The following is a 72,089-nucleotide window of genomic DNA, read 5'->3' as shown; positions in this document are numbered from 1 at the left end:
GAGCCACTCCTTTGTTGCCTTGGCTGTATGTTTTGGGTCATTGTCGTGCTGGAAGACCCAGCCACGACCCATTTTTAAGGCCCTGGCGGAGGGAAGGAGGTTGTCACTCAGAATTGTACGGTACATGGCCCCATCCATTCTCCCATTGATGCGGTGAAGTAGTCCTGTGCCCTTAGCAGAGAAACACCCCCAAAACATAACATTTCCACCTCCATGCTTGACAGTGGGGACGGTGTTCTTTGGGTCATAGGCAGCATTTCTCTTCCTCCAAACACGGCGAGTTGAGTTCATGCCAAAGAGCTCAATTTTTGTCTCATCTGACCACAGCACCTTCTCCCAATCACTCTCGGCATCATCCAGGTGTTCACTGGCAAACTTCAGACGGGCCGTCACATGTGCCTTCCGGAGCAGGGGGACCTTGCGGGCACTGCAGGATTGCAATCCGTTATGTCGTAATGTGTTACCAATGGTTTTCGTGGTGACAGTGGTCCCAGCTGCCTTGAGATCATTGACAAGTTCCCCCCTTGTAGTTGTAGGCTGATTTCTAACCTTCCTCATGATCAAGGATACCCCACGAGGTGAGATTTTGCGTGGAGCCCCAGATCTTTGTCGATTGACAGTCATTTTGTACTTCTTCCATTTTCTTACTATGGCACCAACAGTTGTCTCCTTCTCGCCCAGCGTCTTACTGATGGTTTTGTAGCCCATTCCAGCCTTGTGCAGGTGTATGATCTTGTCCCTGACATCCTTAGACAGCTCCTTGCTCTTGGCCATTTTGTAGAGGTTAGAGTCTGACTGATTCACTGAGTCTGTGGACAGGTGTCTTTCATACAGGTGACCATTGCCGACAGCTGTCTGTCATGTAGGTAACGAGTTGATTTGGAGCATCTACCTGGTCTGTAGGGGCCAGATCTCTTACTGGTTGGTGGGGGATCAAATACTTATTTCCCTCTGCAGAATGCAAATAAATTCATATACTTTCCACAATGTGATTTTCTGGATTTAATTTGTGATGTGCTATCTCTCACTGTTACCAATAACCTACCCTTCAATTATGGGCTGCTCATGTCTTTGTCAGTGGGCAAACTTACAAAATCAGCAAGGGATCAAATACTTATTTCCACCACTGTATACAGTCTGTACCAGAGCCGATGATGGGAGGCGGGACTGGTGGTTGGGAGGCGGGAAATACTGCTGGGCAGACTTATACGGTCTGTGCCCTGAAAAGGACAGGTACAAATTCAAGGTAAGGTATACACATATGAGTTTGTCTTGGGCAGACTGGATGGACCATGCAGGTCTTTTTCTGCCGTCATCTACTATGTTACTATGTTACTATCCAGCTTATAATCGAAAGTAATCGCCAGCTATTTCCCAACACAAATCGGGATATGGACGGCGATTTCGCAAAAGCGGCGAAAAGCGTATAATCGAAAGCTACATTTGTGATAGCTTTGCCGCTTTCCCTTCGCCGCGCCGGCGAAAGTTCAAAGGTGCGTGTTGGCGGCGAAGCGAAGGCAGGACATGGGCAGGCTTGGGCGTGGCTACCAGATGGCCGGCTTTTGCGGATAATGGAAAAATAAATCCCGGCGATAAGCAGTATTTCGCCGGGTTTACTTGGTCCTTTTATTTTCACGACCAAGCCTCAAAAAGGTGCCCCAACTGACCAGATGACCACCGGAGAGAATGGGGGATGACCTCCCCTTACTCCCCCAGTGGTCGCCAACCCCCTCCCACACTAAAACTATTAAAATACAAACCTTTTTTGCCAGCCTGTATGCCAGCCTCAAATGGCATACCCAGCACCCTGACAGCAGTATGCAGGTCCCTGGAACAGTTGTTGTTGGTTGCAGTGGACTGCAGAAAGGCAGAGCCAGGCCCATCCCCCCCTACCTGTTCCACTTGTGGTGGGTAATGTTGATCCCTCCCAAACCCCCCAAAACCCACTGTACCCACATGTAGGTGCCCCCCTTCAGCCCTTAGGGCTAGGGTAATGGTGCACACTTGTGAGCAGTGGGTTTTGGAGGGGATTTAGGGGACTCAGCACACAAGGGAAGGGTGCTATGCACCTGGAAGTTAATTTGGTTGTTTATAAAAGATGTTTGAAGTGCCCCCTAGGGTGCCCGGTTGGTGTCCTGGCATGTGAGGGGGACCATTGCACTACAAATGCTGACTCCTCCCACGGCCAAATGCCTTGGATTTCGCCGGGTTTGAGATCGCCGGCAGTTTTTTCCATTATTGCGGAAAAACAAGAGTGGCGATCTCAAACCCGGCGAAATCCAAGGCATTTCGCCGGCCCACACCGTATTATCGAAAAAAAAGATGGCGGCCATCTTTTTTGAAAATACGGTTCCGGCCGGCTGTTGCACCGCCGCCAAAATAGATCGCCGGCGACCTATTTCACCGGCGACGTTCGATTATTCCCCTCCACGTGTGTGTTTATGTGTGTGTGTGTGTGTGTTTATGTGTGTGTGCGTGTGTTTGTGTGTGTGTTTATGTGTGTGTGTGTTTGTGTGTGTGTGTGTGTGTTTGTGTGTGTTTGTGTGTGTGTGTGTGTTTATGTGTGTGTATGTGTTTGTGTGAGTGTGTGTGTTTGTGTGTGTATGTGTTTGTGTGAGTGTATGTGTTTGTGTTTGTGTGTGTGTGTGTGTGTGTGTGTCTGTTTGTGTGGGGGGGGTTGCGGGTGGCTTTTGTGGTCGTGTGGTTGAGGAGTTTGCCAGCAGTTTGTAGCGATTCCTAGGCAAGGGGAGGAGTACGTTTGTGTGTGTGTGTTTGTGTGTTTGTGTGTGTGCATTTGTGTGTGTGCGTTTGTGTGTGCATTTGCGTGTGTGTGTGTGTTTGCGTGTGTGTGTGTTTGCGTGTGTGTGTGTGTGTTTATGTGTGTGTGTGTTTGTGTGTGTGTTTATGTGTGTGTGTGTTTGTGTGTGTGCGTTTGTGTGTGTGTTTATGTGTGTGTGTGCATTTGTTTGTGTGTTTGTGTGTGTGTTTATGTGTGTGTGTGTGTGTGTTTGCGTGTGTGTGTGTTTGTGTGTGTGTTTATGTGTGTGTGTGTTTGTGTGTGTTTATGTGTGTGTGTGTGTTTGTGTGAGTGTGTGTGTTTGTGTGTGTGTGTGTGTGTGTTTGTGTGGGGGGGGGGTTGCGGGTGGCTTTTGTGGTCGTGTGTTTGGGGAGTTTGCCAGCAGTCTGTAGCGATTCCTAGGCAGGGGGAGGAGTACGGAAACACTCCCCCTGCCTGGGTCGTTGTTTGTTGGAGGGGGTTGCCAGTTGGTAGGGGTGCCTTTATGGATCCCTTTACTCTCTGTGTTCCGCCCTCGAGGGCGGGGCAGAGAGACATGGTGAGTTGGATGGCTTCACCACCATGAAATTACGAACTGTTTAGGGATTTTGCAGATGGCTTCAGCAGGTTGTCTTCAGAATGTTGAGGTAGCGTTTTATGTACAGATGGGGCGTGGCTGAGGGCGGGTCTATGAGTGAGGGTGACTGGTCCTAGCCTATGAAGACTACAGGATTTTTGTGCTTCTCTGCCTTGGAGTGAGCTTCAGAACGTTCAAGGTGGGATTTATTAATATAGATTGGCATAATAGGAGAGATACACCCTTATAATTTAGGTGTGAACACAAATATCAGCCATAGAGCCCTACCTCTGGGAAACCTCACAGTGAGGCTATGCTGGGACCTTACAGAGGGGGACTTCTCACACAGGCATCCTGTTATTCAATCAAGCCCTTAACATATATGTGTACTTTCCATTTAAAATGGAATATATAAATGTTTCTACAAACTTTTCATCTTTGGCATTTGTACTTCCCATGAATCATGCATAGGTGTGAGCTAACTGCTCTTTTGGGCAAGGGATGAGTGAAGGGGCAAGAGTAAGCCATCTGGCTTTACAAACTACTTCAAAAGGACAAAAACTGATGTTTAGAACTCTGTTTCTTAAATGGCTCCTCTCATACCATGTAGTTTCACAACATCTAATCCTTAAACCTGCATTTGTTGATACTTACATGTGTAAGATGTAAAAATTGGCACTTACATGTGTAATACCCTTAGCAGTTTTATTCAGAGTGTTACAAATTTTCATAAAACAGCTGTTCCCATTGTACATGCTGACAAATACATGTGGAGCATTTGCTCCAGGACAAAGCTGGGCCTGGGGAAAACAATTTTCAGGCCCCTGTGGCCACCTCCTCCTCCCCCCCCCCAACCGCAGCTGCTGCTCTCCCCACTGCTCCCCCTTCCGCCACTGCTGCCTACCTCCCGCAGCAGCGAATGAGTGTCCTTCTTCCTGCCATGTCTTGCCTATGCAGAAAGAGAAAGGTAATTCACAGGAGGCGGGACATGGCAGGAAGAAGGATCTGCGGCCAGCAGGGCAGTCTCTCTTGATCACCGGTGCAGGGCCCTCCCTGGAGACTGAGTCTAAGAAATTTTGCCCCCCCCCCCCCCCCCCCCCCCCCCGCTACCCCTCTCATTCTTGTACGTATTTACAAAAGGCTCTGCATTTAGGGTTGTTGTTCTCACTGATCTTTTTACAAAAGAGATACAATTCCCCTTCAATCTGTTCAAAATTCTGCTGCACGACTTATATTCTGCCAGTGTCACTGTGCTCATATCAGCCCTCTCCTCAAGTCACTTCAGAGGCTCCCTATCCATTTCCACATACAGTTCAAACTCCTCTTATTGACTTACAAGTGCATTCACTCTGCAACTCCTCAGTACCACTCCACTCTTATCTCTCCCTATACTCCTCCCCGGGAACTCTGTTCATTGGGTACATCTCTCTTATCTGTACCCTTCTCCTCCACTGCCAACTCCAGACTTCATTCCTTTTATCTTGCTGCACCATACACCTGGAATAGACTTCCTGAGCCAGTACATCAAGCTCCATCTCTGGCTGTCTTCAAATCTAGGCTAAAAGCCCACCTTTTGAGGCTGCTTTTAACTCCTAACCTTATTCACTTGTTCAGTACCCATGTCTGTTTTATCATTCCCCCCTTAGTAATTTCCTTATCCCTTATTTGTCCTGTTTGTCTGTCTTGATTAGATTGTAAGCTCTGTCAAGCAGGAACTGTCTCTTTATGTTCAAGTGTATAGCACTGCGTATGTCTAGTAGCACTATAGAAATGATAGGCAGTAGTTGTAACAGATTCAATTCACTCCCTGTCTCATATTGTATCAAGATGAAAAGCCCCATATACTAAATAAAATGCTATTTTGGATTCCTGCTGTGTCTTGTTCCTGAGTATTGTAAATAAGTGAAAAAATAATAAAATTACCTGGGGTCTCCCATGAGGTTTGAGGCCCAGGGTGCAACACTGGCAAGGCAGAAGAAGAGCCCGGGAGGGACAGGGCAAAGATTGTAGACACTGGGTGATAACACCTTGGAAAACCTATCCTCTATTAAACACCTTGGGCATCAAAGGGAGGGTTTCCCTTCTCTGGGGTTCTGCAATACATTAGGATGAACTCACTCTTTATAGTGGTTGATTAAGCTATGTGATTGTTCTTCTTTCTTTATTTCTTACAATTGGTAATTTGCATTATTCTTTGGAATCTACACCTAAGTTATTGGAGTGTATTTAGATCAAACTTTGTCATTCAATGCCAATATTTCAGTATTGATAAAAAGTTATTTTTCCTTGATGAGAAAGTTAAGAAGGAAATTCTTTGAGATAGTACTATTTAGGTTACTAGAACAATCACTGGTATTGTCGAAATTGGGCTATTGCAACTTCTTACTACTTTGAGCCCCTAAAAATCAACTACGCAAACTACAATCCATTCAAAACACAGCAGTGTGTTTAATCTTTTCATTGAAAAAACCTGATCACATTTCTCATTTATATATAGAATTGCATTGGTTACAAATAGAGGTAAGGGTTGTATTCAAATTAGCCTGTACGTTGTTTAAAATTCTAATAGGAGCATTTATTTATTTGTGACATTTATATCCCACATTATCACAAACAAGTTTTAGTTCAGATGCATGCTGGGCAGGCCTCCCCTTTCCTCCCAATGCTCCATCAACCCTAACGCCAGCTCTGAGCTGGAGGAGGGTTTACAGCTGTAACAGTGCCCTTGTTTGGCATATTGCCAGCTATGCATTGGGGAGGAATACAAATATCCCAGTTTAGCATGTATTTGCATGCTATTAGTGTTCAGTGCCTGCGAGCACTTGCCAGCTCTGATCCTGGGGTGCATGCAAACGCAGGTGCTAGTCTTGTGCTAATAGACTCTAGCACCTGCATTTGCTTTTGATCATCTGGTCCTAGGTATGATGGGAGCCAAATTAATTACATTAAGCCTCAGTCAACTCTGCAGTAGGAAGAAGATTGTAAAAAAAACACAGATCTGGAAGTATAGCACCCTTATTGAAGAATTTCAACATAAAAAAATTAAACACAAGGCAAAAGAACAGTTATAAAGTCAGGAGAAAGACAGAAATATAGCAACTGTAGGAACCTGTAGCTTATCAGAGGAAAGGAAGTTTTGTTTTGTTTTAATATAGGATACATAGAGGTAAAGTCCATTGAGAGAGAGGGACAAACAGGAAAGAGAGCAGTTTAGAATTTATAAAACAATCCAAAACACAAAAATCTGAAAGTAAATAAATTCAAAGCCCCCCTCCCACACCCAACATTGAGCGCTATTTAACCAGCCAGAACGGCTGCTGACCAGTTAAATAGCACTTAACTGGTTATCTGCCAATATTCAGTGGAGGATAACTGGCTATCCCCCACTGAACATCCCAGGTTATCAACTAGCAGATAGCCAGTTATATTGGCTGATATAACCAGCTATCTGCTGATTTTTAAAACTGGTTTAGCGGCCATATTTGGTTGCATGAAGATATGGAATATATGTGACCGGTTATCTATAACCCTGCCAAAAATAAACTGGATATTCAATGCCAATCACCGGAAATGGCCTGGCATTGAATTTCTAGACTTAACACTGACCGCAGGACTTAGCCGGTCTAACTCCCGTGGTCTGAATATCGGCCCCAAAGTATCTTAGCTTCGGGATTGCAGTGCTTCTCAGGAGTTCCTAACTCTCCAGGAAGCCTTAAAGACAGAATACTAGGCACCAGGTACAATGGGAGCCAAATTAATTAAAAACTCTGCCTTTTTCAGGTTCAGGCATACATGGGGCGCTTTCTCTGACCAGAGGGTCAAGGGCAATTATTCTGGTTGCACCATGTCTCACCAGTTATTTTTATATTTTGCAAGTACAAAAGGAAATGCATCTCAGTTTCTCTGATGTTACGCTTTGTGCATTCTGGCTTCCTGTAGTTTCAGTTTAATTCTGTCTACATATTTCTACTGTATTTTTAGTTTGTGGTCAGTTATTCTGCATTTGGTATCTGTCTTCTGTGTATGTGGCCAAGACCGGGTATTTTTTAACATGAATTTTCTATTTAATGACCTGTAGTAATTTGGCTTGTTCAGTTTTCCTAATAGATGTACTGAAGTTCTATGGCCTACTATAATATTTTTGTAGGTAGGGTCTTTATTTTAGAAGCTAATGCTGGCATGGTATAATTTGCTCTGAGTGATTTTTCTGTAGAATTGAATTATTTCAGAGTATGCCTGGTACAGGAAGAGTTTATGTTGATTTAGCAAGATTACACTAGAATCAGAAATATTTCTGGGGCCCTTTTACTAAGCTGCATAAGCGTGTACGCGTGCCCAATGCACGCCAAAATGGAGTTACCACATGGCTACCGCGTGGCTCTTGCGGTAATTTCACTTTTGACAAGTGGCTGATACATGCGACCAAAAAATAATGTTTATTTTCGGACTTGTGTATCGGACCTGCGTCAAGTGGCATTTGACGTGCATAGGTCATCACTGCCCGGTTACCACATGAGATTTTACCACTAGATCAATGGCTGGCGGTAAGGTTGTAGACCCAAAATGGATGTGCGGCAATTTTGATTTTGCCACACGTCTATTTTCGACAAAAACTTTAAAAAGGCCTTTTTTACAGGCGTGCTGAAAAATGGATTGGCGAGCACCCAAAACCCATGCCTACACTACCGCAAGCCATTTTTCAGCGCACCATTGTAAAAGGACTCCTCTGTATGATAAGTTTTATGGGGAAATTTTCTATCTCAGCTCTGCACCCATTGTAGATGAAGGGCCAGGAGTTCCTGCAGATGCAGAATTTGTTTGGTTTTAATGTTTATGTTTATTTACCAAATTTGATTAAACACCAAGGGCCCTGTTTACTAAGCTGTGCTAAAGGTGTGCTATTGTTTTTAGCACACGCTAAAAATTAGCTAATGCTAGAGACACCCATAGGAGCATGTGGGTGTCTCTAACGTTAGCATGTGCTAATTTTTAGTGCATGCTAATAATGCTAGTGCACCATAGTAAACATGGCCCCAAAATTGGACTTGCCAAGACAAGGCAATGTACAATTATAAACCAACACGGAATTAAAAAGAAGCAAATCACCCAAAAATTGTATATTTCAAAAATGTCCAGTTTACTCACCACTGAAACCATAGATAAATAAATAAATAGTTAAAAGCTCGGCATAGTCATGTTTCGCCTTTTCAAAGGGCTGCGTCAGGGGCTTGCAAATGAACTGTTAATAAACACATAAAAGCATATTAGTACAAACGATAAAATCAAAAGATATTAGTATAAAAACAATTGATATCAGTTATAAACACAAAACATATAAACAAACACATAAAATGTATGCTACTTATCCATAATGATAACATAGAAATACGTACCCCAGAGGTGTTGTCGCAAAATTTCACCTAGGGCCCTGTTTACTAAGGTGCGTTAGTGTTTTTAGCATGTCTACACTTAATGTGCGTGCTAACCATGTAGGTGCCTATGGGGATATTGTAGGCATGTACATGGTTTATGTGAGTACATGGTTACCGCATGTTAAAAATTTAAACACGCCTCTAACACTGCTTAGTAAACAGGGACCCTAATGTTTATAAACAGATATAACCAAAGAAATCACATAATTTAAAGTTTGTATCAATAAAAAGTACTTAAAACATATCTAAAAAAACAACCCTTGGTAGGGGCATCACAGTACCTCTAATCTCATTTTATAGTAAGGATCCAATGTATAACATGATCCACCTCATTGCTTATGAAGAAAACCATTACACACCATTCAATCTATACAATCCTTAAGCACAAGACACAATCCTCCTTACAAATGCGTGCCCTACTGCAATTTATTTATTTAATTATTAGGATTTATCTACCGCCTTTTGAAGGAATTCACTCAAGGCAGTGTACAACAGGAATATGTCAAACATAAGCAATAGACAATTATAGCTGTAAAAATATTCAAACAACATTACAAATATTTCATAGTATGCTACATTACAATGTCAACACAATACACAATAAAACATTTTAATAGACAGCATATGGTATAAGCAAAGATGGAACATATAGATAGATAAACTAGGGTATTAGGAGTAAGAAAAAAGGGACTAGTTTAAAGAAAGTTGCAAATGATATCAAAAGGGTAATTGAACATTATCTTAGCTAGGATAGAAGTGGATAAACATGTCCTGCTATAGTGTCTGCAGTCAGTATCATTTACTTCTTCCGTTAAAGACCTGGTTGGATAGCCAAGCTTTCACCTGCTTCCTGAAGTAGAGATAGTCTTGTGTTAAGCAAAGTCATCCAGGGAGTGCATTCCAGAGTGTGGGGGCTACTCCGGAGAAGGCTCGCTTACAGATATCACATTGTGTGATATCCTTTGGGAAGGGTGTGATTAGGCATACTCCTTGGGAAGACCTTAGTGACCTTGAAGGTGTGTAGAGGGAGATCTCTTCTTCAATACAATTATTTTTATGGTTAAATCTTTTTTATTGACATATAATGCTTGATATATTACAATCAGGGATTGCAAACCGTTAAAATACTAATACAACAAGCAATTAGCAGTAACTCTGTCAACGTCAAGTATTTTTCATTAGTTCCCCCCCCCCATCCCCTCCCCACTCCCCCCCAAAATCCCAACCTCCCAACAGTGTACTCCCCCCCTTCCCTTCCCCAAACACAAGCTGTCTTATCAGTTGATCCGGGTGGTATCTCTCGTTCTGGCACCTCTAATTTAGGATCTTGCTTCTTGCCAGGGGCTGCAACGTGTCCCAAACGTTCTCCCACGTTCTCTGGAACCGCTTGCCCTCCTCAGTAGACAAATCCAGACAGCCACGTCTCTCTAGTTTCAAAAGTTCAATCATTTGTATTCTCCAGGAACCAACTGTGGGAGCTCTGGTGTTACGCCAATGTTGCAAAACTACTCTCTTTCCCATCAGCATCGCTCTCTGTAGAAAAGATAGGAAGCTCGATGGAGCCGGCTTGATGTATTTGTATTCTCCAAAAAGCATCAGAGGGTGCCTCTGTATTGTGCGTCCCCAGTATCTCTTAATCTCTCTCAAGATTTGTGTCCACAGTTGCAAGATGCGTGGGCAGTACCAGAACATGTGGGCGAGTTTAGCCAGAGACTGCTCACACCATGGGCAGGTACCAGTTCCACCAAAGCCTGCCCTCCTCGCTCTATCTGGAGAGATGTATAGCCTTAAAGCAAATTTATATTGCATTTCCCAATGTCGGGTAAAAATGGAAGCCTTATGAATAGAAGTAATAAAATTGCTCAATGTCTCCTCTGTAACTTCTACTAACAGGTCTCTAGCCCAGTGTTGGGCACTGGTTCGAAAGTCTATATTCTCAGTCGAATCCTGTAAAGACCTATGATGATATTTTAGGGGCACCACTGTTTGCGCCCCCAAAGTCAGGTCAGAGCTTAATGTGTCCTGAACATCTTCACTTAGATTCGACCAGCCTAGGGATCTGATGTAGTGTCGAACCTGAAGGTAGGCAAAGCGGTCCGACTCGTTAAGCTTAAACTCCTTTTGTAGTTCCAGGAATGGCTTGGTCTCACCCTCCTTGGAGACCAGCTGATATACATATTGAATCCCAAGCTTTCTCCAGCGACCAAAAGTCTTCGAGGAGGTACCCTCTGGAAAGTCAGGGTTGTGTAACAAAGGCAGGAAAGGTGTCGCCATCCAATGAAAGTGATATCTTTTACAAAGCCATTTCCATGCTGCTCTCGCAGTAGCCACTAATGGGTTCTTCCCCAGCCCCCCCAGAAAGCGCCCTACCTGGTGCATGCAGTACCCATCCCAGGTGTGCAGCTGGGGACATCCCCATCTCTAGCCGGGTAGCTGAAAAGTGATGATGGCCTGTCAGCCAATCTCTAATGTGCCTCATGGAACAGGCGGTTACTAAGTAGCGTATATTTAATAATCCCATCCCCCCCTGCGGCTTCGGCTTCTGGATGATATGTAGTGGGAGCCTAGGCCTTCTCTGATTCCACAGGAATTTTTGTATTAGTCTATGTAACTCTTGCTCCTCTCTCCTTCTCAGGTAGATTGGCAACACTTGGAACTTATATAACCACTTAGGGATTATTATCATGTTTACCAGCCCCACTCTACCCATTAATGAAAGCGGGCAGGAACTCCAGAGCTGTAACAATCTCTTTGTGGTGTTTAATAAGGGTCGCACGTTCCTATCATATAAAGTCTCCATTTCTATTGGGATAGTGACTCCTAGGTAACAAAAATGTTGGTTCGCCCATGGAATCGGGGGCTGTCCCCTCCAGGAGCTCCTAACCCCCTCATCCAATGGCAGGGCCAGTGACTTTGTCTGGTTCAGTGTGTATCCGGATAATTTGCTATATGTGTCAATAACGTGTAAGAGATTGTCTAGGGAGGCCTGAGGGTCACTCAGCAGCAACAGGACATCATCTGCATACGCAAGGACTTTAAGTTCTGTCCCATGTACTTGAATGCCCCTAATGTCTCTACTTGCCCGTATCGCAGCTAGCATGGGCTCCAGGGTTAGCAAGAAAAGAAGTGGGGAAAGGGGGCACCCCTGCCGCGTGCCCTTGTTTATCTCAAAGGCCTCCGTTAGGACCCCATTCACTCGGACCATGGCCCATGGCCGATTATATAGCGCCTCTATGGCCTGCAGTGTCCACCCCCTCAGGCCCACCTGTCCCAGTGTTTCAAACATAAATGTCCATTCCACCTGATCAAAAGCACGTTCAGCATCTAAGCTTACAATCATCCTGCCAGCACCAGTTTCATCCCCCGAGAGCATGGCCAGGATAAGTTTCCGAACATTTTGCACCGACTGGCACCCCCGCACGAATCCCACCTGATCCTCCCCAACAAGGTTTGGTATCAAGGGCGCCAGTCTATCCGCCAATATACGAGACAGTAGTTTGACTTCTACGTTTATGAGGGAAATAGGTCTGTAGGAACCAGGCTGTAATGGGTCCCTACCCTGCTTGGGTATTAAGCTGATTGTGGCCAGATTAGTATGTTGCGGAAAGTGACCATCCTCCACCACAGTGTTTAGATATTCGGTTAGAGGACCCACTACCTGCAATTTCAGTAATTTGTAAAACTCTCCCGACAGACCATCGGGCCCAGGTGCCGAGTGCAGCTTCAACGCACTTATAGCTTTTTGCAGTTCTTTAGCTGTCACTGGACTATCCAATATCTCCATATGGTCTGCCGAGATCTTTCCCAATCCCTGTGCCTGCAAATACTGTCTTATGTCACCCCCAGATTGCCCTGTTTCTCTGCTCCCCCCATATAAAGTAGCAAAATGGTCCCGGAACATTTGTGCTATCTCTACCATATTAGTCGTTGTTTCTCCTGTAGGCTTCTTTATAGAGGGGATAAAATGGGACTTCCGGGAGCCTTTCACCACCCTGGCCAGCATCCCGCCTACTTTATCTCCAAATCTGTATAAATTAAATTTTCTGTATAGAAGGGATCTTGTGATTCTCTCATGCAATAAGCTGTATAAAGCTGCCCGGGTGGATACCAGAAGCTCATACGTCGCCTGAGTAGGGGCTCTAGCGTACTTCTACTTAACTGCCCTGAACTTCTTTTCTAAATCCACTATCCCTTGTGATAGGCGTTTATTGCGGGCACTGACATAGGCGATTATGTCACCCCTTAGGACAGCTTTAGCTGCTGACCAGAATAGAGTTGGGTCTTCTCTGTGGGCCTGATTATGAGTCAAATACTCCTCCCATTTTTTCTGAAGGAAACCCTCAAATTCTTTAGAGCGGTACAAATAAGCTGGAAACCTCCACCCTGGGGATTGTCTAAAGTATGGTGGGTGTTCCACATCCAACCAGACCAGAGCGTGGTCCGAGATCTCTTCCGGTCCAATTTGGGCATCCCTGACCCTAGGGAAGAGGTCCTGTGTTGTAAGAATATAATCAATTCTGGACTGCGTGTGGTGCGCTCTGGAGGTGTGTGTATAATCCCTCTCCTCCCCATGCAAAATCCTCCAGGGGTCTAACAGGCCCATTTCCCTACAGAAAACCTGCAACAATGAGGTAATGGGGTTTTGTTTCGGTTGTTGCTGTCTAGATCTATCCAGCTCTATGTTCATCGTTTGGTTTAAATCACCCGCCATAATTAGTGGTAATGTTGGTGAGGTCTTATATTTAGCTAAAAGTTGAGCATAAAAGGAATGTGCTGGGGTGTTAGGGCCATATACAGAAGCCAAATGTAAATCCGTCCCTTGAAGATTAAGTTTGATCCCCACTAACCTCCCTTCTCCATCCTTAAATACCATTTGTGCATGGCACATTAGTGATTTGTGGATTAAAATGGCAACTTCCCCTCTTCTATTAGCTGCTGGGGAACAGAACACCTCTCCTACCCAATGGCGCCTCAACTTCTCGTGTTCTTCTTGGGAGAGCCTAGTCTCCTGGAGGCATGCTATTCCCGCCCCATGCCTCTTTAATGCCGCCAAAATTTTTGCTCGCTTAATGGGGGAGGTGATGCCACCCACGTTCCAAGAGACTATGCGTACTCTACTTGGGGGCACGCTTGGTTACTGGGATCTGAACCACTGCAAAGATGTTAACATCTGTCACCTCAGAGTACCCAGCCACCACTCCAAGGTTCTGGTCCCCAACTGCACACCACCTTGATTCACTGCCCCCTCCAATTGTTAAATTGTTATTGTACCACCCAACCCGTATTTTCAAAGAATTCGTTATTGCTTTAAGAGCAGCCTGTGTGTCTACATCCCTCCCTCCCCACCCCCCTCGTCCCCAAACTCCCGCTTCCTTCCCCAACTCCCCCCTTCTCCCCAGTCCCTAAGTCCCTTACAACAATTGCCCATACTCAATGGGTCTCGGGGGCTTCTGTCTCTCCCGGTCCCCCACTCATATAGTCATAAATCAAACTACACAAACCCTGCAGCTCTAACTGCTACGAACACAGATACTTTCCTGCTCCCGTGAATTCCTCATTTTGAAGCTTACAGTCAGTCATTACTATTTGAGTCCCGCTCTTGGGTTTCCAGGTTTTGCACATATATCTGAGCTTCCTCAGGGGTTCCCAAAGCTCTCCATTGTCCATTGTCTCTCACTCTTAACACCACCGGGTAAGCCAGCATAAATTGAACTTTCCGCTCATGCAGCTTCTTACAGTATGGGGTATACTTTTTCCTCTTTTCCTGGAGCCCTGCTGAATAGTCTTGAAATATTAATATTTGATGTCCATCAAATTTGACCTCACTTTGCTTCTGCCGAAACCCCCGCAAGATTTCATCCTTATGAATGTAATTATGCACCTTAAGAATCACTGTTCTGGGGTTTCGTCGGCCATCTTGTTGCTTACCCACGCGGTGTGCTCTTTCCAAGCACAAGGGCCCCGCGTGGTCTGATAGCGCAAACTCGGTCGATAGCCATTTCTCCAACACCGATATTAACACTGAGGCTCCCACAGACTCTGGAAACCCCACGATTCGGAGGTTCATTCGACGGGAGCGATTCTCAAGCTCGTCAAGCTTCTCCTGGAAGGTCTCTAACTTGGTGTCCATCTTAGTCAGCCGTTGCTGCGCAGGGGTCAGCGTGTCTTCTAGAGCCGCCATTCGTTGTTCCAGCTCCCCTGTCCTTTTCGTTGTTTCTGTGGTGAGTAACTCTAGCGCGTTCAGTTGTGCGGCAACTTTCTCCCACTTCGGGTCAATCGCGGCACTCACCACTTCTGCCAACTGCTGCAATTGCTCAACTGTGAACGCCCCCGAGGTGTGTGGCGGTGTTCCGACCTCTAGGCCTCCCGCCACCTTCGCCGGTTCTTTATCTTTTTTTGCGCTTTTGGGGGGCATTGTCTTTGGAACGACGCTCATATATTTGTCCATGCAGTTCTCGGATCTTGTCAATGGCGAAGTTCGGTCTCACTTCACGTTTGCAGGGTCTTTTATATAAAAAGATCGAGTCGAGGACCTGGAGAGCCCAGATTCACGTCCGCCTCGTTCTAAAGCATCACGTGACCCCCCAATACAATTATTTTAAACTCTTTAAATACTTGTCCTAAACTCACTGAGCATCATCAATATAGTACATAAGTACATAAGTAGTGCCATACTGGGAAAGACCAAAGGTCCATCTAGCCCAGCATCCTGTCACCGACAGTGGCCAATCCAGGTCAAGGGCACCTGGCACGCTCCCCAAACGTAAAAACATTCCAGACAAGTTATACCTAAAAATGAGAAATTTTTCCAGTCCATTTAATAGCGGTCTATGGACTTGTCCTTTAGGAATCTATCTAACCCCTTTTTAAACTCCGTCAAGCTAACCGCCCGTACCACGTTCTCCGGCAATGAATTCCAGAGTCTAATTACACGTTGGGTGAAGAAAAATTTTCTCCGATTCGTTTTAAATTTACCACACTGTAGCTTCAACTCATGCCCTCTAGTCCTAGTATTTTTGGATAGCGTGAACAGTCGCTTCACATCCACCCGATCCATTCCACTCATTATTTTATACACTTCTATCATATCTCCCCTCAGCCGTCTCTTCTCTAAGCTGAAAAGCCCTAGCCTTCTCAGCCTCTCTTCATAGGAAAGTCGTCCCATCCCCACTATCATTTTCGTCGCCCTTCGCTGTACCTTTTCCAATTCTACTATATCTTTTTTGAGATACGGAGACCAGTACTGAACACAATACTCCAGGTGCGGTCGCACCATGGAGCGATACAACGGCATTATAACATCCGCACACCTGGACTCCATACCCTTCTTAATAACACCCAACATTCTATTCGCTTTCCTAGCCGCAGCAGCACACTGAGCAGAAGGTTTCAGCGTATCATCGACGACGACACCCAGATCCCTTTCTTGATCCGTAACATAGTAACATAGTAACGTGAGTAACGTAGTAGATGATGGCAGAAAAAGACCTGCACGGTCCATCCAGTCTGCCCAACAAGATAAACTCATATGTGTATTCTAATAAATAAAATCCTTTAATTCCAAAACATTATTAAATGATAGTGCATAAGTACATAAGTGTTGCCATACTGGGACAGACTAAAGGTCCATCAAGCTCAGCAACCTGTTTCCAACAGTAGCCAATTCAGGTCATAAGTACCTGGCAAGAGCCCAAAAAAGTACAATACATTTTATGCTGCTTATCCTAGAAATAAAAAGTGGATTTTCCCCAAGTCCATTTTAATAATGGTCTATGGACTTTTCCTTAAGGAAGCCATCCAAACCTTTTTTAAACTTCTCTAAGCTAACTCTTTTTACTACATTCTTTGGCAATGAATTCCAGAGTTTAATTGCATATTGAGTGAAGAAACAATTTTGCTGATTCGTTTTAAATTTACTACTTTATAGCTTTATTGCGTGACCCATAGTCCACACAGAATAAATTTCTGCCTTAGCGTATTCTATAAGCAGCGCCTAGATTTAAGCACAGTATATAGAATATGCTTAGTTGCTATCCCAGCGCCTAGAACTATGCGCATTCATTTACACCAAGGGAAACGTGGGGTAAACACCAGCATGTAGATTTAGTCACAGAGGGCCATATTCTATAAGAGTATGTGTAAATTTTGGAACACCCATGAAATGCCCATTTCCCTACCCGTAACCATACCCCTTTCTGGCTCCACACAAAATTGGGTTTTATTACACTTACAACACCAAATGACTATCCTTAAGTCCCCAACTGACTCCTCCCGATGTAGCACTATGAAATGTAACCCTCTCATTTTCACCTTTAAAAATGTTGACCAGACTTTGGCTCGTACCCATGCCCTATCTATTGATAGTGCAGGTCGTGATCCTGATGATACTGTCTATATAGACGCTATAGGAGTTCCAAGAGGGGTACCTGATCAATTTAAATCCAGAAATCAGGCATGGGCAGGTCTAGAATCTACTTTGTTTTGATGGGTCACTATTAATAAAAATGTCAGTTGGATTAATTACATCTATTATAATTAACAAAGATTCATAAACTTTACTAGAAATGCAATTCAAGGCTTGGCGGCCCAACTTAGTGCCACTAGTAGAGTAGCCTGGGAAAATAGACTTGTTCTTGACCAAATGCTTGCCAAAGATGGTGGTGTTTGTATTGTGCTTCATGGTCATTGTTGTACTTTTATTCCCAATAACACTGACCCTGATGGTTCTGTTATGAAGGCATTACAAGGCCTTTCTGCTTTAGCCAACGAATTAGCTACCAATTCAGGAGTTGATACTAGCTGGACATCCTGGTGAAATACAATCTTTGGTAACTGGAAAACCTTTTTCATGTCTATATTTACCTCCATTTTGGTTGTCATTCTAGTTTTCGCTTTGTTTGTTGCATTATTTCCTGTGCTCACAGGCTTGTTTTCAAATTTCTTACTATTAAAATATACTTCCTTCATGAATTTTGTGTAAACCTACTGCTATTAACTTTCTTCAATTTATTATTACAACATTTATTGCCTGTAACACAAGTATACCTCCTTCAGGAAGGCTTTTATTCTGCTCATACTGCTTTTAGTTGAAATATTATATATATATATATATATATATATATATATATATATATATATATATATATATATATATATATATATATATATATATATTCTTTATGGCTTTTTTATACTTTCAGCATATGTTATTTTTACTTTTTCTTTCTAGTACTTTCCTATGTCATACATGGTACAACTTTCACACTTAATTCAGATTTTCCTTTCTAAATGTTTGACCTATATTAAATCTTGCCTTTACTGAATGTAATGTTTAAGTTTATCTTCAACATTTTTTTTTTAATTTCTTTATTAATTTTAATTTATAACATTCACAAAGGAACGCAATAAGAGAAATTATAGAAAATTAAATCATTTCAAAAAACATACAAGAAAATGTTCTCATTTTCATAGACCACTACCAGTGAGATCCAAGAATCAGAAATTAACTTAAACACAATATCATCTTAAATTTTAGAACAGAGGTTAACCAACTTTACAATCAAACAGCAGCATTATTCTGGTTAACTGCCCCAGAGGGATTTCTCAAACTTTCTTTAGCAATTACAAATTCTTGAAGTTTCATGGGGTCAGTAAAAAGAAAATTATTAGTTTCATAAGAAATTAAACATTTGCATGGGAACTTAATAAAGAAAGATGCACCTAGGGCTAAAACTCTTGCCTTAAAGGCCAGAAGTTTTTTCCTCCTTAACTGAGTTTCCCATGATAAATCAGGAAAATTTTTAATCTGTCTAAAGGCTCAAACTTAAGAAGCCTGACAGCCACATCTTACTTGCTAAAATCTCTGCTTCAGCATTCTGTGTATACTTTCTGCTGAAACTGTAAACTCTAGGTCATGCTGACTCTTAAGAGCACTATTCCACCCTCCCTGACAGAGTTGGTGCCACTGAGACTACTTCACAAAGTTTGAGAATGAAGAAGTGTCGAGGACTTAGATAACACTATGATAAGACCTGGGTCCTAGGGAAATGCCTTTTGGCATGGAATGTTTGGCGCGATATATAGAATTCCAGAGAGATGGGATGTATTCTATAACAAAGCGCAAAGATTTTAGAAATGCCCATGCCCCACCCATGGCCACGCTTCCTTTTTAACTATCCAGCTCAATTTCGAAAGTGATCACCGGCCATCTTCCGACACAAATCGGGAGATGACCATCGATCTCCTGAACCCGGCCAAATCGGTATAATCGAAAGCCGATTTTGGCTAGGTTCAACTGCCTTCCGTCGTGGAGCCGGCGAAACATCAAGGGGGCATGTCGGTAGGGTAGTGAAGGCGGGATGAGGGCGTGTTCACGAGATGGCCGGCTTCGCCTGATAATGGAAAAAAAAGCCAGGCTTGACGAGCATTTCGCCGGCTTTACTTGGTTCTTTTTTTTTCACGACCAAGCTTCAAAAAGGAGCCCCAACTCACCAAATGACCACTGGAGGGAATTGGGGATGACCTCCCCTTACTCCCCCAGTGGTCACCAACCCCCTCCCACCCAAAAAAAAAAAACTTTTTTGCCAGCCTCTATGCCAGCCTCAAATGTCATACCCAGCTCCCTGATAGCAGTATGCAAGTCCCTGGATCAGTTTTTAGTGGGCGCAGTGCACTTCAGACAGGTGGACCCAGACCCATCTCCCCCCCTTACCTGTTACACTTGTGGAGGTAAATGGGAGCCCTCCAAAACCCACCCAAAACCCACTGTACCCACATGTAGGTGCCCCCTTCACCCCTTAGGGCTATGGTAATGGTGTAGAGTTGTGGGGAGTGGGTTTTGGAGGGGATTTGGAGGGTTAAACAACCAAGGGAAGGGAGCTATGCACCTGGGAGCTATTTTTATTTATTTTTAATTTTTAGAAGTGCCCCCTAGGGTGCCCAGTTGGTATCCTGACATGTGAGGGGGGGGGGGGGCCAGTGCACTACAATAGCTGGCTCCTCCCACAACCAAATGCCTTGGATTTCGCCGGGTTTGAGATCACCGGCATTATTTTCCATTATGGCTGAAAACCGATGCCGGCCATCTCAAACCCGGCAAACTTTGACATTTGGCAGGGCTCAACCGTATTAGCGAAGAAAAAGATGGCAGGTCATCTCCATCTTGCTTCAGACAGTACATGTCCTGCTAACCCCCCCCCCCCCCCCCACACACACACACACACACACACTTGTAACAACATGATAAGAAAAATAAAATGACCAGAGAACAAAGGTAGAAAAAGTAATTTTATTTTCTATTCCACAGATAGAATATGTTGATTTTTAGAATCTATATCTGCCAGAGCTGATCATTCGGGGGTACTTGGTTGAAATTTGTTTGACTTAGGGGTTACTTGGCTTGAAGAAGTTGGGAAACTCTGATCTAGGAGGTATGTTTTTAGAGGCTAAGGAATCTACTGAAGAAGAGTGGACTTGGGCTAAATCCACACAGCTGATCTCTCTCTCTCCTGAGTGACTAGATTTGCATCTGTGCCTATACCAACAAAATTAGGGGTCCTTTTACTAAGGCGTGCTGAAAAATGGCTTGAGGTAGTGTAGGTTCACACAGATCCATTTTTTAGCGCGCCTGTCAAAAAGGCCTTTTTTTTGCTGAAAATGGACGTGCGGCAAAATCAAAATTGCCACGCTTCCATTTTGGGTCTGAGACCTTCCCGCCAGCCATTGACCTAGCGGTAAAGAATCCAGGTGGTAATGACCTATGCATGTCAAATGCCACTTGGTGCGCATCTGTTATGCGAGCCCGAAAATAAAAAAATATTTTTCAGACGCGCATATCGGGCGCGCAAAAAAAATGAAATTACCACAAGAGCCATTCGGTAGTTGGGCGGTAACTCCATTTTGGTGCATGTTGGGTGCGCATAGACACGCGGCTTAGTAAAAGGGCCCCTTAGATTGCCAAAACCTGTCATTTCTTTATCTACAACATTAACAAAATTCGCCCCTTCCTTTCTGAATATGCTGCCAAAACCCTTATCCACACCCTTGTCACCTCTCGCTTGGATTATTGCAATTTACTTCTTACTGGTCTTCCGCTCAGTCATCTCTCTGCTCTCCAATCTGTCCAAAATTCTGTAGCACAGCTTATTTTCTGCCAAAATCGTTATACCCACACTAGCCCACTCCTCAAGTCACTTCACTGGCTTCCTGTCCGCTTCCGTATACAGTTCAAACTTCTCTTACTGACTTTTAAATGCATCCATTCTGCAGCCCCCCCCCCCCCCACTACCTCTCCACTCTCATCTCTCCCTACATTCCTCCCCATGATCTCCACTCACTGGACAAGTCTCTCTTGTCGTCCCCCTTCTCCTCCACTGCTAACTCCAGGCTTCGTTCCTTTTCTCTCGCGGCACCTTATGCCTGGAATAAACTTCCTGAGCCTGTACGTCTTGCTCCATCTCTACCTATTTTCAAATCTTTGCTGAAAACCCACCTTTTCACTGCTGCTTTTGGCTTCTAGCCACTACTCATTTGCCTCCCCTTGTTCCTTCTCACCCAGTATATGCCCTTATTGTCTTGTCGGTCTGTATTACTTTAGATTGTAAGCTCTATTGAGCAGGGACTCTCTCTCTGTGTCAGGTATTCAGTGCTGCGTGCATCTGGTAGCGCTATACAAATGCTAATAATAATAATAATAGAGCCTTGTAAAGGAGGCAAATGAGTGACTGTCTATATGGAACCATACAGAGAGATCCACCAAGAAGCTAGCGTGGGAGATGTTGAATCTGTATCCTTATGTGAACTTGGGAGTTATGAACATTGTAGAATTCAAGAGAAATTCATGGGTACAAGAGCAGATTTACAACAGAATGGGGCCTAATCCAATCTACAACACATTTTAACCCAATGATCTAATAATAAAAACCACTGTAAAATGCCAATGCAGGACTGGAAGGTCAGTCAGAAAACACACAGTAGTAGTGGTGGACAAAGGCTTGCGATCTAAAAACTACTCCGTGACCCAGATCCTCCCTAGAGGAAGTCTAGTCAATAAGCCTTCCTCTCATCTAGAGCAGCTTTGTGATCACCAGCCTTCATGCATGAGGTGGGTGCTCAGAACTGAACTTGCAAAATTGTTTCTGGTTACCAGAAACAATTTTGTTCTTGAACAAAGCACATGGACTTTCTTGTTTCTCAAAGAGGATGCTGGGCTTGATAGACTTTCGGCCTGACCCAGTATGGCAATGCTTATGTTCTTATGAGCTGTGCTTAGATGGCAACTGGCTGTGAGGAACTAAGACCAGTGCCAGGCAGACTTCTATGGTCTGTGTCCCAAAAATGGCAAAGAAAGATCAGACCAAATATACAAATTTTATAGTCAAGTGTATATATTTGATCCCAGGGGTGTAGCCACAGGGGGACTCCCCCCCCCCCCCCACACACACATACATACTTTTAGGCTCAGGCCTCCTCCAAAATTGTGGCATTGGATGACTGACCAGCAGGGATGCACAGCTGTAGAGATTCTCTGCCGGAACCCTTGCTCATGCTGCCTGAGCAGCAGAAAATCAGCGGGGTGCTCCATTTGCCGGTGCCGGCACCTCCGTACATGCCCAGTTTATGCATTGAACTGCTGATGCCATTTACAATGGACACATTGGTGGGGTTGGGGCAGGAGTGATTGGACATAGCTTGTATTCCATAAAGAAAACCTAGAGGGTAAGAGTGGCTGGAGACCTGAGGTCGTTTTTTTTTTTTTTTTTTTTTGGGGGGGGGGGGGGTATCTATATTTTTGCTTGCTTGTGTAGAGACCCTAAGGTTCTGCTTCCTTAATGAACTGCTGTGAACTCTAGCGACTCTACTAATGTAATGGAGTTTGACTTGTAAATACCCCTACAACTTCTGGAACAAGAGGCTGGCTCTCTTACCATTGATTGACGATGGTAGGGGTTGGCAAAGGCAAGATGCTGCCTGAGGCAGGGATGAAATGCATTTATCGCCCCCTCCCCCATGCCACAGTCTAGCATCTTCCCTTTTCCTTCTTCCACCCCTTTCCCCGAGTTTACCTTCTTTTTCCATTTACCAAAAGGTGGCAGCAGCAGCGATTCCCATATGCTGCCCTTCTGCACGCACCAGCCTCTTCACTACTGCAGTCTGCTTCTGAGAGAACAGGAAGTTACATTAGAGAGGCAGACCACAGTAAAAAGAAGAGGCCAGTGTTAGCAGCAGGGCAGTGTATGGAAATCGCAGCTGCCTTTTCGAAAATGGAAAAAGAAGAAAAATCGTGGAAGGGGGTGGAGGAAGGAAAGGACAGATGCCGCTCCATGGAGAGTAACGACTGAGGCCCCTGCCTCAGTTGGCCTAATGGTAGGGCCCCCATTAGTAAGAGATGTGTCTTGGAGGGAAATTACTCATGTAAAAACTCAGCCAAGTTTGAATCCTGTGTTTTTGACTCCTGCTTTCCTGGCTATTGCACCACTACTGTAAAGGGAAGAGAGTCTCTGGCTAGCAGAGTAACTGCACCTGGAGAGAGAAGGAGTGGGAGAAGTAATAGAGCTTACAAAGCTGCTGTATTTGCCACAAGTGATAACTAGAATGGGGAACTAGCCCACCACTACATCCTTCCAAGCAGCTCCCAAGAAGAGAAGTGCTGAAAGATCAAGCCTGATGAACAGGAAGGGGCCAGAGGAGAATCACAGAAGGACCACAAGGATAAAGAATTCCTAGATTTATTTTATTTATTATTAGATTCTTGATATACCACCTTTCTATGGTACAACCAAGGTGGTTTAAATATCACATATAGGTATTTTATTTGTCCCTAGTAGGCTCACAATATAGCTGAGTTCCCACTGGGGAAGGAACTAACTATTAAGGACTATGTACCATAAGGTTCAGAGAACCCTGAAGATGCCAATAGGAGACTTCGGGCCCCTTTTACTAAGCCGCATAGGCGCCTATGCGCGCCCAACACATCAATTTTGAGTTACCACTCGGCTACCGTATGGCCCTTGCAGTAATTTCATTTTTGATGTGCGTCCGATATGCGTGCCGGAAAATATTGTTATTTTCTGGCGCATGGCGGTAATCGGCATTTGATGTGCGTAGACCATTAACCGCCCGTTACTTTTAGACCTTACTGCAAGGTCAATGGCTGGTGGTAAGGTCTCGACCCAAATGGACGCGTGGCAATTTTCATTTTGATGCACGTCCATTTTCGGCAAAAATTTTAAAAAGGCATTTTTTACAGGTGCATTGAAAAGTGATTCTGCACGCGCCCAAAACACGCGTCTACACTACCACAGGCCATTTTTCAGCGGGCCTTTGTAAAAGGGCCCCTTACAGAGACGCTTCTATGTAGAGGGGCCTTAAAAGAGAGTAAAGCTGTAAAAAAAAGACTTTATCAGGAGCTGCTATCAATGAGAATGTTCATAAGGAAACTTACTAGAGAATGTTTAAATAAACCCTTTTGGTTCAGAATAAACTTTTGGCCTGGACTGGCTTATTGAATGCAAGAAGAATGGGGAGTGAATGGATTTATTGTGCCAACAGCCTCCCAGCGCAAGCTGGTCCTAACCTTGAGCTCCCTACAAACTATTAAAATATACTAAAAATAACCATCCTGATGCTCACCCATTTTAAATAAATGAAAAGAAATGAAACAAACAACACATTAAACAAAAAAAAATACAAAATAATGAAAAAAATAGTTGTGTTGCATCTCTAATTCTTATAATGAATGCAAGTACAACAAAGGGCAAGCAGAGCGTGATACATGAAAACTGAAGTTGAATTATAAGCTTTTTCTGCTGAGAAAACATTAAATGAGACTAGACAAAGAGAGGTAAATGCAGGACCACATAAATGTCATTTTGTTCCTATACAGTAGTGAGCAGTGAGATTCAATTCCCATGTTTCTTCCCTATTTCTTACTCATCCCGGGAATGTTCTTTATCCCAAATAAGCAGGAAAATGTTTCACAATAAGAACAAATTAAGGATTTAAAGCCACATGTGAGTAATCCTGATTTCAGCAATAAAATGTAGCCATTTCTATACCCTTCAACTAACTGCTATGCAATAAACCAAATACACTTAAGTAATGTCAAATTAGATTAATCATCCCCAGCCCCCAAATACTTTACCTAACTTTTACAAATTAACATTGAGGCAGATTTTGCAGGCAGCAGTCCAGCAGTGAGATGGGTGCTATCCAGTCTTTTGCATCGAGTCATATTGTATGGTAATCTACCAGCTGGTGACAGATGCTGCGGTAAAAAGGTCATTTTTGCTGCATACTGCGGCCCTTTTTACTGCAGGGGGTAAAAAAGGGTGAAAATAGCCATGACCATGCGGTAAGATTGCTCTTACCATGTGGCCATGGGAGGGGGAGCACTTACTGCCACCCACTGAGGTGGCAGTAAGGGCTCCTGCACTAACCGACAGTAACCGGGTAGAATGCCGCACTGCCTGATTACTGCCAGGTTAGTGCTGCACTAAATATTACAGCCCTATTTTCCCCAGCACAGGAAATGGCATGCACTGGGCCTGGAACTATCTCTGGCACCCACGTTGGGCCGGCAGTAGCTCCAGATTAGCGTGCAATAAGCCCATGTTGGGCTTTCTGCCGCTTTGTAAAAGGGCCCCTCAGTGCATAAAGCTCCTTGCACCCTAGAGCAGCACTTCTTAACTGAGTCCTCAGAGCACACCCAGCCAATCAGGTTTTTAGGATATCCACAATGAAAATACATGACATACAGTTGCATACCAAGGGTACCCTTAAAACCCAACGGGATGGGTATGCCTCGAGGACTGGGTTGAGAACCACTTCTCTAGAGGCTAGAATAGCAGTCTTGAAGTAGCTGAGGCAGACAGAGAGGTGTATAAAGGTTTTCTCGTTTTATCCTCCTGTCCCAGTCTCTGGAGTCATTGGTCCACTTCCCACTCCTGTTTTCTTGTCATATAGAGGGGGCAGACATTCAGGGATTTATAGAGCAGTCCTACCTCCAGTCTGGCAACCCTGAGCAATCACTAAAAAGCTGTGAGCTAAAGCTAAATAAATAAAAATAAACAAATAAAGAAGAAGAGTATCACATTATACTGCAGTCCAGGACCTGTTGTGCTACTAACATAGTAACATAGTAAATGATGGCAGATAAAGACCTGTATGGTCCATCCAGTCTGCCCAACAAGATAAACTCATTTTACATGGTATTTTGATTTGTCCTTGCCTTTCTCAGGGCACAGACCGTAGACGTATGCACAGCACTCTTCTTGTACTAAGTTCTGAAGTTAACGTTGAAGCCCCTTAAAATTTACACTCCAGCCCATCCCTATCTATTCAGTCACAATCAGGACGTAGACCATAGAAGTCTGCCCAGCACTGGTTTTGTTTCCCAATTACCGGCATCACCATCCAATCTCTGCTAATATTCTGCAGATCCATTCCTTCAAAACAGGATTCCTTTTTGTTTATTCCAGGCACGCTTGAATTCCATTACCATTTTCATCTCCACCACCTTCTCCGTGAAAAAACGTGATATCCTTTTTCACCAAGGATGTGTCTACAGGAGCACTTGCCCAAGATTGAAAGGTTAGGACTGCCATTGTAGTTGGCAATTGAGGGGCCCTTTTACTAAGCCACATAGCCACCTACGTGTGTCCTACGCACATCAATTTTGAACTACCGCCCAGCTACTGTGTGACAGAAATTTTCTGGCGCACAGCACTAACCGGGCGGTAATCAGCATTGTATGCGCCTAGACCATTACCACCCGGCTAACGCTTGAGACATTACCACTAGGTCAATGGGTGGTTTTAAGGTCTCAGGCCCAAAATGGATGTGCGACCATTTTCATTTTGCCGCATGTCCATTTTCGGCCAAAAAAAGCCTTTTTTCCAAGTGCGATGAAAAATGGACCTTCGCATGTCTAATATACGCGTCTACACCAGCACAGCCTTAGTCAAAGGATCCCCAAATCATGATTTTTTTCTCAGCTGTTATACACTGGTACTAAGTACTGCCACTTTTTTTTTGTCTCCTTATGTTGTCGCATTGGTAGTCAAACAAAAAAGTGCACCTGGATGCTGCATTTCTCTTTTCTTCTGCATTCATTTGGTCTGCAAAACAGAAAGGATAAATGATTAGGTGCCCTTTTCTATCTTGATCACACCAGATTTCCTCAACTGAGGAGCCACTGAAATACCTAGCCTGCAGTGCTCAGGAAGTGAATTTAGGGCCAGGGCTACCCTAAGGACTATTTCAGTCTCTCCCTCTGATGTATAGCTTGAATGTCAGAGGCTGGGTGTTTCGGTGGAGAGGCAGGAGAAGTAGCTGTGCATCTCAATGGAAGTCCTGCTGTCCAACTACTGCAATTGTTCAGAAATCTTGAAAAGCTGCAGAAAGGGATGAGGGGGGGGGGGGGGAGGGAGAGGTAGAGAACAGATAGAAAAAAAGAGTGTGGGAAAGATGATGGGACAAAGTATAGAAGAGATAAATTATGGAGGGAAAAGCTATATTGTTAATGTTAATGTTAATCATTAATCTTAACCAATATAGATTATTGTAATATCATATATATTGGCTGTAAAAAGGCATTATTAAGAAAACTCCAGATGGTACAGAACACCTCTGCCTGATTAATTTGTAAATCATCCAAATATGAAAGGGCAATGCCATTGTTGATAAGATTACATTGGCTGCCTATTGAGGCACATTCTGTATTTAAACTCTGCTTATTTGTTCATCAGATTATATATGGAATTGTTCCTATATACATGCAAGGGTTAATTCATCTATCTGTAAAGAATGCCAATGTATCATCAAGGGGATTTCTAACTCTTCATTATCCTGATTGCAGAAAAATTGCATATAAAACTATGCATTTCGCCTGTTTTGTGGATCAGGCTGCTAAATGGTAGAACTTATCACCATTATATATAAGATCCGATCTATGACAAGTTTCACAAAATGCTAAAAACTTTCTTATCCTGTAAATTTCTGTTGCCTTGATTTTATGTTGATAGGGATATTTTCCCCTGAGTATTTATTTGCAATCTGATTTGTTTCCATTTAATCTGTAAGCCACATTGAACTTTGGGCTACATTCTATATATGGCACCTGAAAATTCCATGCAGAAATAAAATACTCCTAGGCATATTCTCTAAAGTACGCCTACATTTTATAGAATAGGCTTAAATTTCTGAGAGATATATAGAATACACTGAGCGCCTCTCCAAGCAACCAAATGTAGTCACATTTTGGGTGTATTCTATAACAACACACATAGATTCTATAACAACACACAAATATATGACTTAGAATTTAAGCGCACCATTACAGAATACATTTAGCGAGTTGTGTGCTTAAATCTTAATTAATGTCAATTAGTGCTGATAATTGCTTATTAACACCCAATTGACAGATTAGCTAGTTAACCAATTATGTTATGTTCACTGTTATTGAATACACTTCGATTTCCATGCAGAAATTAAGGCACGATATATAGAATCCTGGGGTTAACAGCTAATGTGGGTTAGAAATGACAAGTAATGTAATGCAAAATAATCTTAAGTAAGATATTTCTGAAATAAATGCATCTTGTTCTGTTTGCAAAAAGAACTATAAGAAGATAATTGCCTAATATACAGGGGCAAAAAATTCCAAGCAAAAGATGACTAATAATTAAAAGAAATTTCCAAAACTCATTTAGATTTCATTCCTCTAATAGGAAAGTTAAGCAATATATGATCTTTAGACCAGCAAGTGAGATCAGAGCTCAATAAATACAATATGTTTAGATAGAAGTTTGCCATACAGAATTTTGTTTTAACTTTATTTTTATTGTTTTTGATAACACAATACAGAGTGAGAGAAACCAGTGCCAAAAAAACTACGGCTTTAAAAAATTGAACAACATACCTTAAAATCAATGTGGGCTTTCAAATGAAGCAAATGTAGCTGTATTTAAAAATACTATCATATTTTTTCGAACCAAACATCAACCTAAGGTTGATATTTTGCAGAAGCTGTATCTTCCTGAGAAGTTTAGCGGAAATTCTACAATATTATCTGTTGCAATAATCTAGATAAGAAAAAATTAGAAGTTGTACAACTAGAACAAAACCATCTGTAAAATAAATATGAGCAAGTAGCTCTTAGTTGTTTAAGCCTGAAAACACCTTTTAAAAAAGGTTGTTTACTTGATATTCCACAACGAAGGAGAAGTCTAACAGCCCCCCCAAAACACTAGAGTAATGGTTCTCAGCCCAGTCCTCGGGAAACAACTAGCCAGTAAGGTTTTCAGGATACCTGCAATGAATGTGCAAGAGAAGATTTACATGTACTTCATCTTTGTATGCAGATCTATCTCATGCATAGTCATTGTGGATATCTTGCATATCTGATTGGCTAGGTGTGTCCCAAGGAATGGGTTGAGAACCACTGCTCTAGAACAAGTTTCTACTGATAATAACTCAGAGCTATCCAAAGGTATGGATACAGGTATATTGTTGGCAGAATTACTCAACCATATAACTTTTGTTTGTGTTTAATTTTTAAAAAATGAGAAGATGCCCACCTATTTACCTGACCTATACAATTACTAATACTTGTACAAAGTGCTGTTAGATTCTCAAGAAAAGGAATTAATATGAAAATTATCATCAGCATAAGAGAGAAGCATGTCCCCAGATTGAAAAATAGAGAACTTAAGGAGTTCATGTATGTTAAAGAGGATAGGCAGGAGTGGGGGAAACCCTGGGGGACATCACAAAGATATTGCCATACAAAATATTTGACTGAATTTTTTATAACCATGTAAGATCTATTTATTAAAAAATCCTTAAACCAATTAAGGGGTCCTTTTACAAAGGCATGCTAAAAAAATGGCCTGTAGTAGTGTAGGCGTGGGTTTTGGGCACGCGCAGAACCATTTTTCAGCGCACCTGTAAAAAAGGCCTTTTTTTTTGCCGAAAATGGATATGCGGCAAAATCAAAATTGCTGCGAGTCCATTTTGGGTCTGAGACCTCACTGCCAGCCATAGACCTAGCGGTAAAGAATTTGGGCGGCAATGACCTAGAAAATAAAAAATATTTTTCAGACGCGCGTAGCGGACACACGCCAAAATTGAAATTACCATAAGGGCCATGCTGCAACTGGCGGTAACTCCAAATTGGTGTGTGTTGGGCACATGTAGGTGCCTACGCGGCTTAGTAAAAGGGGCCCTAAAAATCCTATCAGAGATTCCCAGCTCACTTAACATAGAAATCAGCTTTTCATGATTAACCGTGTCAAAGGCGGCAGAAATATAAAAATGAAACAGAACCATCTGATGTCCTCAACATAAGGTATTTTTAACATGAGATTCTAGCACTATAAGGAGAGTTTCTGGACTCTGTACAGACCTAAAACTAAACTGACAGAAATGTAAAATGTTGAAGTCATTCAGATATTTAGGGGTCCTTTTATTAAGCTGCGCTAAAAAGTGTCTAGCTGTAGTTTTAGTGCGAGGGTTTCCTGCGCGCTCCAGCCACTTTTTAGTGTGACCCTAAAATGGCTGAATTTCTATTTCTGCCATTAATGGCCAAGCACTAATTTGCAAATGACAATAAAGAAGAAAAAAAAATCAAGAAATACAAAAATAAAATAATATACTTTTACTTTACTATGATATCATTTGTTGATAGACAGAAGGAGCTTCCATGAAGTCTAGCATTATAATGAGGGGAGGAGAATTGTTATGAAGGGAACCAGAGGTGTAGCCAGAAGTCCATTTTTGAGGGGGGAGCAGGAATGAATTGAAGGGGGGATGTATTTCCTCTCAGATCTTTCCCCTCCCCCCCCCCCCCACCACATTTAAGCTGTACCTTTGCTGGTGAGGATGCCCAAGCCTGTCAGCCAAGGAGGTCCCCCAACCGTGCTGCCTGAGCAGTAAAAACGTCAGCAGCATGCTGAGCCACATATGCCATCAATCTCACACATGCTCAGTTCAGTCTAGAAGCAATTATAGTGACAGCAATTACGTCAGTGCCGGGCAGACTTTTGCAGTCTGTGCCCTGAAAATGGCAAAGACAACTCAAGATCAAGTATGCATATATGTCATCATATCATATACAAGAAATTTATCTTGGGCTGACTGGATGGTCCAAACAGGTCTTTATCTGCTCTGAAGAGGTCCAGTGGGAACAGGAAACCTGCTGCACCCACTCTTAGATTAAGAGGACTAGAGAAGCTTGGATCAGTTTTTAAAGCAGGCTCCTGGAACAGCTTCAGAGGTTGAAGAAAAAATTATATACCGCTTACAGCAACAAGTCTCCTGGGACCATCAGACATCCCATCAAGACTAAACTATCTAAAGCACTGCATTGGAGCCTCAGAAGCTCTGAGGGACCCTTTTACTAAGCCGTGTAAGCGTCTACGCGCACCCAACGCGCCAAAATGGAGTTACCGCCCGGCTACCATATATCTGATGCACTCCAAGTGGCATTTGATGCGCATAGGTCATTACCGCCCGGTTATCATGTGAGACTTTACCGCTAGGTCAATGGCTGGCGGTAAGGTCACAGACTCAAAATGGACACGCGGCAATTTTGATTTTGCTGCAAGTCCATTTTCGGCAAAACTTTTAAAAAGGCCTTTTTTACAGGCACGCTGAAAAATGGATCGGCACACACCCAAAACCCGCACCTACATCATCTTTGAAGCATTTGTATAATACTTGCTACACTATTCACATATTCTCACAAGAAGAAGTAAAGGATACAAGGACGATAAAGAGACTTTGTAAATACTTCTTGCTTACTGCCTCTGCCATCCAGGATGACCCCTAGTGGTAGTTCCTGAGACAACCGCTAGGGAGGCGGGCATTTTGGTGGAGGCACTGACCCCGGTGGCAGTGGAGAGGGATCGCTGCCACTGTGAATCCCTAGGTAAGCTTAAGATGGACGCCGAGTCGGGAGCTCCCCTGAAGATCGCTGGGATCTGTCGGAGATCATGACCTGAGCGGCCCTGCTGCACACGAGGAGGTGGAATACCTCCTCTCGTAGGGTTTGCATTCCCGGGGAGCACGAAACGAAGTTCGCCGGGGGAGGAGGCCGAGAGCCTAAACCGCAAACAAGGCCTCCCCCCACGAGGTGACCATCCGGCCATTTGACTATCCAGTCGAGCTCGAGTGATCGATCTCACTCAGGCCGACCCGACGCTTATCTCATCTATCTCTGAGGAACAGGCGGCGGTCCGGAACGGACAAGAGACAGACTCGTGAGTGCCCGAACAAAGCCGCGAAGGGACCCGGAGACCCGTGTACCGGATGCCCCAAATCGGGACTGAGAAAGTCCAGGCGCCACTTACCTGCTGAAGGACAGGCGACGGGCCGGAGCGGAAGGGAGACGGTCTCACGGTCTCATGAGCACCCAAACAAAGCCACGGAGGACCCATAGACCCGTGTAGCGGACGATCCGACTCAGAGCAGAGGAAGACCCCAGAAACCCGCCTGCTGCCTCGTAGAGGCCCTCGGAACGGGGCGAGCGCCTGCCGTCCTGATCAAAGAGTAGAGGAGGGAAGCGCCGTGCACTCGGTTGCGCGCTGGGACGCGCGGCTTCTCTGCCCGGGGCTGGTCGTGGCTGTCTGTCCGCCTGCTTGCCTGCCTGCCTGCCGCGTGGCTACAGCCTGTCCCCCTCACTCTCGGCCGGCTACCCAGGGCCCAGCTTTCCCCTGCCGGCTCTGTTCCATCTGCATTAGCTGCCTATTACAGCCCACCAGCATGCCCCAATCCATCTGCCTGTTCCAGTGCCTCTGCTCCTGCTCCTGCTTCTTCCAATCCGCCTGATCCAGCTTCTCCCGGCCTTCTCCAGTCCATCTGTTGCAGCCTGATCCAGCTTCTTCCTGCTTGTCCCAGTCCGCAGTTCCAGCCTCTCCCTGCCTGTTCCTGCCTCCTGCTCCGGCTTGTCCCAGTCCGCCTGATCCAGCTCCTTCCTGCTTGTTCCAGTCCGCCTGATCCAGCTTCTTCCTGCTTGTCCCAGCCCAGCTTGCTCCAGTCTGCCTGATCCAGCATCTCCAGCCTGTTCCGGTCCGCCTGTTCCAGCTTCTCCCTGCTAGCATGTTCCTGCCCTAGTGTGTTCCAGTCCGCCTGCTCCAAGCCTTTCCAGTCTACATGATCCCATCTTGTTCCAGTCCACCCGATCCCAGCTTGTTCCAGTACGCCGATCCCAGCTTGCTCCAGTACGCCGATCCAGCTTCTCCTGCTTGCTCCAGTGTTCCAGTCAGGCTTCTCCCTGCTTGCTCCAGCCCATCTGCTCCAGCCTACTTGCCCTGGTACACCTGCTCCAGCCTGCCTACTCCAGTACATCTGCTCCAGCGTGTTCCAGTCCGCCTGAACCAGCTTCTCCCTGCTTATTTCAGTACACCTGCTCCAGCCTGCCCGCTCCAGTACATCTGTTCCAGCTTGCTCCGATCCACCTGAACCAACTTCTCCCTGCTTGTTTCAGTCCATCTGCTCCAGCCTGCTTGCTCCAGCTTCTCCCTGCTCATTCCTGCTCATCTGCACCAGCTTGTTCCAGCCCGCCTGCTAGCTTGTCAGCCATTGACTTACTTGCCTGCCTGCTAACTTGTCAGCCCTTGTTGTAACCAGGGTTAAAAGAAAACAAAAGGGTTAAAAGGAAAAAAGAAAAAATACTTACCTGGGTCTTGGGGGCCACTGAGGGTAGGCTGGGAAGGTCCAGGAATGTTCCCGGGCCAGGAGCAGCTGGCAGTGGTGGGCCTGGACGCTGAGGGTGCTCCGGGAAGGAGTGTCGTGGGGGGAAGCATTTTTGTGCCGGTCGGGGTTTGCGGGAGAGGAGCGGAATGCTCCCAATGAATTTTGGGCCGAAAAGGCCATTAGGGAGTCAGGAGCGTGGCGGGAGGGACGCCGAAATTTTGCTGGGTCCGGGGACGCGTCGGGGTTTCTTTTTGTTTCGGGCCGGGTCATTCTGGCCTTCGGGAGAGTTCGCGCGGCGAGTGCTGCAGCCGCCGTGTTTGTGGCTCCCGGAGACGATTGGGCGAGTCCCCGGGAGTGAAGAGAGATGGCGCGGGAGTTTCATGCGGGCCGGGGATGGTTGGGTATGTCCCCGGCCGCTGAGGGGTGTGTCAGGGGTGCGCGCATGCTAGGGTTACCATATGGCTCCAGAAAAGGGAGGACGGATTGAGCCAGCCGGGTTTTACTTCCATTGCTTGAAAGTCACTTAACCCTTGAAAGCAATGGAAGTAAAACCCGGCTGGCTCAATCCGTCCTCCTTTTTCTGGAGCCATATGGTAACCCTAGCACATGCGCACTAATTGGTTTTTTTTAGGAGCTCCAGCGAGGCCTACAAGCCGGGGCCTCGATTTTTAAGCCGGAGCTCCAGAAGAATCGCGGTTTTTGGGGCAAATTTTTTTAATGGCTCCGTTTTTGGCCCAGGACCAGCGGGACCGGATCCGTTGGTTGGGATCAAATGAGGGGAAAATCTACATTAAGGTAAGGGGTCGTTTGGCACGGAATTTTAATTGGTTGATTTTTAAATTGTGAAAATAGCGTTTTTTATTTTTAAAAAATCAGGGGGTTGTCGGATTGGATTTATTTTTGCATAATTGGGTTCAGGGTATTTTTCTTTATTTTTGTGGGGGGTTACATTTTAAATTTTAATATTTTTGGGGGGTGTTCTGGAGTAGTGTGGGTTTTAAGGGGTTAATTACATTGTAAAATTTTAAATTCGACGTGGCAAGTAGAGGAGAGGGGTATTGAATTTTTAAAATGGGTTTCAAATTATTTTGGGGTTTTTGAGGGGGGTTTAGGAGAGATAATTGCGGGCGGACTGAAAAAATTGGTATTTTTAAATTTTAAAAGCAGGATTTAATAGGGAATGGGAAGTTTAATTGGTATAGAAATTTTGGGGTGATTCGGATAAAGTTTTATTGGGTTTTTATTTAGTTTTATTACTTTTCCATTAGTTTCTATGGGGTTAAAATGGGGATTTTGCACTGCTGGCCAGAATTCCGCTGGTCAGCAGTGGAAATTAGAATGTTAGTAATAGTCAGGGATTGGCTGAAAGGGTCTTGGAACGCAAGCCAAGGCTGGTTTGGAAGGCAAGCTAAGTCTGGTTACCAAGGCAACCGGGGAGTGGGCAGTTGGTCAGAGTGAGATTGTTGGTCAGAGAGAGTGGAGGTGTTGAGGAGGTGCTGGTAGTGAGAGGAGGGTTTAAATGGTAAAAGTTAGGATTTTGGGAAAAGTTTCTGGTGATTGATGGTGAATGAAAGTAAGGTGTGTAAGGAAGGTGTGATTTATAGTATAAGTTTTAAAATTTTGTTAGGTTTGTATGAACTGGGGTATAAGGTAGGAGTTAAGTGGAATTGGTTAATAAGGGGTTATTGGGGTAATAGTAATAGTAGCTTAAGGTGTATTTGGGTAAGGGTTTAGGGATAAATTTAAGGAATAACTCAAGGAAAGTAGAGTCATAGTTTAAGGAAAATTGAAAAATGGAAGTTTGAATAAGAGTGATTAAGAAATGTGAAAGAGTAATTGTGTGAAAGGGACGGTCAATCTCTCTCCAAATAAGTTAAGGGAAGAAAAAAAATTAGAGTATAGGCCTGGAAGAGTTCAACCCAGGAAGAGAGGGTTTTGCCCCCATTTCATTTTGTTAAGGAAAGGTTTAGAATGAAGACTTCACAGAAACAAAGCATCTGTTGACAACGGGCCCCCATGCAAGAAAGACGGTGACAAGAACGGAAAGTGAACCAACGACAGCTAAGTGACATTCTGGGACACAAAAAGTGATTAGAAGTAAAGAGAGAAAGACTAATAGGGAAGAAAAAAAAAAACAATACTTACCTTATTTCCTTGGTGAGAGGGGTGGGCTGCTTACGGAAACCTGAAAAGAGAAAAGAAAACACCAAAGAATCAAATTCAGGGAAATACTCACAGAGAGAGAGAAAATACAGAGAATATTTGGGTTTGCTAAGGTTAATTTATACTTATCTGATTTTGGGGGGTGTTATGACAAAAGCGAACCTAAAAGAGAAAAGAGGTACAAAAATAAGTAAGATATCACAACAAAAGAGTAAATCTGCACATTGTATTACAATTATTATTTACTTTAAATGTTATAAAATTGGTTATAGTGCTTTCTGAAATTAAAATCTGTCTTAATGTTTAAAACTTTAATAGTGTGGTGGTTTTAGTTAATTTGGTTAAGTATCCAATTTAGTTTATTTTTCCTCCCACATCTTTTTGAAAGGGTGGGACGAGGTTAGTATTCCTGCACCATCCCCTGAGCTCCGTGTGGTACCCAACATTAGCCACGACTACTAACAACAGGTGTTGGGTCCACCACCACAGATACAACGGAGCGCAGGAGGGTGGTGACATTGTCTTACCTGCTCTCCAGCATCTCCCTGCTCGTTCCTATCCATCGGCTCCAGCATGCCCCAACCCGCCTGCTAGCTTGTCACTCACTGATTTACTTGCCTTACCTACCCCCCAGCCTCTCCCTGCTCGTCCCTGTCCATCCGCACCAGCTTGCTCCAGCCCGCCTGCTAGCTTGGCAGCCACTGCCTCACCTGCCTGCCTGCTAACTTGTCAGCCACTGACTTACCTGCTCTCCAATCCATCTATCCCTCCAATTACAAGCCTCCGGCTCTCCGCTCTATCTATCTACTTCTCACCTCAGTCTCTACACTTACACCTATTACACCGCAATCACTACTTATGGCCCCTGTCCACATCCTCTTCCTTACCCTGTCCCTTCCTAATATTTTTCCCCTCCCCTTACCGCTGTCCACCGCTGGAACTCATTGCCCATCTGTGTTCCCTCCCGACCTGCCCGCTACGGCTATACCCTATTCACCCCCATCCCTCACCACCTCACCATCCCTCTTGTCCCCCTCCTCCTTCCTAGCCCTTAATCTTCAACACCTCCTTCCTGCCATTAACCCTTCACCATTCCTCCTAAGTGCACCCCGTCTTCGTCGCCTTCATCGCCCGACCTCCCCCACCCTCCTCCGCACTATCCTGCTCCTCCTCCTGCTATCCATGGGAGACATTAATCCTAATCCAGGCCCCCCTCACCTGTCCTCCTCCTATCCATGCAAACGATTCCGTGATGCCTCCAACCTCGTCTCTATTCCCCTTCTCCCCCCCCCCTGTTCCCTCCCCTTCTCATGTGCCTTGTGGAATGCCCACTCGGTCTGCAACAAACTGCCCTTCACCCACGATCTCTTCATCTCTCGTTCCCTTCATCTACTCGCCCTAACCGAAACCTGGCTCTCCCCTGATGACTCTGCCTCAGTCGCGGCCCTTTGTCATGGAGGTTATCTCTTCTCCCACACTCCTCGCCCAGATGGCCGCGGTGGAGGCGTCGGGCTACTTCTCTCGCCCTCCTGTAGTTTCCAACCCCTCCTCCTGCCGCAGTCTCACTGCTTCTCGTCCTTTGAAGCTCACTCCATCCGACTATTCTACCCATTACCACTCAGAGTTGCTGTCATCTACCACCCCCCTGATAAGCCCCTCTCTTCATTCCTTACTGACTTCGACGCTTGGCTCACCGTCTTTCTTGATCCCGCATCTCCATCCCTCATTCTTGGTGATTTTAACATTCACGTTGACAACCCATCCAACTCCTACGCTTCTAAATTCCTCACTTCCTTTAACCTCCGACTATCCTCTACCACCCCTACTCACCGTGATGGCCATTGTCTTGACCTCGTTCTCTTCTATTCCTGCTCACCTTCTAATTTCTGCACCTCAGTCCTTCCTATCTCAGATCATCACCTAATCACCCTCACACTTCATCACCCTCCCCCTCAACCTCGCCCAACTATAACCACTGCCTTCCGGAATCTCCAAGCTGTCGACCCCCCTACCCTATCCTCTCACATCTCCAATCTCTTCCCGCCCATCTCGTCTTCTGAATCTGTCGACACGGCTGTCTCTACCTACAACGAAATTCTCTCCACTGCTCTGGATACCCTAGCACCATCTGTCTCTCGCCCCACTAAGCGCATTAATCCTCAGCCCTGGTTAACCCCTTGCATCCGTTACCTTCGCTCCTGCACCCGATCTGCTGAACGACTCTGGAGGAAATCTCGCACCCTGTCAGAATTCACCCATTACAAATTCATGCTATCCTCCTTCCAGTCCTCCCTATTCCTTGCCAAACAGGAATATTATTCTCAATTAACCAATTCTCTTGGCTCCAACCCTCGTCGCCTCTTCGCCACCCTCAACTCCCTACTTAAAGTGCCCTCCGCTCCCACCCCCCCCCCTCACTCTCTCCTCAAACACTAGCTGACTACTTCCGCGATAAAGTGCAGAAGATAAACCTTGAATTCACTTCCAAGCCTCCTCCTCCCTGTGACTTCTTAACCCACTCCCTCAACCAACCTAACCTGTCCTCCTTCTCCTCCTTCCCTGAGATCACCGAAGAGGAAACGGCTCGCCTTCTTTCTTCCTCTAAGTGCACCACCTGTTCCTCTGATCCCATTCCCACCAATCTGCTTACCAACATCTCTCCTACAGTTAACCCCTCAATCTGTCACATCCTCAACCTCTCTCTCTCTCCACCGCTACTGTCCCTGACACCTTCAAGCACGCTGTAGTCACACCACTTCTCAAAAGACCATCACTTGACCCCACCTGTCCCTCCAATTACCGCCCCATCTCCCTCCTACCCTTCCTCTCCAAATTACTTGAACATGCTGTCCACAGCCGCTGCCTTGATTTCCTCTCCTCTCAGGCCATCCTCGATCCGCTTCAATCTGGCTTTCGCCCACTACACTCAACAGAAACAGCACTCACCAAAGTCTGTAATGACCTGTTCCTTGCCAAATCCAAAGGTCACTATTCCATCCTTATCCTCCTCGACCTATCCGCTGCCTTTGACACCGTCAATCATCCTTTTCTGTGTCTACCTGCATGCATTCTCTCTCTTCGGCTAGTAACTTCTCATTGAATTCTGCATGTTCCCTTAAGGCTTTCTTATATATGGTCCACATTAACCAAGTGCATGCAGAAACTCTCTTGCTCCCTTCCTTAATTGAATATAAATCAAATTTTGTTTCAATATCAGAGGGGGTGGAAATATCATCAGTTACATTATGGGTCCAAGGATTAGGGCCAGAGGATTCTACGCATTGCTTAGGCAAAGTGGGGTTATCTATGTCCTTCTCAAAAGAAACTGCAAAATTGGTTTTTATTTTATGCCAGAGCATGCCTAAAGATTTGATTATGAAATACATAAAGTACATGAGTGCATAAGTACCTAAATAAGACCAAACATCCATCCAGCACAGCATTCTAAATATTCTAAATGCCCTGAAAACCTTATCAATTTATCAATCGGAAATTTAATTAATGAAACCTGATACTCAGTTCTCTATAAAGTAGCAAAATACAAAAATATAATTTAAGAACACTGCTATTTCATTCTACTCGCACAGAATACCTGCCCACGTTCTGCACCAATAAATATGTTACAAGAAATTATTTATTTTGGGGAAAATAGCTCTAGAGCAACTCGCCACTGTTTATAATTTAAGAGCAGGTGCTGTATTTATAAGTTTTAGGATATTAATTTCTCCACCAATCACCAAAGGTGATAATTGCAATAAATTAAATAGATTAAGTATATATAAAAGATACCATATACTCAGAACACAAAGAGACCATATTTTTAGCTTCAAAAAGATTGATTTAATATACAATTGCACACGAGAGGTAGGTTTTAAGAGATCTTTACAGGTAATCTGTGCATAAAATAGAACAAAGTAGCAGGTAGGTTAACTTACAAGTCCTTGTTACAAGCATGCTGTGGTCCAGCTGATTGATGAGCACATGTTGAGGGGCAAGGCGTCAGCAGACCCCAAAGAGAGCAGCAGGTCCCAAGAGGAGGCAGGTTCCAAGAGAGCGAGCTGGGCTGTTTCCAGGCCTTTTATAATGTTAGCAGAGAAGCATGGTGTGTGCATGTCCTGGATATTTTGCAAGGCATTATGGTTAATGTAGTCTGTTCACATGACCACATTATAAGTCCTTCCTTTCTGCACATGTCTGAAAGCTGATGGGAGGGGCAGGTATACCTTTGACAAGCAAATGTCCTGTTTATGGTCTCCCCTCTGAAGTCTTTGTCTTCAATGGGTTCTCCAGACTTTCTGTCTCTTGGGTCTTTGGTTTTCAGAGATGTCCTGATGAGCGTCCAGGTACCCACCTTTTGTTCAGTCTTTTTAGGTGGGAGGGCAGAGAGAGTTATATATCTCTCTTTTGTCTTTGTTAAGTGTTTGTAATTAACTATCCCTGCTATCAGAAGCTCCCAGAAAAAGGGATGGGGGAGAGAGGGGCTTGAAATGAAACTATTCTCTCTGCTGCAGTGTCAAATATATATTTTTAAAAGCTGCACAAATATATTGGTGTATATATATGTATCTGATCCAACACAACATCATGCTACACATTTAATTCTGATGATTGGCTTATACCATAACAGTATGAGCTAAATCCAAATAAAATCTTTAATCAAGCAGTTTGCAATCAAAAGAAATTACGTATCAGATTCAGGAAATGTTATTGGCAAGACAATATCTACAAGTGTTGCCAGATTTATGCATGGGGTGACTAGTTGCAGCTGAGCTGCAGGCATTGTTCCCTAGAAGAAAGAAAAGCTACCAGGAAAGAAAAATACACTTCAAACTTGGTCGTCCCCCCTCCACCCCTCCCCCCACATATACTCCATCATCACCACCACCACCACCACCACCACACACACACACACACACACACACACACACACACACACACACACACACACATTCAAATGATCTACTCCCTCAGAGCTCAGGGCTTCCTGAATCTGTCCTGGTGACCCTACAACCTGTCAAGCACTCAGGATAACCACAATGAAAATGTATGATATAATTTGAATGCTGGAAACCTGATGTGTACAAATATATCTTATGCATGCTCACTGTGAAAATTTGAGAAACCTGACTAGCTGTGAGGTCCTCGGGAAAGGTTTGGGAAGCTGCACCCTTGTTTTTCATGTTGGATGTTGGGTGAAAGACTGAGTTGCAACTCAGGTCTGTAATATTAACATATGAGTAGCTGGTTTTCACTATCAAGGCTGGCAGCATCCTCCCTCTGGATGTTTTAGTCAAAAATAATAATTAAAAAAAAAGCCAATACATTTCAAAAGCTCATTTCCTTATCTGCCAGTCAACATCACATCATGTGACTCGACACTCCATAAATGTACATAAGTGACTAGGAAATCATTCTTTGTGTATTCTGGTTGCCTCATACAGCATCCACACATCGTAAGCAAGGAAGGAGCTCTCGAGACAGGAACATCTCGGAAAACTTTTCAACTTTGAAGCTGGACACTGCTCTAGTTCCTGAAGGTACTGCTTGCAGCCCAGGCTGCAGTTTCATTGCACTAGCAAACAGGCGGGAACTGCAAAATGGGAGAATGGGGAAAACTTTTAATCTGCTGTAGAAAGTACAGAGGCAGGGAAAATTCATTTCCTGGTTCTGTGACTGCACGAGTGAATTCACTTCTCCCAATGTTTGGGAATAACTGAGATTCACCAATATTTCTTTCCTTTGTAAAGAGAAGTGATTGATTAACTGTATAACTGAATGAAGGGTAGACCTTTTAAGTCTTTTCACATAATCACAGCTGTTCTTTGTAGATTACTAGATATGGTTCGTCTGTGTTTCTACTTCTTTTTTGTATATTTCATTCTGGATAGATCAGTGCTTGTTAATGATGCTAGACTTGTTGCATGAAAATAGAAGTTTTCATGTGTTGCCCAGTCACAGACACCAGCAGTGCAAGCTTCCTTCACCCACACTGTTCCAGCACAGGACAGCTACGGCACAGGTAGCAAAGCTTCACACTCCCTCCACACACATGACAATCTCTACATGCCATTAATATAAACCTGAATTGTGTAGTGGATTATCCTATCATAGTGCTAATTAGTGCATTTCTCATGGTGTCTTCTGCAGATTAGAATAATGAATTATTTTAACAGTGCATAATAATCTTTTCTATAAAGATCCCTAAAATATTATGTACGTTATTCCAATATTTCCTACTATTTCAATTGTCCTGTTCCATCAGAAATATTTCATTACAGCACTGTGTGTTGCTTTCCATTTTCCAGGAATTGTTTGTGATAGGGTCTCTATGCTTACCTGCAGACTGGGGTGACTGGAAGTGCTTTCTCAGGGTGCAAAAACATTACCGAATAGTACTGTTGGTGCATTGGCAACTGAGGTGCCAGTAAGTTGCACAATGTTTGCATGCTTGACATGGAACAATGAACTGTTTTCTAACACTTTTAAGTAACTTGTATATGACCTGGGCATCAGATGAACAACAGCTAGATCCAGATATGGCAGGAGGTACTATATTATTCTCCGAATGACTTCAAACAACACTTGTTTGGCATATCACCCGGTGACCAACTATACTGCTGCACACATCACCTGAATTTTACCATACTCAATGCTGCTAATAAAATACTATCATCACATTACTTATCCTCCACATCACCCCCAGCAGTCACATTTTACTAATTTGATATTCTCCCTTGGCATATAATGATCCTTTGTCTCCATTAGAGGTTAAATAGATATTGATTGGGTATCTCAGAAAATAAAGAAAATTTGTTGTTTTTGGTTGTCTGTCTTGATTAGACTGTAACTCCAAGGATCAGGGCTGTATCTTACATATCTGCAATAATAATAATAATAATAATAATAATAACAGCTGTAGGGATGGTAGTGAAACTAATGTCCCTCACCTCCCACTGTGAGACCTTATCTATGACATTTGAATTCCTTATGCTTCAGCTTAAATTGTAAGCTTTCAGCAAGAAGGGCATTGTTGCCAGGTGAATTATCTCATGCAGGATTGTGTACAAAGAAGACTCATGTCACATCGAATCATTTACAAAATCTTATTACATGTTTTCAAGACTTTATCGTCACTTGAGCTACTTCATCTTTCCAAGCTACTCATTCCCTACTGTCCTTCCTTCAGCTCAACAAAACCAACTTGTTCTTCCTATCACATCGTCATTCATGAACATATTAGGGAAGCTACATTTTCACTACAAGGCCCTCAATTATGGCATGCTCTTTCAAGTTCACTTAGATTGCAGCCTTCTATGGCAAAGTTTAAAGCCGATCTAAAAACTCATTTATTCATAGATGCATATCAATAAAAAAATATTCTACACATGCAATCCTGACTGGCCTGCAATGTAGAATTTTTCCTTTCTGTCTTCTCCTACCCTCTCTCCTATCAACGATTGTAGTATTATCCCTCTTTTTCTACCGTATCACGTCCTGACATGTCTCAAAAAATTTCCTATCTATCGTTTCCCCCCATTATTTTAGATTGTAAACCACTTTGATGGTTTTCAGAAGACGGGATAGAAAATTTAAATAAACTTGAAACTTGTATGATATCTGTAGTTTTCATACTAGTTGAAAAACTCATCATTAAATGGTAGGAAAACTAAATGACTTCTATTCATTCTCCTCCCCTACCCCTACATTCACACAGCAGATAAAGACTGAGTGGTCCATCCAGTCTGCCCAACTAGGCAACCAGAACTATGGCACCCCGACATAATAGCTCTGACAAAATAGCCCCGATAAAACAGCCTTGTAACAAAATAGCCCTTGACAAATCAGCCCCTAACAAAATAGCCCATGATAAAATGTTCCAGCACAAAATAGCCCTAGACAAAATGGCCCCTCCCACAAACTAACCCTTGACAAAATAGCCCCTAGACAAAGTAGCCCCCTTAACAAATAGCCCCCTAGAAAAAAAAATAGCACATCACAAAAAAGATGATAAACTACAAGTGAAATCTTCACTGATAAAGGCTCCTACCAGCATTGCATTGTATAAAGCATATATAAATAAACAAAATTCTATAGCTACCAACTGGTATTCATGATCAGTTCTGCTGTTTAAGGAAACTATTCTTCCATTAAGATACTAATTAAAAAAAAACAATATTGTCATCATTTTCATAGTCTTACCAACCTTATCCTGTTTGGCAAGGTAAGATTATTAGGAAAAAAATGTATTTATTTTGGGGTTTGTTGGGATTCAATTATTATGATTGAGTTATAATACAATTGTTTTAAATTGTTTGTTTATTATTATAGTACTGCTTTTAACTTCTGATTGGATAGGTTCACATATTGGGGTGTACATAGATGTGTATTTATTAGTGCACATTCATTTTTTTAATGCTCCTTAAATGTAGTGTACACCAAATCAATTTAACGTGTGTTAACCTACAAATTAGCATCTATGAATTTTTTTTAAGCTTACCAATTGCCTTGATCTGTAGAGCCAAAGTGATGTACAAACACACCAGGAATACACAATTGATCCCAACAAATGTGAGGGGAAATCAGTAGCGAGGAAATTGAGGAAAGAACCAAATTTTAACATTATACATTGCATATTACTGTATTAATCAAAGATGATATCATGAGAAATGCAGTTCTGATATTTAATTACACTAGTGAAAATGTAAGCCTTATTGTTCACATAAGCAACCACAATGCTTAGATCACTTTCTAAGATTTTATTTCCTTAGACAACTGTGGCTACAGACAATGAGCTTGTTGGTATTGTAGGTAATAGTAATAAAACTAGTATTAGTTAAGAGTTCAAACACAATCTGTTTATCTTAACAAAGGCATTTATCACTTTGTATTCATTCATACCATGTATTTGTTCAGACCGTAATCGTCTAACGCCGTTAACGGTTATATGTAAGCCACATTGAACCTGCAAAGGGTGGGAAAATGTAGCAAATAATAATAATAAATATACTGTGTTGGAACTCAACATAAAACTAGTTTTATCATTATTACCTGTAAAATTAGTATGAAAAACTTTAGCTCAAAGCAAAGACTTCAACAGACTTCCTGTATTCAAGGAAAATTGATCAGCAGCCAAACCCAGAACTCTCTACTGCTACTTCCTGTTACTGCACAGGCGGGACGTGGACAAGACAAGCCAGGCACAAGACTTCCAGGGTCAGCTGGTGATCACTTCTCCTTGGATATGGGGATCCTCTACAAGTAAATTTGGGCAGATCCTCTTGCAGTGTACCGCAAGATAAGTTTCCCCCTGTCTAGTGCTATTCGGGTTACTTTGTCAGAGGCCATATTCTGGGCAGCCTGATTGGGCCCTTTTGTCAAGGGGCTAATTTGTCAGGGTCTATATTGTGGGCAGGCCATTTTGACAGTTGCTGTTATGTCGAGGGCTATTATGTCGGGAGCTTTTTTGTTTGGCTCTATTTTGTGTGGGGGCTTTTTATCAGAGCCATTTTGTCAGGGCTTTTTTGACGGGGTACCCAGAACTACACCTGCCACTCCATACAGGTTACAATCCTTAATGTTTGAACACTGGCATCACAATCAGAGCAATCGGCAATTTCTCACCATGCCTGTCACATGGACAGTTATATATTATTCAATCTTGTAGCACAATACCACAACATCATGCCAATAGTTCAGGGTAATTTTATTACTATGGCTGTAGCATAGTCACATTCATTATCAATACATGATTAAACCAACAATCCAACCATATTGCTAATTAACAACATTTTACTCTCTCACAGAAATACACAGCACTTGCATTAATGTGATGTAAAAGATGCATACTTGATCCTTATCTATTTTTGCCATTGTTAGGACAAGGAGTGTAGAAGTCTACACCACACTGGCCTTACATCCCAACCACTGGAGTTGCCATTGAAGCCTACTCCAGCCCATTCTGATCTGTCTTCGCTATTATCAGGACACAGACAGTAGAAGTCTGCCCAGTACTGGTCTTACTTCCCAACTATTGGAGTAGCTGTCTAATGATGACTCCTGCTCATCATAACACATCAATAGCCATGAGATCATTTGAGTTTTGTTTTCATTACATGCTCTTTCTATATTGGGATCTTCTGTGTTTAATTTTGTCATTGCTTTTGTCTCCACCAACAAAACAGGGAGGTTATCCTAAGCATCCACCACTCTCTCAGTGAAAAAGTGTTTTCTGATGACTATCCACCTTATAATTGAAAGAGAAAAACGCCTAGATTTCGATCCACATCAGCAGATAGACGTTTATCTCACAAAAACGAATAAATCGGTATAATGGAAAGCCGATTTTGGACGTTTTCAACTGCACTCCATCGCGGAAGCGTACAAAGTTGACGGGGGCGTATCGGAGGCGTGGCGAAGGTGGAACTGGGGCGTGGTTATCGGCCAAGGAGAGATGGGCGCCTTTCGCTGATAATGGAAAAAAAGTATGCGTTTGTAGCTAGAATTTAGGGCACTTTTCCTGGACCCTGTTTTTTCACGAATAAGGCCCCAAAAAGTGCCCTAAATGACCAGATTACCCCCAGAGGGAATCGGGGATGACCTCCCCTGACTCCCCCAGTGGTCACTAACCCCCTCCCACCACAAAAAATGATGTTTCACAACTTTTTATTTTCACCCTCAAATGTCATACCCACCTCCCTGGCAGCAGTATGCAGGTCCCTGGAGCAGTTGTTAGGGGGTGCAGTGGACTTCAGGCAGGTGGACCCAGGCACATCCCCCCCTACCTGTTACAATTGTGCTGCTTAATGCTTAGTCGTCCAACCCCCCCAAACCCACTGTACCCACATGTAGGTGCCCCCCTTCATCCCTTAGGGCTATAGTAATGGTGTAGACTTGTGGGCAGTAGGTTTTGAGGGGGATTTGGGGGGCTCAACACACAAGGGAAGGGTGCTATACACCTGGGAGCTCTTTTACCTTTTTTTTTGTTTTTGTAAAAGTGCCCCCTAGGGTGCCCGGTTGGTGTCCTGGCATGTGAGGGGGCCAGTGCACTACGAATCCTGGCCCCTCCCACGAACAAATGCCTTGGATTTATTCATTTTTGAGCTGGGCGCTTTCATTTTCCATTATCACTGAAAAACAAAAATGCCCAGCTCACAAATTGTCGAATAAAACATGGACGTCTATTTTTTTCGAAAATACAGTTCGGTCAGCCCCTTCACGGACCCGTTCTCGGAGATAAACGCCCATGGAGATAGACGTTTTCGTTCAATTATGCCCCTCCACGTCTGCCACCCTGCAACCTGAATTCACATCCTCTAGTTCCAACACGTCCCTATCTCTGGAAAGATTTTTCTTCGTATTTTAATGCCTTTCAAGTATTTAAACATCTGTAGCTCCTCTATCCCTCCTTTCCTCTATGGTATACATATTCAGGTATTCAAGTCGCTTGTCATACATCTTTTGGTACAAACCCCTATTCCGTTTTTGTTGCCTTTTTCTGAACCATTTGAAGTCTTTTATGTCCTTAGTGATATGGCCTCCAAAACTGAACACAATATTCCAAGTGGGGTCTCACCAACAACTTATACATGGGCATTAATACCTCCTTTCTTCTCCTGTTTTGCCTAGCCAGTGGTGGCCCTACTATTAGGCCAACTGAGGCGGAGGCCTCAAGTAGCACTTTTCTGATGCAGCAACGCCCCCCACCCTTCCTTCCCCAACCCTTCCCCAAATTTACCTTTTATTTTCTTGTTTTCAAAAGCTGGCGGCAGCAATTCCCACAGGCTGCCCTACCACCGGTCCAGGCCCCTTCTCTCTACTGCGGCCTGCCTCTCTGACATAAAACTTCCTGTTTCCTTGGAGGCAGGCCGCAGTAGAGAAGGGTTCAAGACCAACAGCAGGGCAGCCTCTGGGAATTGCTGCTGCCAACTTTTGAAAAACAAGATAATAAAAGGTAAATTCAGGGAAGAGGGTTGGGGAAGGAAGGGGGAGATGTCTGACTGTGGCAGGGTGGAAAAGGTGGTGGTGGAGGAGCTGGGATGGCAGCTCATTGCTCGCCTCAGACAACAGATTGTATTGGGCCACCCCTGAGCTTAGCATCCTTCTGGCTGTGGACACCGCTTTGTCAAATTGTTTTGTTTCCTTGAGATCATCAGACACCATCATCCCAAGGTCCCTCTTGGTCCATGCATATTAGCCTCTCGTCTCTAGCACATACACCTCCTTTGGATTTCTACTCCCCAAGTGCATCACTTCTTTGCATTAAATTTTGACTGCTAAACATTAGACCATAATTCTAATTTTTGTAGATCATTTCTTATGTTGGTTACTCCCTTCAGGGTGTCCACTCTGTTTCAAATCTTCAAGTCATCCACAAAAAGTCAAATTTTTCCATGTAACCTTTGGCAATATCACTTACAACTATAGTAAATAGAATTGGCCACAGTATTGATTCCTGAGGTACTCCACTACTCACTTTTCTTTCCTCTGAATGAATTCCATTTACCACCAACCACTGTCTTCTGTCAACCAATTTCTAATCCATTTCACCACTCTGGAGCCTAACTTCAGCCTGCTCAGTTTATTTATGAGCTTTCTATGAGGAACCATGTCAAAGGCTTTGCTGAAATCCAAGTAGACTACATCTAGCACTGCATCTCAAAAAAGATAGAGTGGAGTTAAAAAAGGTAGAGAGAAGGGTGACAAAAACGATAAAGGGGATCGGACGACTTCCCTATGAAGAAAGGCTAAAGCAGTTAGGGCTCTTCAGCTTGGAGAAAAGACAGCTGAGGGGAGATATAATAGAGGTCTATAAAGTACTGAGTGGAGTGGAATGGGTGGATGTGAATCACTTCTTTACTCTTTCCAAAAATACTAGGACTAGGGGGCACGCAATGAAGCTATAAAGTAGTAAATTTAAAACAAATTGGAGAAAATATTTCTTCCCTCAACGTGTAATTAAACTCTGGAATTCATTGCCAGAGAATGTAGTAAAAGCAGTTAGCTTAGTGGGGTTTAAAAAAGGTTTGGATAACTTCCTAAAAGAAAAGTCCATAAGCTATTATTAAGATGGACTTGGGGAAAATCCACTGCTTATTTCTAAAATATAACAAAATGTTTAAACACACATGAATACAAGTGTATTGCTTCTTCAGCTTATTGAGAGTGGAGTAGTCTCATATGTAACACACGATAAAGATTATTTGATTTTTCACCCAATGACTGGGTGTATTATCTGTGTGTATTGTCTAATCATTGACTGAACCTCCACCACCCTTTGCTAATCTTATATATAAAGATATATTTCTGTTTGTCAATATGCTAACATCTAATTTTATGTAGCACTTAGCTTGAACAAGTTGGTGCTCTTAAAACCCCGACAGGTCCCCGTTTCGTGGTTACTTTCTCAAGGGGGAGTCACCAGTTCTAAAACCAAAAACAAGATGCAGCACAAAGTTACTTACAAAATAGTTCTAAAGGCATATTAGTTGTATAATTACTTGTATTCTAAATAAAATTGCTGTTAGCTTACCAAGTAACAGTCTCAAGTGCAACTGCAGCATTACTCTGTCTCTCTCAAAAATGGCCACTGCGTCTTTTTGTTAGTGCTCAGCCATGCCAGCTGGTTGTGAAGCTAGCTTCAAAATAAAAGTCCTTAACACAGTCTTCAAACTAAATAAAAGCCCTGTCTAAGACTAGTATAGAAAACTGCCACTGTTGATATTCATCTTGTATATCTCGAGCCAGCACTCCTTGATTAACCATTTGTTTGTGGCAAAAGTTTTAACATATCAAAAGATTTTTCTATATATTAGGAAAAGGAGAAAATTGAAAAACATTGAAAAAAATATGTTGAACTTGGTGCCTATTAATCACTCTAGAACTGATATGGAAATATTCCAATACCAGTGTACGTGTTTGTTATAAACCATACAACCAGAGACAAGGACTGAATAGCTCACTTCTTATATCAAAAGGGGAATATTGTGTTAGAAAAAACAACTCCACTGTGTGTAAGTGTTCAAACCCCTTGGTTCTATAGTATCCAGTGTAAAAATCCAAAAGGTTTCACGCTGTAAAATTTTTCTGTTTAAATCACCTCCTCTAGTGGAGGGAATCACTTGTTCAATCACCATGCATTTAAGATCTTCGATGGTATGATTTTGCGATGTCCAATGTTGTACCATAGGTGCTCCAAAATTTTGTGCAGTAATTCGTGAACGGTGTTCAATCAGTCTCTCATGTAGTGACCTCATTGATTTCCCAATATAATATTTGTCACATGGACATTTAATGTAGTAAATAATGCCCGTGGATCGGCATGTAGTTCTGCACTTTAATTTATAACTCCTGCCGTTGCAGACGAAATCTGTCCCTTCAATGGTTGTGGGGCATGTTTTGCAACGAGGTTTCATGCATTTAAAGTGGCCAAAGTTGCCTACGTTGTCAATGGGAACCATAGGTAAAACCGCTGGACTTAAAATTTCTTTCAGATTTTTGGAACGTGAAAATGCCATCCTGATGTTATGATTTGTGAACACTGGATGTGCTTTAATGATGTCCCAATGGCGGCAAATAATAGCAGCAGTAGCCTCTCCACCCGGAGTGTATCTTGTCACAAAAGTCATGATCTGTCCATCATGTTGTGTCCGTGGTGGAGATTGAAGCAATAATTCTCTGTTGTTGTACTTGGCTCTGGTGTAGGCTCTCTTGATGGTTTTGTGTGGATAATTTCTCTGCAACAACTTAGAACCAAAAGATTCAGAATGTGCTTTGTAATCGGCATCTGTAGTACAAATACGCTTAAAGCGGAGAAACTGAGAAAATGGAAGACTTCGTTTTAATGCTTTGGGATGGCAACTGCTGTATTCTAAAAAAGTATTCCGGTCAGTGCTTTTAACAAATACGTTGGTAACAAATTGCTTCTCTGCAAGAAGAATCTCAACATCAAGAAAATGTATCTTGGATTCTGACCACGTTAAGGTAAATTGGATTCTGGCATGACATTGATTCAGCCAACTATGAAATGACTGTAATTGTTCGATACTACCATACCACACAATGAATATATCGTCGATGTAACATTTCCATGTCCCTAGCATGTCATTGTAAGGAGATCTAGCTAACCATTTATCTTCAAACTGAGCCATAAAAAGATTGGCTAGAGTGGGAGCGAATGTCGCTCCCATAGCCACACCAGATTTTTGTTTATATAACCTCTTTGGAAAGCAGACTGTGGTGTGCCGCAGGGTTCCCCACTTTCGCCAACTCTCTTCAACATAAATTTGATTCCTTTGGCCACGGACCTTTCCAAACTTGGGCTCAACCCATTTATTTATGCAGATGACATCACTATCTTTATTCCTTTTAAAAAAGACCTAAGCAAAATTACCAATGAAATACGACTAGGATTACACACCATGCTTGACTGGGCTAAGCTCAATACTGAGAAAACTCATTGTCTAATTCTCTCCTCTCCCTATAACAAATTCACACCCCCAACATTAATCTCTCCTGAGCTTGTCTTGCCAATCTCGGAGTCCCTAAAAATATTAGGTGTCATTGTTGATAGAACTTTAACCCTGGAGCAACAAGCGAACTCTACAGCCAGGCAAATGTTCTTCTCTCTTTGGAAACTTAAACGTATACAACCTTATTTCCCTAGAGAAGTATTCCGCAATTTAGTTCAATCACTAGTCATAAGCCGCCTTGATTACTGCAATGGAATTTATGGGGGATGCATAGATATGCTCCTATAAAAACTACAAACTGCCCAGAACACTGCCAGGCTCATCTTTGGTAAATCGAGATTTGATAGTTCAAGGCCACTGCATGAGAAGCTGCACTGGCTTCCTGTGAAGGACCGAATGACTTTTAAAATTTGCACTCTGGTGCACAAAATCATCTATGGTGAAGCCCCGGCTTATATGGACACCCTAATTAACCTGCCGCCTAGGAACTCTCACAAATCAGCTTGTTCGTACTTAAAGCTACGTTACCCAGTTTTCTGTGGCCTCACGTATAAGACCACCTATGCGTCCACCTTCTCCTACCTTAGCACTCAATTGTGGAATGGGCTGCCTCAATTGGTCAAACTTACTCCTGATCACCCGACCTTCAAGAAGCACCTCAAGACCTTCCTTTTTGGTAGAGCATACGCTCCAAACCCGCCTGGTGTTTCTTTCTTCTGAATTACAACTGTCGTAGCGGCATACTGATCACCGCTACGCTTTCCCCTTTTCTCACCTTGCTCTTTCCCTTTCTCTCTTACGATATTGATTGTTTGTTTGCAGAATTGTTGTATGTTTTTGTAGACTGTTGTACGCCACTTTGAGCCTGCCCATGGGTGGGAATATTGTGGGATATAAATGCTATAAATAAATAAATAGCACTGAAAATCGGGGGTTGGTATTTATATATATCAGGGGTCATTTTATAAGTAATTTCTGGGGTTATACAAACAGAAATCACCCCTTATAAAATTGCTTGTTGTATATTTGAGTAAAAGTATGCAAAATAGAAGTCAATATCACATGTACTTTAAGGGGTCGGAAAGAGGGTGTTCATGGGGATGGAACTTAAACAAATGAATCTTTGGCCCTGCCCATAAACTGATGCTATTTTGGGCCAAATACTGGTAGGTATGACCACAGTGGCCCACCCTATTCCACTGCCTATGCTGGGAAGGACTAGGCAACTAGATATACAACTAACCTCTTAGAGGAATGTTCCATCCTGAAGGAGAGAGAGAGGGAGAGAGAGGGAGAGAGAAGGAGAAGGGGAAGACAGTGAGAAAAGCAGAGAGACAGAGAAAAAACAAGTCAGACAGTGGAGAGGGACAAAGACACAGGGCAAGAGACTGAAAAAGCTAGCGAAAAAGAGAGACAGGAGAGAGGAATAGAGACAGAGAATGAGAGATGAGGGGGAAGGAGAGAGTGAGAGAAAGAAGGGGGAAGAGGGTAAGAAAAACATACACACACGTACACACAAAAAGCATGTCCCAGGAAGAGAAACAGAGTGAAATAGAGACAGACTGGAGAGCGGGATTCAGACAGAGAGCAAGATACCCAGAGAGAGAGAGAGAGAGAGAGAGACTAAAAGGGGAAGAGATGGTGAGAAAAAAAAAAGAGAAGAGGCAAGTTAGACAAAGAGAAACAGACCAAAACAGAGCAAAACAGAGACAGATAAAAGAAAGGAATAGAGACGGAGAGTGAGACCAAGAAAGAGAGAAAAAAGACGGAAAAGGGTGAGAAAAACGCACCACAGAGAGAGAAAGCAAGACAGAGGAAGAGAAACAGAGTGAAACAGAGACAGGTAGGAGAAAGGGATAGAGACAGAGGGAGAGCGAGAGACTGGATGGGAGGAGAAGACAGTGTTGGTCATCCTGAGACTGAGTTTATTATCCGACTCTACTGAATTTCACTTTCAAGTTTTCTCTGAGGGAATTGCAGCCTTTCAAATTTGATTTTTGTAAACTGGCCAAACTAATGCTTTCTTGGTCACTAAAATACACACTGTGCATCCAGTAGCCTGAAGAAAAATGTAACAATGAACTGTTGCATGCAGTTATCCTGTATAAAATCAAAGCAATGTGTAAATTAGCCTACAGCTGACCCTCTTAAAATATCTCTGATACCTAAATACTCCTTGCCCTCCTAATCCTTCCATAAGCTGTGTGGAGGAGTGGCCTAATGGTTAGAGCACTGATCTTGACATTCAGAGATACCTGGTTCAAATCCCACTGCTGCTCCTCTTCCTCCTTCTGATCTTGGGCAAGTCACTTAACCTTCCATTGCCTCGGGTACAAACTTAGATTGTCCTGAATATAACTCATCCTGAGTGACTACTGAAAAGGGTGTGAGCAAAATCCAAATAAACAATGAGGAATAAATGGCAAAAGAGCTGAGAGTCAAAATCAAGACAACTTCAAAAAAGTTGAAACTGTGAGAAAGAAAAGGCTAAACTGAGAGTCCTGGGCAGGGGAGGACTGACAGTGATCTGGACCGGGTCATGGGCCCCTAACCACATATCAAGTGCAATTAATTTAGATGGAAACTAGGGAAGAGTGGGCCCTTGGGCAGTGCCTATTGTTCAGGGTGCTCACCTACTGCCAGGGAAGTCCTACAATAAAGATACAGAGAAAAGACAAATAGGGAGGCAACAGCAAGAGGAAAGAGGGAGAGAAACTTTCCAGTTGAAATAGGCTTCAAGAGGCTGGGGAGAGTCTCCAACACTGGTGAACAGGGTCTGTAGAAACCCCAAATGGAGAGACAGTGAGAAAGCATCTTGGAAGAGGGCACAGGACCAAGGAGGTGGTCAGGGAGCTGCCTTTATCAGGATCTTCTTTTATATGGATGTATTCTGTTCGGTGCCTATGGAAAAAGTTTGGATTTGACCCTCCCACTCCCCCCCCCCCCCCCCATAAGTGGCTACCCCGGAGGGTGTGGAAAACATGAAAAAAGATCTGAAGAAGCTAGAAGAATGGTCTAACGTTTGGCAATTAAAATTCAATGCGAAGAAATGCAAAGTGATGCACTTGGGGAGTAGAAATCCAAGGGAGACGTATGTGTTAGGCGGGGAGAGTCTGATAGGCACGGACGGGGAGAGGGATCTTGGGGTGATAGTATCTGAGGACCTGAAGGCGACGAAACAGTGCGACAAGGCGGTGGCAGTAGCTAGAAGATTGCTAGGCTGTATAGAGAGAGGAGTGACCAGCAGAAGAAAGGAGGTTTTAATGCCCCTGTATAAGACGTTGGTGAGGCCCCACCTGGAGTATTGTGTTCAGTTTTGGAGGCCGTATCTTGCGAAGGATGTTAAAAAAATGGAAGCGGTGCAAAGAAAAGCTACGAGGATGGTATGGGATTTACGTTCCAAGACGTATGAAGAGAGGCTTGCTGACCTGAACATGTACACCCTGGAGGAAAGGAGGAACAGGGGTGATATGATACAGACGTTCAAATATTTGAAAGGTATTAATCCGCAAACGAACCTTTTCCGGAGATGGGAAGGCAGTAGAACGAGAGGACATGAAATGAGATTGAAGGGGAGCAGACTCAGGAAAGATGTCAGGAAGTATTTTTTCACGGAGAGGGTGGTGGACGCTTGGAATGCCCTCCCGCGGGAGGTGGTGGAGATGAAAACGGTAACGGAGTTCAAACATGCGTGGGATATGCATAGAGGAATCCTGTGCAGAAGGAATGGATCCTCAGAAGCTTAGCTGAAATTGGGTGGCGGAGCAGTTAGGGGGAAGAGGGGGTGGTGGTTGGGAGGCGAGGATAGGGGAGGGCAGACTTATACAGTCTATACCAGAGCCGGTGATGGGAGGCGGGACTGGTGGTTGGGAGGCGAGAAATACTGCTGGGCAGACTTATATGGTCTGTGCCCTGAAAAGGACAGGTACAAATTCAAGGTAAGGTATACACATATGAGTTTGTCATGGGCAGACTGGATGGACCATGCAGGTCTTTATCTGCCGTCATCTACTATGTTACTATGTTACCTGTTGTTTGAATTTTCCATTAAAATGGAAAATAATGAACAGCCTGGTCAATTGTCACATTCATTGCAGAATGTGTGTGCAAAAACATTTGCTCTTGGTTGCACATATTTGAGGTCCCACTCAGCTCCAGAGTCCACATGCACTGTAAATACAATTTATATAAACAGACTGTCTATTTCTTAGACACACACTCACTTTAGCCCCTGTCCATCTGCCAACTGATCCAGCTGTCATGCTGCTGCCTTTTCCATTCACTTCTGGGAAAGCAACTGGGTGGGAATCATATAAATCACAGTAGATGAGGGCTCCAAGACAGAAGGCGCTTTTGTGTCAACATCCTCAGATGCAAATTAGTATAGAAGGAGGGTAGAGCCAAGGCTTGATTAACAAAGTATCCTAAAGTGACTCCAGGAAATCAGAGGACGCTGGTTCTGTGTGGATATTTGTGCTAAGGGAGAGGGAGGGGGAGGCTAAGAGCAAGGAAGTTAAGTAACTCATTAAGGGGAACAAAACAGTGGGAATGATGGTATTTTAGCATGAGCGTGCATGAGAGATTAATCAAAATTTCTAACAAGATATACAGCATTGTTATGTAAGAACAGGGAAGTGTGAAATCTACTATTCTATTCTATAGCAGACACAATGGAAAATGTGCTGATTGTAGCTACAATAATAATCCATTACTCTATTGTACAGCACAGACACGATGGGAAACACCACTGATTAGTACTGTGATGCAGTACTCCACTCTTTGAGGCAGATGCACTAAAGCTAAATGAGCCTTTAATGACTCTCCAACGAGGAAAATTTGATCCGTTGCATGCATCAAAGGGCTTTTACCGAGGAAGCCAGCAGCTAACGAAAACGGAATGGAGATGAGCAATTAGTGTGAAAACCCCATTGAAACGACATGCACTAACCTTTTCCGATTGCCTTTACGCAGGAAAAAGGCAGGAAATCTAACGAGAGGTCTGGACCTCTCGTTAGGACAGCTCTGTGCCAGGAAAAATCATTAAGTGAAAAAATAAACAAACTTTGAGCCAATCCCAGCGCATTAGCAGAGCTAAAAGCGCTGTGATTGGTCCAAAGGACGTCAGAAAACACATAAAAAAATAAAAATAAAAAAAGGATCGGGAGGGGGCAAGGGCGCTCATCAGGAGCGTCCTGTACGGACGGCCTTGCCCCCCCCCCCCGCTGCTCCCCACTTTCCGCCGCTCCCCCCACCCCGAAAAAGCAAAATTCTAGCAGCCCCTGCCCCCCTCCCTTCCTCACTACTCTGTCTCACCTCAGCTCCACCTCCCGACATCCTCCGCCCTGTGCCCCGCCCCCTTTTGGGGTCGTCGCCGCCATTCCCCTCCTCCATCGGGCCCCCCTCCCTCTTACCGGGCCCGTAGGTTACCGACGTCAGACAGGGGCGGGCCCAGGAGGAGAGAGACGCGCGACAGAAGCTGGGCGAAGGCAGGCATCAGCTTTCTTGTTGCCCGTGCAGCGCCTTCGGACAGAGGAGAGAGGCGCTGCACGGGCCCGGTAAGAGGGAGGGGGGCCCGATGGAGGAGGGGAATGGCGGCGACGACCCCAAAAGGGGGCGGGGCACAGGGCGGAGGATGTTGGGAGGCGGAGCTGAGGTGAGACAGAGTAGTGAGGAAGGGAGGGGGGCAGGGGTTGCTAGAATTTTGCTTTTTCGGGGTGGGGGGAGCGGCGGAAAGTGGGGAGCAGCAGGGGGGGGGGCAAGGCCGTCCGTACAGGACGCTCCTGATGAGCGCCCTTGCCCCCTCCCGACCCTTTTTTTTTTATTTTTGTTTTGATTTGGGAGCCATGTGCTTGTGATTTGACTGTGTTTTGACTGTTTGTGGCATGCGCAGAGCAGCTAACATAACACTTGGCTGCTCTGCGCATGATTTGGGGGCCGATTAACGATGTGTATTGTGATTCTTTGATACATTGTACGTTTCAATACCGATCTCAGCATGTGTGACTTTTTTTTTTGGTGCATTTTTCGTTATTTTAAAATCGTTAGGGACTTTAACGATTTAGATTTTTTTACGTTTGGTTGCTGCATCTGCCTCTTTGTCTCTATAACACAGTTATCTTCCATGTGAAGTAGGTGGAGCTTAGCTCCTCCATCTCCTATGACTCTGCGCAGGGCTCTTCCAACTTCCATGATTCCCTTACCATGGAATTCCCTATTACACATGGAATTACAAAGAGAGTGGTGGTAGAAGCTACTACTACTACTATTTAGCATTTCTATAGCGCTACAAGCTGCAATCCATTTGTCTCTCCCTTCCTCGCCTCTGGCTTGATGCTAGGGAGAGAACAGAGGCATCATGGAATCTCAGGCCACATCCTCCTCCTCCTGCACTTCTACTTCCTATGTCCAGAGTGTGGTGGTTAGAGACACATGGGATGTTATAGGGTTGTGCAGATCAAGCTGCCACACTGTCACCCTAGGCAATGCAGAGGGAAAGGCATTTGTGAGGCACTGAGGGTTATTCTGTAACATTGTACCAATAAAAAGATGGCCAAAGAGAGCCTGGTTGGTGCAAATTCTATACAGAAAAGTAGGCACCTACTTTCCATTTAGAATATTAGCATACTGTAACTGGGTATATGTGCATAAATGCACTTATCCGTGAGCACTTAGCCGGCCATAGAGCTGGTGCAAATGCTCCTGCCTAAGTGCCAATGGTACACGCATAACGCATAGCATTCTATAAGTTATGCATGTGAGACTTCTGCCCAGATTATGCCCATGTGCATGCCTACTTGTAAAATGTATGCTATGTAAGATATGACAATATTTACAGAATACCAACCAAACAGGCAAAAAGACACCCACTGTGTTGAGAATAACAGGAATCAAGAGTAGAGGTGGGCCAAAGAACCTCCAGCAGTCTGATCTAGAAAACACTATTTTATTGACAAGACACCAACAATTAAAAAGACCCAACAAGGGCTCATGTTTTAGCGGAGAGACGCCTGCTTCAGGGGTCACAAATGCTCTGTCAAAAGTGTGATTAGGTGAGAAATGAAGTCCAAATCCAGCATCAACAGTAAGCCTCGACTGGAAGAAAATAAAAAGCAACTGCTAACATCTAAGACCAGGACGCAATGTGCGTTTATTGTTTCCAGTGTTTTGCGACCTGGTCTTTGATGTTAGCAGTTGCTTTTTTTCTTCCAGTCGAGGCTTACTGCTGATGCTAGATTTGGACTTTATTCAATAACATTTTCTCACCCAATCAAACATTTCACAGTTCCTTGACCCACTCTACTCTGGTTCCTCTTCTTTATTTACAGAATAACACATACAATGTTGGCATTTAAGCATGTATGTGTACACATATGTTCACATAAACCATTATTCTAATCATTTAGACACATAATTGGTGTATAAACTTTAGCAGATACTTTATAGAATTACCCCCATACCGCTGAATTCTATATAGCATACCTAGCTTGCCATGCTGAAATCTAAGCATATTCTATAACAATGCACGTACTTAATTGGCTTAACAAGTTAATCAACTTTAATAACAGCACCTAACAAGCAATAATGAGTGCTAATCGGGAATCATTAGAATTTACTCACACAATTCACACCTAAATTCTAATGCATATAGTTCAAAAGAGGTATGGTCATAGTTGGGGAAATGGGAGTGTCATGGCGTTCCTAAATTTACACACATAGTTACAGAATATGACCCAGTGTGCGTAAATCTATACACTGGGATTTATGCCATGTTTTCATTTGTGTAAATGGAGGTATGTAGTTTTAGGTGCTGGGTAATTACTCTCTTACCTATCTATATGTTCCATCTTTTCCTATACCCTTCACCGTCAATTAAAATGTTCTATTACGTATTGTGTTGACATTGTAAGTAGTATACTATTCCGTACTTAATATTATTTGAATATTTTTACTGCTGTAATTGCCTATTGCTCATGTTTCATCTACTTTTACTGTACACTGCCTTGACTGAATTACTTCAAAAAGGCAGTATATAAATCCTAATAAATAAAATAAATAATACATTTAAAATGTATTGTACTGTTTTGGGATCTTGCCAGGTACTTGTAACCTGGATTGGCCACTGTTGGAAACAGGATGTGGGCTTGATGGACCTCTGTCTGTCCCAGTATGGCAATACTTATGTACTTATATACCGCACCTAAATCTAGGTACCGCTTATAGAATATGCTTAGCCGGAAATGTTTATCGCACGGATTTTTTAGGCACCTTATATAGAATCTGGCCTATAGTGTGCCTCCATTGTCTTCCTCCTAATACCAAGCCTAGAGTGAATGATGAATTTGCATGAAGAGAAGAAAGAGGTTTAAGGTGTGTAAGCGTACAGGGGGGAGCGAGTGCAAGGGGAAGGTTCAGGAGCCATTATAGGTAATATAGGAGGGAGCAAAAAGATTGAAGAGGTTGTGAATGTATGGGAGGGAATGAGGAGAACAGAAGAGGTTGGCTCCCTGATCTCATCTCATGGTTTCCACTATCATCTTTATGCTGACAATACCCAGCTTTATCTCTCCACACCAGACATCACTGCGGAAACCCAGGCCAAAGTATCGGCCTGCTTATCCGACATTGCTGCCTGGATGTCCAACCGCCACCTGAAACTGAACATGGCCAAGACTGAACTTATTGTTTTCCCACCCAAACCCACTTCTCCTCTCCCTTCACTCTCTATTTCAGTTGATAACACCCTCATCATCCCCATCTCATCTGCCCGCAACCTCGGCTTCATCTTCGACTCCTCCCTCTCCTTCTCTGCGCATATCCAGCAGATAGCCAAGACCTGTCGCTTCTTCCTCTACAACATTAGCAAAATTCACCCTTTCCTCTCAGAGCACACCACCCGAACTCTCATCCATTCTCTCATTACCTCTCTCCTTGACTACTGCAACCTACTCCTCACCGGCCTCCCACTTAGCCACCTATCCCCCCTTCAGTCCATCCAGAACTCTGCCGCACGTCTTATCTTCTGCCTTGACCGATACACTCATATCACCCCTCTCCTCAAGTCACTTCACTGGCTTCCGATCAGATACCGCATACAGTCCAAGCTTCTCCTACTAACCAACCTCGATCTGCAGCCCCTCCTTACCTCTCTACCCTCATCTCCCCTTACATCCCTACCCATAACCTCTGCTCTCAAGACAAATCCCTCCTTTCAGTACCCTTCTCCACCACCGCCAACTCTAGGCTCCGCCCTTTCTGCCTCGCCTCACCCCATGCTTGGAACAAACTCCCTGAGCCCATACGCCAGGCCCCCTCCCTACCCATCTTCAAATCATTGCTCAAAACCCACCTCTTCAATGTCGCTTTCGGCACCTAATCACAACACCTCTACTCAGGAAATCTAGACTACCCAACTTGACATTTCGTCCTTTAGATTGTAAGCTCTTCTGAGCAGGGACCGTCCTTAGTTATTAATTTGTACAGCGCTGCGTAACCCTAGTAGCGCTCTAGAAATGTTAAGTAGTAGTAGTAATAGTAAGAGGTTGTGAGATTGAGAAAATTGAGAGGGGTTGTAGGGTGGAGTGAGTGAGGGGATCAGAGAGAGTGTAGGGGGACTGAGTGAGTCACTGAGAAAAAGATCAGGCATCAGAGCCTTTCACATTTAGGCCTGTTATTCAGGCTTTGATTTTAGCCTGACTCAATTATTGCAATATACTTCAGGTTGACTGCATCCACCAAATACAATGGAGCAGCTCCATGTAAACTTTGAAAAGCCGTAGTGCCCAATTTGAAAAGAATCCAGGCTTCAACAGGAAGCCAGTGTAAATTTACCGTATAAGGAGATAAAGGATCATATCTACACAGAGAGAATATTAATTTAATTGCCATATTCTGTGCTAATTGCAGACAATGCAAAGAAGTCTTGGAACAACTGAAAAAAAACTAGCATTATCTGGTTAATTCCTTTGGAACATCCAGCCCTATATCCAGCCTCGGCCTTCGATACGGTCGACCACAACATCCTAATCCAAATACTCAACAAGATTGGCATAAGTGGGACAGTACTCAAATAGTTTGAGAGATTCCTGGCTAAAATACCTTACAAGTCAAAATGAACAATGAACTATCCTCCACTTGGATAGCACAATCAGGAGTCCCACAGGGATCCTCCATCTCCCCAATACTATTCAACATCATGATGACCCTACTAGCCAAAAAACATGACAACCAAGACCTCAACCCATTCATCTACACAGACAATGTGACTATCTATATCCCATTCAAAAGTGTCATCAAAGACAGGAAATCAGAAGAGGCCTAAACACACTATAAAACTGGGCCACCACATTCAAGCTCAAATTCAACCGAGACAAGACCCTATTCCTAGAAGTAACATTACCCCACAAACAAACCACCATCACCAATATAAGCATAGACGGGATCATATACCCTCTAGCAAACAACCTAAAATTCCTGGGAGTGATTATCGATCAAAAATGAACTTTTGAGCCCCAGGTCACAAAGGCAGTAACAAACACATTCCACACAATGTGGAAACTAAGAAGAATTAGAAACAACTTCCACACAAAAGTATTCTGACTCATTGTACAATCCTTAGTTCTCCCACACTTAGACTATTGTAATGCAATCTACTCAGGTTACAAAAAGCAAATCATAAACAGACTCCAAATTGCCCAAAATACAGCAGCCAGACTCATTTTCAGGAAAACACGATACGAAAGGGCTACCCCTCTACTACAAGCACTCTACTGGCTCCCAATCAAAGCCCACATATCCTTTAAACTCTGTACCATGGTCTAGCTCATAATCCATGGTGAAGCGCCCGCATACCTCTCAGACATGATAGTCCTACCTCTTAAGAACACCCTGAAGGAGGCAAGGAACTATGACCCCTATGTCACAAACTAATCTACAAGTCTGTCCACTCAGCGAATTTCCCCTACCAAAGCACCAAGCTGTAGAATGCCCTCCCCAAGTCACTAACGGGCTCATTTTCGAAAGAGGACACCCATCATTTGACATAAATCGAAAGATGGAAGTCTTTCTCCCAGAGTTGTCCAAATCGGTATAATCGAAAGTCGATTTTGGATACCCCCAACTGCTTTCAATTGCAAGGACAGCCAAAGTTCAAGGGGGCATGCCAGAGGCATAGCGAAGGCGGGACTTGGGCATGCTTAACACTTGGACGTTCTTGACCCATAATCGAAAGAAACAAGGACGTCCCTGATGAAAACTTGGACAACTTTACCTGGTTGTGTTTTTCTTACGACCAAGGCACAAAAAGGTGCCTGAAATGACCAGATGACCACCGGAGAGAATCGAGAATGACCTCCCCTACTCCCCCAGTGGTCACTAACTCCCTCCCACCCTCAAAAAATATCTTTAAAAATATTGATTGCCAGCCTCTATGCCAGCCTCAGATGTCATACTCAGGTCCATGACAGCAGCAGTATACAGGTCCCGGGAGCAGTTTTAGTGGGTGCAGTGCACTTCAGACAGGCGGACCCAGGCCCATACCCCCCCCTACCTGTTACGTTTGTGGAGGAAACAGCGAGCCCTCCAAAACCCACCACAAACCCACTGTACCCACATCTAGGTGGCCCCTTCACCCATTACGGGTTATGGTAGTGGTGTACAGTTGTGGGTAGTGGGTTTGTGGGGGGGGGCTCAGCACACAAGGTAAGGGAGCTATATACCTGGGAGCAATTTATGAAGTCCACTGCAGTGCCCCCTAGGGTGCCCGGTTGGTGTACTGGCATGTCAGGGGGACCAGTGCATTACAAATGCTGGCTCCTCCCATGACCAAATGGCTCACATTTGGTCACTTCTGAGATGAATGTCCTTGGTTTCCATTATCGCCGAAAATCAGAAACGACCAAGTCTAGGGACGACCAAATTTAAGGATTTGGACATCCCTGATGGTATTTTCGAAACAAAAGATGGACGTCCATCTTGTTTTGAAAATACGAGTTTCCCCGCCCCTGGATCAGGACGTTTTGCGAGGACATCCATATCAAAACATGGACATCCCTTTCGAAAATGCCCCTCTTTAGTCCTTAACACTCCACACCAACTTTCGGAAACACCTCAAGACCTACCTGCTCAAGAAGTTCCTACCTACATAAAACAAAAACGAACAGGCTAACTGACCCCCTACCTCTCCCCAGGTCAACTACCTCCAATCCCAACATGTTTGGAAAATGTGGAATATAAATACTGCTATAAATAAATAAATTAAATAATATACCTGAGCACCTAATTTTATATGTAATGTACCATGCCAATGTTAGAAGCACCTACTTGAGTGTGTAAAATGCTGCTCTACATGCTCCAATCTCTTGTAATATTACCAGGGATATTCAGTTTATTAGTCTGCCTTAAAATATTTAGTACATATAAAATCAATTTAAGGGGCCCTTTTACAAACCAGTGGTAAACACTAACACTTGCATACCTCAGCAAAAATTGGCATACTGTAGGACATGCTGAGGCATCCCATGGTAATTTCAGATAATTTTTTTTTGCAGTGGGTGTGTGTCTGGGCACAGAGAGTGGGCTACATTGCCACATGCTAAGGGGCCATTTTACTAATCTGTGGCAAAACGTTGCCTGTGCTAATTTTGGCGTGTGAAATTAGCGCACATTGGGCTATTTTTTACCTCGGCGAGAAAAAGACCTTTTTTTAAATTGGACAGTCAATGGCCATGAGCTAATATTAAAATCAGAGTGCAGCTGTTTACTGCCTAAGCTCTTACTGCCACCTATTTAGAAGGTGGTAAGGGCTCACGCACTACTCGTGTGGTAATCAGGCAGCCTGCGGCAATGTGGCCGCACTGCCAATTACCGCCATAAATGCCCCCATGATAGAAAAAAAAAAATATTTTCTACTGCAGAAAATTGCGCATGCCAACTTCGGAAGTACCACTGGGCGCCCACTCTACCCCAGCGGTAGGGTCAATTTGGCGCATGGTAGCCCTACTGCAGCTTAGTAAAAGGGCCCCTAACTGATTAGTGTATGCTTAGCATGTGAGTCCTTAACATCTACATATGGGGTAATGGTAAGGGCACACATGCTGATCTGTTTTAATGGTGACACTCTAATGGCAAATTTAGCACTGGCCATTAATACAAAAATAGGAAATTTGGCCATTTGCTGCCAGATTCTATATAGTGTGCCTAAAGATCTGCGCCGAAATACAGGCGTACTCTACAACAACGTGCGTAACTTAATTGGCTTAACAAACTAATTAGTGTTCATAACAGCACTTAACAAGCAATAATGAGCACTAATTGGAAATGATTAGAATTTACACACACAAATCGCTAAGCACATTCTGTAATAAACTGTGCCTAAATTCTAATGCATGCAGTTCAAAAGGGCATGCATGGCTCACCAGCTCTGAACATCGTGCAGAAGCAAACATGGATGCTAGTACGACGCTATTGGCCTCTAGCACCCGCGTTTGCTTCTGATCATCAGGTCATCTGTATGTGCACATCTGTGTGCATATGAATGTGTATATGTAGAATTTTCAGGGGCATCCCAGGATGCAAAAGGAAAAAACACATTTTGAAAGCTTTTTTTTTCCTTTTTTTTAACTTTCTGTAATACAAGTGTTAGCCCTCCAGTTTGAGCCATGTTTTAGTGGGTAATTGACAAATGTATTTGTGTTTTAAAATCAAGCAAAGTGACTATAATGAAAAGTGGTGCACCTTTCATTCCACCAAAATAAAGTAGGGGGAAGGGAAAGGGGACTGTACAATGGAACCTACTGTATATTGAGAGTAATTTTCAGAGCTACTGAAATGGTGAATTTTGGATTGGCCATCTGTAAACTGCCCTCCCCAATATGTGTGTGTAGCAGCAGAGAGAAGACACTGCAGGGAGTTGTTTAGGTTTCGGAGGGAAACTGACCTGTGTAGAATTAATTTTCAAAACCCTGGGCATGATGTCTTGAAATGCTTTATCACGTTATCACACACTGACACACATTAGTTCACATAATTTCTGCGGGTCCCATTTTAGGCAATGGAACCTATTTCTATTAAGGTGTGTTAACAGCATTAGATGTGTTATCATGATAGCACACTTTAGTAAATCTAGCCCTATGCTTGTTGTTTCCCATGCAAAATGGACCCACCGAGGAAGCAGGGACAAACATCTGCAGGTACTTGGTACTCATGTCAAGTTTCACAGTGCAAGTGCAAGCATGCTTTCTCTGTGAAGCTTCCTGACAAGTCTTCTAAATTAAAAATATGTGAAATATCTTCCAATGCAGATAGTTTGAAACCTGACCCCTTTAGAATCAAAGAGAGAAAGGAGACCTAGGAGTATGAGCAAAAGAGGAAGACATAGCCCAAAACAAGCAAACTGAGAATCCATTGATCTGCCTGGTATTACTGCTATAAAGTGTCAAACTGGGTTAGACTGAAATTGTGCCAGTTCAGTTGTGTGTAAAAGCAATGGACTGCTCTAGCCTTTCTAATTCCTTTTGGCTAGGATTTAGATAATGTGATTTTGGAACCCTCTAACTCATACATCCTCTTTTGTTTATCTTTCCAGAAGATAGAATGACTTCTAGCATTCATAACAATGTGATCCTTTCCATTTATATTCTCACTTTCATGACTGGGATGCCGTCCAACCTCTTGGCCTTCTATGCCTTCTTCCTCAAGGTCCGCCGTAAAGCAACCCCTGTGGACATCCTCCTGCTCAACCTGACTATCTCAGACCTGGTGCTCTTAGCTTTCCTTCCGATGAAAATGATAGAGGCTGCATCTGGAATGCGGTGGACACTGCCCCAGTTTCTTTGCCCACTGACCGGTTTCTGCTACTACAGCAGCATTTACATCAGCACCTTTTTCCTCACAGCTGTCAGTGTGGAACGCTACCTGGGTGTGGCCTACCCCATAAAGTATAAGATGAACCGGAAGCCAGAATATGCCCTCATAGCAAGCTTCTTCTTCTGGTTCATATCTTGTGCCCACTGCAGCATAGTCTACATTGTTCAGTATATAGTACCCACCAATGCCACCAATGCCACCAATACCTCACAGTGCTATGATGTCTTCACTGAAGAACAGTTAAGGATCCTACTCCCCTTCAGACTGGAGATGTGCCTTCTTCTCTTTGTAGTCCCTTTCATCATCACCCTCTTCTGCTACATCAACTTTGTGAAGATCTTGACATGTCTGCCCAACATCCAGGCCCAGAGGAAGCAGAGGGCCATTGGACTGGCTGTGGTTACTCTCTGCAATTTCATTATCTGCTTCTTCCCCTACAATATGTCGCATGTAGTAGGGTTCATACAGCACAAGAGCCCCGACTGGAGGGTCTACGCATTGCTGCTCAGTACTTTCAATGCCACATTGGATCCCATTATCTTTTACTTTACTTCTAATGCTGTCCGCAGAACTTTCATAGACTGCTTCTCCAGTGTTCTCAAGAAGCTATATAGAGTGGTGCCTTGCCACAGGGTCTGCCTATCACCCAATGACATGGAAAGGAAAAGGGAAGAGCAGTCTTCCACGTGATAGAAAGGGAATAAACTATAATGTATTCAACTACGTTGAAGATCTTGGGTTTTACCATCCAACGTGTTAGACACCCAGATGACGAAGAGCACTAAGAGAGTGGATTCAAGGTAATGGATAGCAAGATGTCCTCAGACCAAATTGACCATGTTGTGGCTGATTAGGTAGGGGTTGCTCCCAGGATCAGAGTGATGTCAAAGAATTCTGAGCATCACCAATGTTGTTTCTTTTTCATTTCAAAACTAAGCACTTGAATAATGGCATTGTACAAGGATGCAAATAATTTACTTATATAGGACACTGCTGGCTATTGGAGATTATGATTGTACTGTATATTTTTTAATTTAAAGAGTATTTAATTTCTATTTGGTTCTAAAATCAAAGGTAGTGAAGCACCCATCCTGTGTTTTGAGAGCTATCTTACACCAATAAGACATTTTCAGTATTCAGATTGGAGCACCCCTTGTGCTGGTGTCATAAACTGGGTGAGAAACTAGACCCAATTTCAGGTTCTAGTTTAGTGCACTGGAGCAGAGGGAGAAGGGATCCAGATATTGCTGAGATTATCTAGCCCTCACAGGGGCCAGAATTCATGAACAAAGTGCATTGTTCTCCCTCAGAGACTTGTAGCTGTATCTCAGCTTCTAGGCGAGATGCCTTACGGTATCTCTCAACAACAGCACTATTCCTGGGGAATGCATTCTTTGCTATGTTAAATAAACTGTTGAAATAAAATATGGCACATTTTATTTTCTCAGGTTTTGGAATGTGTTTTCTTGTAACTTCAGAAAAGTCCATGCATTAATTTGTTTATTCTTCCTTCTCTCTCCCTCCCTCATCTCGCCCCTTTGAACTCCATCTTCAGTCTGTCTCTGTCTTCCAAATGACACTGACTCTCTCTTGCCCCAGAGGGAGGGGCTGCTCCAAATGTACACTTTAATGCCAATTATTGGATAACATGGACCACCAAACAGCAGAAGTCATTTGTGGTCCTTGTCCAGGCTTGAGTGCAGATCCAACCAACTTCAACGAATGGAGGATTCAAACATTGATCTCAACTTCCACCATAATTTTACTTTGTGTGTGTGTGTTGGGGGGGGGGGGGGGGCAAAGGATAAATAAGTCATATTAGCACTGAGGTAAGAGGAACCATTTGAGCATTAGTACCTGCAACATTTGAAGGATCCTCTCTCCCTCCCCAAACTAAGCCTATGATAGCACACAATAGTCTGAGCCACAGGACTGGTTCAGATAAGTGTGTTCATTCTATGTAAGTGTTTAACAAACTTCCTGTGGTGTCTGTGCTATAGAGCAGAAAAAGAGTGTGCAGGAAACATTTTTATCATTTTATTATCCATTTGATTTTTTTGTGTAGTTTCCATTTATTTCCTTCCTGTTTCATTGTATTTGTGATAATGCATATATTAAATGGTGCAAGTGTGCTGAATTGTTTAGGATTCTTGGTAAACCCATTTAACACACACAGCACCTGAAAAAACAAAACTAAACTCAATTTCAATTGCTTGTCTTCATTTCATTTAGAAAAAACAAAACAAAACACTAAAGGTCGTCATCATTTTCAAACAAAAGAGCCTCACTGGAACAAAAAACAGTGGATGATTTTATCACAGCACCAATCATTTCCATGACTTCTGTGCTGTGGAGTAGAATAATGGATTTCCACAAGCCTGTTCTGCCGGAATCCCACACATTATAGTAAAGCAGCCTCAATATTTAGTTACTAAATTATTTCCAGGGGAAAAAAAGCGGCATTGAGACTGCTTGGCCCTTTGCAGGATATTGGCAGATCTGTGAGCATTCATACATGTATGACCAGATAGTCCCAGTTTATTAATCATTAACTGCTAGTCAATAGATGATCCTCTCACTTTAATTTGCTTGTTCTAACACCATCTCATTCCATGCAAATGAATTAACATACACTCAGAGCATGTTCCCACTGCAGTAGGACTGGTGGATCAGGTATCATGTTACTTAGATGAAATCTTTTTGCTCAAGTTATTGTTCATTTGTATTTCGGCTGACTTTTAAGAATATAAATGAACAGAGCATGATTAACTGTTATGATTCAGTCATATTATTATTCATTTATTTGTGGCTTACATTTTTTCAGAAGTAGTTCAAGAAGAGTTACATTCAGGTACACTGGCCAACTTATTTTCGAAAGAGAAAGACGCCCATATTTTGACCCAAATCGGGAGATGGGCGTCCGTTTCCCGTGGGCGCTCAAATCAGTATAATCAAAACCCGATTTTTGGCGTCCTCAACTGCAGTCCATCACGGAGACGAACAAAGATCACGGGGGTGTGTCGGAGGCGTGGCGAAGGCGGGACTGGGGCGTGGTTATTGGCCGAGGAAAGATGGGCGTCTTTAGCTGATAATCGAAACAAGAAGGGCGTTTTTGATGAGAATTTGGTCCGTTTTATTTGGACCCTTTGTTTTCAGGTCCAAGTCCCAAAAAAGTGCCCCAACTGACCAGATGACCACCAGAGGGAATCGGGGATCACTTCCCCTGACTCCCCCAGTGGTCACTAACCCCCTCCCACCAAAAAAACCCACTTTACAAACTTTTTTTGCCAGCCTGTATGCCAGCCTCAAATGCTGTACCCACCTCCATGACAGCAGAATGTCATGACAGCCTTTCCCTGGTTCTGATGTGGGTCTCGGGTGAGTGTGACACCTTTTCTGTTAAGGGCACTGCAGAGTCACATCAGCAATGCATTGTGATGGGTGTCGAGTATTGGGCTCCGTGATTCCACTAGCTTGTGTTACATGCTCACGATGTTGGTAGGCTCTACTCCCATGGTGCTTTTCCCTCTGCTTACTAGGTCAGAGTGTGCCCTGTTTTGTTTCCGGTAGTCCATGAGGTAGTGGCCATTTGTGTAAGACACTTTTAGATCCCTTTCATGTGTTAGCCACGTTACAGCACTTAGTTCTTACCTTGAATGTTGCTGAAAGAGGGCATTGTACACCATTCTGCCAGCTCGGACCTACTGTTAATCTCAGTACCAGGGAGACTCGTTGCCAGTGGGGCACAACCTCTGATCTGCAGTTAACTGTGAGTAAAGGTGCTTATTCAAATAAAGGACGTTTTCAGCGAGATTAGTCTTCAAGTGTGAACTGCTGTGCCAAGGTTATACAGCAGCAACAAGTCCTGTCCCTGGAGCACTTTTAGTGGGTAATGCAGTGCACTTCAGGCAGGCAGACCCAGGCCCATCCCCCCCAACCCGTAACACTTGTGGTGGTAAATGGGAAGCCTCTAAAACCCACTGTACCCACATGTAGTTGCCCCCTTCACCCCTAAGAGCTATAGTAGTGTTGTACATTTGTCCCTCCCACAACCAAATGGCTTGGATTAGGACATTTCTGAGCTGGGCGTTTTTAGTTTCCATTATCGCTAAAAAAAAAAAACGCCCATCTCAGAAAGGACCAAATCCATGGCATTTAGTCCGTCCAAACCGTATTTTCGAAACGAAAGATGGACGCCCATCTTTTTCGAAAATACGGTCTGTCTCGCCTTTTCAAATACCCGTTTTCGAACATAGATGCCCATGGAGATGGGCGTTCACGTTCGATTATGCCCCTCACGTATCTCACTGTCTCTGGAGGGACTTACAGTTTAACTTTCTGCCTGAGACAATGGAGGGTTAAGTGACTTGCCTAAGGTCACATGCAGCAGCAAGTGGGATTTGAACTGGGCTTCCCTAGTTCTTAGGCTGTTGCTCTAACCATTAGACTACTCCTTCACTCTGCTTTATATATTTATTTATTAGGATTTATTTACCGCCTTTTTGAAGAAATTCACTCAAGGCGGTGTACAGTAAGAATAGATCAAACATGAGCAATAACCAGTTACAGCAGTAAAATATATTCAAATAACAATATAAAGTATGGCATAGTATACTACTTACAATGTCCAAACAATACATAATAGAACATTATAATTGGTAGTAAAGGGTAAAGTAAAGATGTAACATATGGATAGGTAAGAAAGTAGGAAGAGTTAGAAAGTAAGGTGACTGATTTAAAGAAAGTCACACATGAGGTCAGAGAGAGGGTTAAATATTATTTCAGCTAGGGTAAGAGTGGATAAACATGTCCTGCTGCAGTATATGCAGCCTGAGTCACTCCTTGTGTGTGTGAGTGAGACTAACAAGTTAGTTACTTCTTACATTATATGATGCTATCACATAAACACATTATCCCTCAGATTCTATATAACGCGACTTACGTTGCAAGTGCAAAGCCAGTTGTATTCTGGATTTGCACGTGCAACCTAATCATATAACAAGCTAATCAGTGCTGATAACTGCCACTTAACAAGCAATTAGAGATACCCACCTCCGACCAGTGACTCAGCTCTCAAAATTAAGGAACCCAGTACACTGGGGAGATCCCTACCCCCAACCAATGATACAACTACGGAGCCTCTGCACCCTGGGGCAATCCTTCTGATCATCTAACTGTGAGTACCCATCTAACATGGCATACCAGCAGCCCTAAGCGAATTGATCCCATAATGAACACCAGCAAACTGATCCTAACAATCTACTCCTTATCCTTGATCCACCTAACACTAACCATCCCACTCGCTGAAAGCAATATCATACCCATAGTACATAACCATCAAAGTCTGACTAGACACACCACACCTCACCAAACCGACAACCACCAAAACAAAGGAAGAACACCAACATGCGGACAACCTCAACACAAGGGAGAAAAAGGTCATAGCAAACCCACACCAACAAAGAACTGACAACTGACAAAAATCCACATAACACCAAACATAGATGACCCTTACCTAAAAATTCAAGTGGGCTACATCAATGCCAGATGCGTAGTAAATAAAGTAGAAATAATAACAGACTGGATCACGTCAGAAAATCTCAACCTACTTTTCATCAATGAAACCTGGATCCATGATCAAAAGGACCCTATAATCCTAGACTTATGCCCACCGAGATACAAAATCACTCACTGGACCAGAAAGGAAAAGAAAGGCGGAGGCATAGCACTAATCCATCGATCACACTTCACCACCGTAACCACTGCTGAGTCCATAACACCGCAACTTGAAATCGCCTCAATTAGAATCCACCACACTACCCTACTTGACCACCTAAACTGTGTCTTGTTTTACAGACAACCAGGTAATTGGAACGAATGCCAATCACACTTCATGGACTTCATATCAAATACCTGTGTAACCAACCCCAATATACTAGTACTGGGTGACATCAACCTCCACCTAGAAGACCCAAACTCCATCAACGCACATGAATGCAAGGAATTCCTCCATTTATGGGACCTCAAATGGCCACACACTCAGGCAACCCATGTCAAAGAGCACACACTCTACCTTATCTACCTTATCTCACACAAATTGTCCACAGACCAGAACCTAA

At 43.6% G+C, this 72,089-nt stretch overlaps 1 protein-coding gene across 1 annotated transcript; it reads left to right on the top strand.

Annotated features, from left to right (window-relative positions):
• Positions 1 to 41,111: 41,111 nt before the first annotated feature.
• LOC115476210 (free fatty acid receptor 2-like) lies at positions 41,112 to 67,329 on the top strand. Its single transcript, XM_030212455.1, has 2 exons — positions 41,112 to 41,178; positions 65,690 to 67,329. Exon 2 carries the CDS (start codon positions 65,698 to 65,700, stop codon positions 66,658 to 66,660), a length of 963 nt encoding a protein of 320 aa, XP_030068315.1. The 5' UTR covers positions 41,112 to 41,178; positions 65,690 to 65,697; the 3' UTR covers positions 66,661 to 67,329.
• The last annotated feature ends 4,760 nt before the right edge of the window (positions 67,330 to 72,089 follow it).

The sequence above is a fragment of the Microcaecilia unicolor genome, chromosome 8 (genome assembly GCF_901765095.1).
Source record: "Microcaecilia unicolor chromosome 8, aMicUni1.1, whole genome shotgun sequence".
NCBI lineage: Eukaryota > Metazoa > Chordata > Amphibia > Gymnophiona > Siphonopidae > Microcaecilia > Microcaecilia unicolor.
This window is presented reverse-complemented; position numbering and strand designations above follow the sequence as displayed.

What these genes read in the sequence shown, in the direction of transcription:
- LOC115476210 (XM_030212455.1), top strand. Translation starts at nt 65,698, where the DNA reads ATGACTTCTAGCATTCATAACAATGTGATCCTTTCCATTTATATTCTC.